The sequence below is a fragment of the Rhinoderma darwinii genome, unplaced genomic scaffold (assembly GCF_050947455.1).
Source record: "Rhinoderma darwinii isolate aRhiDar2 unplaced genomic scaffold, aRhiDar2.hap1 Scaffold_922, whole genome shotgun sequence".
NCBI classification, from domain to species: Eukaryota; Metazoa; Chordata; class Amphibia; order Anura; family Rhinodermatidae; genus Rhinoderma; species Rhinoderma darwinii.
The window spans coordinates 54922-127010 of NW_027464495.1; the positions used below are offsets into that span (position 1 = coordinate 54922).

At 43.0% G+C, this 72089-nt stretch overlaps 1 protein-coding gene and 1 long non-coding RNA gene across 2 annotated transcripts in view; one reads left to right on the forward strand and one right to left on the reverse strand.

Annotated features, from left to right (window-relative positions):
• Positions 1–28744: 28744 nt before the first annotated feature.
• Positions 28745–36112, forward strand: LOC142732867 (uncharacterized). The gene is made up of 6 exons (XR_012879707.1): positions 28745–28830; positions 31544–31671; positions 33555–33621; positions 34436–34499; positions 35081–35212; positions 36046–36112. It is a non-coding gene; the product is annotated as an uncharacterized LOC142732867 (long non-coding RNA).
• Positions 36113–66602: 30490 nt separating this feature from the next.
• The window catches only part of LOC142732870 (speedy protein 1-B-like), a gene marked incomplete at its 5' end in the record, with an annotated part of 8915 nt that continues 3428 nt past the window's right edge, over positions 66603–72089 (reverse strand). The window contains 6 exons of the mRNA XM_075849493.1: positions 66603–67293; positions 67428–67687; positions 67771–67939; positions 69941–70023; positions 70323–70381; positions 71834–71925. Coding sequence (XP_075705608.1) covers positions 67439–67687; positions 67771–67939; positions 69941–70023; positions 70323–70381; positions 71834–71925 — 652 coding nt within the window. The remainder of the gene's footprint in view (positions 67294–67427; positions 67688–67770; positions 67940–69940; positions 70024–70322; positions 70382–71833; positions 71926–72089) is intronic.

Consider the following 72089-nt stretch of genomic DNA (forward strand, 5'->3'; position numbering starts at 1 on the left):
AGTGAAGGCGTACCATGTAAAATTGAGGCCTAATTTGGCCATTTACAAAGTATTGGTTGACAATTGCAGAGGCTCAGATGTGAAATAATAAAAAGAAACCCCTGAGAAGTGACCCCATTTGGAAACTACACCCCTCAAGGCATTTATTAAGGGGTGTAGTGAGCATTTTCACCCCACAGGTCTTTTCCATAAATGAAACTGCACTGCGGATGGTGCATATTAAAAATGTATATTTTTCCCTAGATATGCCATTTCAGTGGCAAATATGTCATACTCAGATTATGCCACTGGAGACACACACCCCAAAAATTGTTAAAAGGGTTCTCCCGGGTATGACGATGCCATATATGTGGAAGGAAACTGCTGTTTGGGCACACTGTAGGGTTCGGAGCGGAGGGAGCGCCATTTGCCTTTTGGAGAGCGGATTTTGCTTGGTAGTAGATTTGTTTGATTATTGCTGGTGTTTCCATTTATAATGTGGGGGTACATGTAAGCTGGGCAGAGGACATCAGGGGCATAGTCAGGTGGCATAATAATGGGGTAAAGAAAACAATAAAATAATCCATAGATGTGTGTTACGCTGTGACACAATCCTTTCTGCACAGGCCGGTGTTGCATTTATATATGGCGGCCTTTTTTATGCCCCTTTTGGTCCACACTCCGCACCTTTGCAGTTTGGGGAATTTTGCTGGGAAAGTGTTGTCCTGGTATAATACGGGCGCCCTCGATTCCAGCAGATATGTTTGGGCCCTCCCTTTCCTGGTTCCCTAATTTTAGGTCCTTGATAAATCGCCTCTTGAAACAGAAGAAATGATCCCCTCGGGCCGGCACAACTTCATATTTTTTATTTCCTGACTTATTGGAGCCTTAATTAATTTTATTTTTTCAAAGACATAGTGGTATGAGGGCTTTTATATGCGGGACGAGCTGTAGCGATTATTGGTACCATTTTGGGGTACATGCGACTTTTTGATCACCTTTTCTTCTATTTTTTGGGAAGCCAGGTAAACAAAAAAACGCAATTCTGCCATCATTTTTTTTTAGTTTTTTTTTATACACCATGTGTTATAAACTAGATGTTCATGTTATTCTGCGGGTCAATACGATTCCGGCGATACCTAATTTATAGAACTTTTTTATATTTTACAACTTTTTGCACAATAAAATTACTTTTGTAAAAAGAATGTATTTTTTCTGTCGCCAAGTTGTGAGAACCATAACTTTTAATTTGTTTGTCGATGGAGCTGTATGAGGGCTTGTTTTTTGCAAGACAAGCGATAGTTTTTGGATAGGTGCGACTTTTTGATCACTTTTTATTCCAATATTTGTAGGGCAAAGTAACCAAAAAACAGAAACTCTGATATAGTTTTTTACGTTTTTTTTTTACGCCGTTCACCGCGTGCAATAAATAATATAATATTTTAAAACCTCAGGTCGTTACGGTCGCGGTGATGCCAAATACGTATGGTTTATTATTATTTTTCAATAATAAAGGACTTGATAAGGGAAAAAGGGCGATTGTGTTTTATTTTATTACTTGAAACTTTTATTGTTCTCAAACTTTTATTTTTTTCACTTTTTTTTACACTTTTTTAATACTTTTTTTTTACACTTTTTTTCAAGTCCCACTAGGGGACTTGAAGTTCCAACTGTCTGATGTTTTTTTTCTAATAAATTGCATTACCTACGTAGTGCAATGTGTTAGATCTGTCAGTTATTCACTGACAGAAAGCCGGTTAGGCTTCGCCTCCCGGCGGGGCCTAATCAGCTTCCGTAATGGTAGAGCAGGAGGCCATTGTGTCTCCTTTTGCCATAGCAGCAGTCACCAGTCCCGATTGCCTATCAGGGCTGGCGATCTGCTAGTAACCGCTACGATGCAGCAATCGCTTTCGATTGCTGCATCGAAGGGGTTAATGTCAGGGATCGGAGCTAGCTCCGGTTCCTGCCGTTACAGCTGGATGTCAGCTGTAACATACAGCTGACTTCCACTGCTGATGATGCTGGATCAGCTCCTGAGCCGGCACCATCTTGCCGGCGGCTACGGAAGCCGATCAGGCTCCGCCGCCGGAAGGATCTTGATGGGCTTCCGTGCTAGGCAAATCGGGAGGCCAGTATTAGCTCTCCGGTTGCCATTGCAGCCACCGGAACCCCGGCAATTTCATTGCTGGGGTTCTGATGAGCTACAAACAGCTTAAATGTAGCGATCACGTTTGAACGCTGCATTGAAGGGGTTAATGGCAGGGATCGAAGCTAATTTCGTTCCACGCAATTACAGCCGGATGTCAGCTGTAAGATACCGCTAAGATCCGGCGATGATCCGGTGCCAAACATTTGTCGTAAGTATACAACATTTTGCGGGAAGCACTGGCTTTCCATGACGTATACTTACGACAAATGTCGGGAAGGGGTTAAAGTCAAGTTAAAGATCACTATATCTGTACATAGAAGCTGACATATTGCTGAACAATTATATTAATAGTGTCACTTAAATTCATTGTGTAAAACTGTCACTTATGTATTTAAAGGGGTCGTCTCACCATAACAACTTTACCTTGAAACAACGTATTCTTTTTATTCCGGACACTACAGACACTGACCAATAGGCAACTATTTTTCTAGACTGTGCTCCATTTATAATTCAAGTGTCTTGTTTTGGGGCCCCTTAGGTAGCATGGCACCAGTGAGGCTTTTACCTCTGCAACTCCTATTATTAAGCCCTTGATGATTATACACAGTTCAACCATAAAATTAACCCCTTAAGCCTCCATAAAATAAATGTACGTCATGGATTGCTTTACATAGGGCCACCGTGACGTACTATTCCATCATGGTGATTGTGTGGGCACAGGAGGAGCCCGGCTGTGATTGAAACCTCTGATCTTGACCATTTAACCTCTTAGATGGTGCAGTCAATGACCACCGCAGCATTTAAGTGGGTAGACAGCGGGAGGCGGCTCCCTCTGTCACTCCATAAGTACGCTGTGATTTTATCATGGGGCGGTCAGTACGCTGACTACAGAACAAAGTGGAAGGTAAAAACAGCAAAAAAAAATCACAGAGAGGACCACCACTGAAAACTCCTGAGAGTGCCTAGAGTTAATAAATTTGTGGTCAGGTCTCTACAGATACAATACACAGCTACCGATGATGTGGTATCCGGCATCTGACACACTTATTGGTTCCCTATCTGTTGACACACGTTGGCAGCTCATGTCATGAGAAGCCTCATGGACTACACTCTGGACGTTCGTATCATGGGAGACACGTGATACTCCCACCAGTGACACATGCTTGATAGACGTCTGCACCGTGCAATGGTACCGCTCATCATCACATCCGGGGCAGTACTTTATGACATCAGATGCTATTTGTATTATGTGCAGGGAATACTCCTCTATCCCCTGCACCATTATGGACTGACATCGGGTGACCAGCTAAACTATGCAGCTGACTTCTTTCTACACCGGGGACATACAAGTACTATTGCTGTGATCAGTGCAACTTTATTTTTTACTGGTCCTTCTTTTTGGAATATCTAACTATATAATTATTGTCATGATCAATACAACCTTCTGTACTGTTCCTTATCTTTGAAACGTATATTTACCCAAACAACAATTATCTCACACGTCTACTACTGTATACTCAGGATCTGATTGGTATGGCCAGTAACTATATTTGTTTCCCTTATGAACTATAACCTTCAGACATAGGGAATGGCATTGGAATTGGATGTTTTTGGTCACCATTTCTTTGGTCCCACTAATAATTATTCGGGTGGATATAGCGTATAATAGGTACTGTAGGCTCGAGTGTTGGATTGCTGTTATCAGAGCAGCTATCCTGCAGTGGTGGGCAGGGTTTAAGTAGAGTATAACAGATTGAGTTCCCAGCATTATCATTCCCTTACCCCCTACAACATTACGAATTATATTCACTTGGGACTGGTGTTGTTTTATTAAATTTCTTTTGATTCCCTTGATTTTTTTTGCTGTTTTTGACATTCCACTATGTTCTGCATAAAGCTTAGTGTCAGCTGCGTTGTCTGTACTGTGACTTCTTTATCATAACAGAGCCATACCAGGCCCTCATACACCCTATGTGCTTCCGCAATAGAATCTATAAAACATAAAAGGGCCGAGCAGTGCTCCGGCGTCTTTTCGCAAATCACACTAGCTGGAATCGCAAATGCAAACGTTTACCATATTAACCAATTGGTAAACATTTGCGGAATCAGGAGATAACGCCTTTTCTCCTCGTCCTTCTTTTTTGCTCTAGTCCCTCTTCCCCTGATCCAGATAGAACTTCTCCAAGGGAAAGAGGGAGAACATCTCCACATACTCATCCTTCCCTATACGTTTCCTGAACTCCTGCTTAAGATGGGCCCCGATCCCTCAAAGCAGACATACACAGCCAACTGATCCCCGTTTACCTAATTAGGTGCCTCAGTCTGGACTGAGACCGCAACCGCCTCATGACTCACCAGAAGAGGGTTAACAAGGGAAAATCTGGAAAAACCGCCCTCCTACCCAGACTTTACAGGACCGCCCACGCGAAAACCTGGGATGGACCCACACCCTTCACCAGGGAACCGCCCCACCATGTTCAGCAGGAACCCCACTGAGTCCCCCAGGCATCTACATAAGACTCCGCCTGTGTTACCCCACAGCCCCTAGCGGCAGGGGGCGAACCTGACCTAAACAGTGATGGCACAAAGCACCAATAGTGATGCTTTTGAAAAGTATCAAAAAACGTTATTAAATATAGAGGACAAATAAATAAAAAGAGTCACACAATAGATATAGCAACATCTCCAGAGTGAAATACACAGGGTGAACACATGCCCATAACAATACGGATACATCTTATTTACAAAGTGCAAAGTGCTAAGCAATATATTAAATAAAGATATATACCATATAGAATATAAATTGTCTTTGCAATACTGCAGGATGGATAAGGACATGGACAAGAAGCTAAATACAAGTAGTGATGGTCCTAGGATAGTTGCAACACATGATCCAAAGAGTACAGCATATGAAATAACAAGCCGCAATATATAACCATCTGTATGACACAACCGGGATGGCGCCAACCACGACGCACGTTTCGGCACAGCCTTCGTCTGGGGGTGACATAATCTCCTAACAGGTATAATATAATAATATATATATTATATAATATATTATTATATTATATAATATAATATAAATTTCGGTGTAATAATAAAATTGATACTACAGTAAACTGGAGATGACCGCCCAACACTGCGAATATTACCCCTTAATGACAATATGCCATTTTACGGCGGTCATTAACCCCTTAATGACCGCCGATAAGCCTTTTCACCACGGTCATTAGTTGGCTTTATTCTACAGCACCGCCATTCCACGGCGCTGCATCAGAATAAAGTAAACAGACCAGGGAACTGTCAAATCTCTCTGCTCTCAGCTGCCAGAGGTAGCTGAGGGCTGGGGGCATCCCTGCTCGACCGGGTGAGATCGATATTAGTATCGATCTCACCCGTTTAACCCTTCAGATGCGGTGCTGAATAGCGTGGACCGCATCTGAGTGGTTTTGGAAAGAGGGATCTCCCTCTCATCCCACCGACACCCGGCGATGGGATCGCCGAGTGTCTGTGTCTTAGATGGCAGCCGGGGGTCTAATAAAGGCCCCCAGGTCTGCCTGTAGTGAATGCCTGCTAGGCTATGCCAGAGGCATGTCCTAGCAGGTGCCTGTCCATTTTAATCGGACAGACAGTAATACACTGCAATACAAAAGTATTACAAAAGTATTGCAGTGTATTATAATAGCGATTGGATGATCGCATATTAAAGTCCCCTAGTGTGGAAAAAAAAAAATGAAAAACCATCTTTTTCTCCTTACAAAATACTTTACTATTAAAAAAACACAATAAAGCAAAAAAGTTACACATATTTGGTATCGCCGCGTCCGTAAAGACACCGACTATAAAGCTGATAAGTTATTTAACCCGAACGGTGAACGCCGTAAAAAATAAAATAAAAAACAATGGAAAAATTGCTGTTTTCTGTTAATCATGACTTAAAAAAATGTGATAAAAAGTGATCAAAAACTCGCATCTACTCTTAAATGGTACCAATAAAAACTACAAGTCGTCCCGCAAAAACAAGCTCTCATACAACTGCATCTGTGGAACAATAAAATAGTTATGGCTCTCCAAATATGGAGACGCAAGGACAAATAATTTTGAAAAAAAAGTGTTTTTACTGTGTAAGTAGTAAAACATACCAAATCTATACAAGTTTGGTATCTTTGCAATCGTAACAACCCGCTGAATAAAGTTATTGTGTTATTTATACCACACGGTAAACTACGTAGATTTAGGGTCCAAAAAAAGAGTGGTAAAATTTCAGGTTTTCTTCTATCCCCCCCCCAAAAAAAAGTTAATAAAAGTTAATGAATAAATTATATGTACCCCAAAATGGTGCTATTAAAAAGTACAACTTGTCCCGCAAAAAAACAAGACCTTATACAGCTATGTCGACACACAAATAAAACAGTTATAGCTCTTTGAATTTGACAATGGAAAAACGTAAAAAATGGCTTGGTCATTAGGTCCCAGAATGCAAGCAGGGGGAAGGGGTTAAAGGCTATGGTCTCATGTTTACTTGATAAAGGGGTTCTGTTTCCCCTAAACCCGTTGTACCTCAAGAGACCCTCTATCTCTCTTTTATATGTGTGTTTTATTATGATCTATTGTTTTAGACAATGAATTATATATACACTACCATTCAAAAGTTTAGGGTCAGTTAGAAATTTCCTTATTTTTTTAAGAAAAGCACAGTTTTTTTTCAATGAAGATAACATTAACCCCTTAAGGACGCAGCCTAGTTTGGGACTTAAGGCTCAGAGCCCATTTTTCAAATCTGACATATTTCACTTTATATGGTAATAACGTCGGAATGCTTAAACCTATCCAAGCGATTCTGAGATTGTTTTCTCGTGACACTTTGGGCTTCATGTTCGTGGTAAAATTTGGTCGATATATTCAGTCTTTATTCGTGAAAAATTGCAAAATTTAGAGAAAATTTACAAAAAATAGCATTTTTCAGAATTTAAATGCATCTGCTTGAAAAACAGACGTTTATACCACCCAAAATAGTTACTAGTTCACATTTCCCATAAGTCTACTTTAGATTGGCATCGTTTTTTGAACATTATTTTATTTTTCTTGGACGTTACAAGGCTTAGAACATAAACAGCAATTTCTCATATTCTTAAGAAAATTTCAAAAGCCTTTTTTTGAAGGTACCTCTTGAGCTCTGAAGTGGCTTTGAGGGGCCTATGTATTAGAAACCCCCATAAAACACCCCATTTTAAAAACTAGACCCCTCAAAGTATTCAAAACAGCATATAGAAAGTTTTTTAACCCTTCAGGCATTTCACAGGAATTAAAGCAAAGTGGAAATGAAATTTGCAAATTTAATTTTTTCTGCTGAATTTCAATTTTATTCAATTTTTTTCTGTAACAGAGAAGGTTTTACCAGAGAAATACTACTAAATATGTATTGTCCAGATTCTGCAGTTTTTAGAAATGTCCCACATGTGGCCCTACTGCGCTCGTGGACTAAAACACAAGCCCTAGAAGCAAGGAAGCACCTAGTGCATTTTGAGGCCTCTTTTTTTATTAGAATATATTTTAGGCAGCATGCCAGGTTTGAAGAGGTGTTGAGGTATCAAAACAATGAAAACCCACCAGAAGTGACCCCATTTTGGAAATTACACCCCTCAAGGAATTAATTTATGTTTTTTGTTATCATTTTGACCGCACAGTTTTTTCACAGCACAAGACCGATAAAATACCAACACATAGGATGCAATGGAAAATAGTGCTAGAAAGTATCAACAAATGAACTGTAAGACAACATTGCTAGCCGTAATAGATGCACTATATATTGGATCCTACGAAGTAACCAAGATATACTTGGTGCGTCGATCAGAAATTGACAGAAAACCAACCCAAGAAAATATGATCGACTACAGCACAAATGTAGAGAAAAATACAAATAATTCTTTATTGGAATAAAAACATGAGACAGATAAAAATGGAAATAGGGGATGAGTCACACAGTAAAAAAGGACGTCTGATCAGTCAAACATGCCAGGTATGGATATTGTGTCCACGTATTGTGTTATAGCAAATAGAAGTAAATGCATGTAGTCACATAAGGAGCCGTGTCTAATGAAAAACAGCACGGATTCAATCAAGGTACATCAAATGACAACAGCACAAATAGCAGAGAGGTAAAAAACAGGTGCCGATAGCTGTGGTAATTACCAAGTACGTATATACCATCAATAATAATTACAAATAGTTACCAATGTAATATGCACCAAGTAGTGCCAGAGTGTGCTTGAGATCAGAAGATGACCAGAAATGATGAGCATAATGGAGCTGTATTTGCTACACAGGACAGAAAAGATAACACTACATACCAGTGGACATGATGGGAACAGGGATGAAACGTCCTAACCCGACGCGCGTTTCGGCGATTGCCTTCGTCCGGGGTTAGGGTCACAACTACTTGTGCCCGCCTATATATAGTGTAGAGCCATGTCCATGTGTGTAATTAGATGATGTAAGAAGAGGTATCATGGACCGGATGTGGAGAGTCGGCGTCTGATGCGGGGTACCAAGATGGCGCTGCCCCACTTCCTGTACCACGTCATCAGAGAGGATGTGAGGCGGCGAGGACTGATCACGCCCCCCACATCCTGCTCCAATCATAGACAGCGGACGGAAGAGGTCAGGGCCACTCCCCCCCCGAGGGAAATCTGTAGTTATACAGAGTGTCCATGTCATCAGCGCACTGCCACAGATCGCATGTATGCCAGAAGAGGATTAAACAAGATAGATGTTTAAGCTGAATAGTACAGCCAGAGTATATGTTACAGATAATACAATAAAATATCTAAATGTGCCGATGCAAACATAAAAAAATCAATCACAAAGGGTGAAGGATAATAAGTGAAAGTGTGAATGGAGTGGAGTGAGATACAGTGTGGTGAAGTGAATGAATGACGAGTAAGGGGAATGAGTGAAATGAGATAGGAGAAAGTTTGTGCCTGGATATTACAAAGTAAATGGACCAGTTGGTGAAACATGAAAAGTGTACGACGGTACCGAAAAAAATAAAGGGACCGATAATGTGATAGCAAAATATGTGAATACGAGGTCAACAGGCTGACAGTTTTTGACTGTGATGCAAACTATACTAAATGCACATGACAAAATAGTGTGTGAAGGAAATTAAATTTATACGCATATGAACATATCGTACAATACACCATAAGCATATGAACATATCGTGCAATACACCATAAGCATACTATATTTAAAGGAAACAGGTCGTCAGTCACATAAAGAGACCATGCTAAAATCTATGCATATAATACATATGCGACGTAAAAGTAAAACGCAATATGTGTATAAAATTAATATTAAAATCACATAACAATAAAATGCATATATGAATGCAAGAAAAACATATCAAATAAATTCTCGTTCTTATTTCCTCATTGTCCTCTATTTGGAACTTTGACTGTGGTCCAATCGGTAGCCTCCTCTGGTGGTCACTGTGAATGATACCATGGCTCTGTATATATAAATGGACAGAAAGAGGGTAGTTAGTGCTAAAAAGTGACACAGAAAATGAGGAAAGGGTAAAAACCAAGACCCATGACAGGAGTCAATGGCTACAAAAACGGAGCGAAGCTCAGAGATTCATTTAGTCCATGTGGAAACATTGTCCCAAGAGTCCAGATCCAGCGAGTCTCGCATTGTGCAAGCTTTTGTTTTATGGCCCCACCTCTCGTGCCACAAATTATATGGTCAATTCCCCTCACCTTTAGTTTTGAGGGGTCGCAGGAGTGATGCAATTTAAAATGCCGAGCCACAGGTTTCAAGTTCTCCAAATTCTCTGCCCCTGATGCCCGCTTAATGTCGGCCATATGTTCTCGTACACGGACCTTTAGCTCCCTGGAAGTGAGACCGACATAAATTTTTGGACAAGGACAAACTGCATAGTACACGACAGCTTTGGTGGTACATGTAATAGAATGAGTTATATTGAAGGTCTTACTACCTGAGGCATTAGTGAAGGTGCTTGTTTTTTCTACATTGGGGCACGCGACACATTGTCCACAAGGCTTACAACCCCATTTTGGACCCTTGGTCCCAAATGGGTATTTTGATTTTGTTTGATCATAATGACTTTTGACTAGATGATCTTTTAAATTTTTGGATCGTCTAGCTGTAACACTAGGATATTTCGTGATGAACCTATCCAAAGTGGGATCAGATAGTAAGATCGGCCAGTACCTCTTTAGGATTTCTCTCATCTGTTGCCATCGTGAGTGATATCCAGTGATGAATCTCACCTGGTGGAGTTTATCTGTCTTTTGCTTAGGAAACAACAAGTCATCCCTCGGTGTGCGCTTTGCCCTTTGGTAGGCTTTTTTAATGGATCTCCTGCTGTAACCCCGTTCCAAAAATCGGTCTTTGAGATCATCTGCCTGTCTTTCGAATAATGGATCAGAGGAGCATATTCTCCTTATTCGCAAAAATTGCCCGATGGGAACCGCTTGGATGGTCTGCGGGGGATGAGATGAAGAAGAATGTAGTAATGCATTCACAGAAGTTTCCTTGCGAAAAACATCGCTATGCAGGAAACCCTGTTCATCAGTGAAAATTTTGACATCCAAGAAATCCAGACAACTGGGATGTGCTTTATAAGTACATTTTAAATTTACATCGTTTGTATTCAACCCAATCATAAATGAATCAAGATCCACATGTGTGCCCTTCCAGATGACCAGAATGTCATCAATGTAACGGGTCCAAAGAAGGACCCGTGCCATTGAGTCATTCCCGTCATCTGAAAAGAGATCTCTCTCCCACAGCCCCAGGAACAGGTTTGCGTACGATGGTGCACATGCTGCCCCCATGGCTGTTCCCTGGAGCTGTAGGTAGAAACAACCGTTGAATACAAAAAAGTTGTGTGTTAGGACAAACTCAAGCATCTGAATGATGAATGAGCAGAGTGATTTGTCCAATTCTGACATAGATAGAAAATATTTGACTGCCCTTATCCCGTCTTCATGCTTAATGCATGTGTACAGGGATTCCACATCAATGGTCACAAGGAGCATATCATTGTCAATGCTGACACCGCTGATCTTCTGCAGCAAATCGGCCGTATCACGAATGTATGATGGTAAATTAATTACAAGGTTTTTGAGATGGAAATCAATGAATTTACAGATCCCCTCCGTGAGGCTGCCCCTACCTGAGATAATGGGCCTTCCTGGTGGGATCTTTTCATTTTTGTGGATCTTGGGTAATAGATACAGGGTTGGTACGGTTGGCTCATCCATTGAAAGTGCCGTATATAGTTCTTTGGAGATGGTGTTATCTTCTACTGCCTGCAGAAGTCTGGCCTGTAACTCTGATCTAAAGGACAGCAGGGGGTTAAAAGTTAATTTCTTGTAACATTGTTTATTCCTCAACTGTCGATTCACCTCTGCCTCATACATGACACACGGCCAGACCACCACATTTCCCCCCTTATCCGCCGCCTTAAATACCACATCGTTGATTTTTTGTAATTGTTTGAGGCTGCTTCTCTCTGAGGGAGTTAGGTTATCATTTTTAATGTGCCTTGGAATGTTCCAAAATTCCTGGGTCACTGTTTTAATAAACAGATCAACAGCGGGGCATAAGCTAAGGGCAGGGAACTTCTTGGATTTAGTACGGATGCACACTGGAATATTACCTGCAACATCGTCAATCTTGTGCTCATCCAATAGATCCTCTAAAACTTTAAGTGCCTGTTGTTCCTCTAAAGTTGGAAAGTGTTCGCTGTCCACTGGTTTATCAAACCATTTTTTAAAGATGAGTGAACGGCCGAAGATGTGTAGGTCTTTCACTGCAGAGAATATGTCAAAACCAGCACTTGGTGAAAACGTCAAGCCTTTGGTTATTAGTTCTAGATCGATATTAGAAAATACGTGTGTTGACAGATTAATTACCTTCAAACTGCTGCTCTGATCCCGTACATCTAGCCGCTTTCTATTGGCCACTTGTCTCTGTGCCATTTTCCTTTTAGGGCGAGTATTGAAGTTGGGTCTATGGGACATGTGATCTGTTTCACTCTGGGAAGACACAGAGGAAATTGAGGGAGTACGGCTACGGCCTCCTGGGGCATGATTTCTTCTCCACCTATATACCTTATTATTTTGGAAGTCTCCGATGTCTCTAGAGAATTTCTTAGATTTAGTGTCTTGAATGTCTTTTTCCCATTCAACAAATTGGGCATCAAGATTGTGTTTAAACTTGACCATACTATCTGTGGACATGAGTGGAAAAAATTGAGCCTGGACATTTTCTATTTCTTCATCCATCGACACTATCATTTTCTGGTTGAGGTCAAGCAGAAGCTCCATGAATTTCCTCGAGCTCTGGTTACACACCTCTTCCCATTTAGACGTAAACTCTTCCTCAATAATGGGGAAGGAAGGGAAGATTTGAATTCTCAGACCCCTTGGGACAAGGTTTCTCTGGATGTAATTTTCCAGGAAGGTTTTATTCCACCACACTTTCATGCGGCGGTGTAACAGATTTGTGTATTTACTCTGAACCTCGCTGACATTTCTGCAAACATTAAAACCAAATACTGGGGACTCATCCTTGAAAACCTGTTCCATCTGGGATCGCCAGGCACGTTCCCTGGCTTTATAATCCATGGGGCCCGTGGTATTGAGCTCTGTGAGAACATGAAAGTGTGGTGGAATAAAACCTTCCTGGAAAATTACATCCAGAGAAACCTTGTCCCAAGGGGTCTGAGAATTCAAATCTTCCCTTCCTTCCCCATTATTGAGGAAGAGTTTACGTCTAAATGGGAAGAGGTGTGTAACCAGAGCTCGAGGAAATTCATGGAGCTTCTGGTTGACCTCAACCAGAAAATGATAGTGTCGATGGATGAAGAAATAGAAAATGTCCAGGCTCAATTTTTTCCACTCATGTCCACAGATAGTATGGTCAAGTTTAAACACAATCTTGATGCCCAATTTGTTGAATGGGAAAAAGACATTCAAGACACTAAATCTGAGAAATTCTCTAGAGACATCGGAGACTTCCAAAATAATAAGGTATATAGGTGGAGAAGAAAGCATGCCCCAGGAGGCCGTAGCCGTACTCCCTCAATTTCCTCTGTGTCTTCCCAGAGTGAAACAGATCACATGTCCCATAGACCCAACTTCAATACTCGCCCTAAAAGGAAAATGGCACAGAGACAAGTGGCCAATAGAAAGCGGCTAGATGTACGGGATCAGAGCAGCAGTTTGAAGGTAATTAATCTGTCAACACACGTATTTTCTAATATCGATCTAGAACTAATAACCAAAGGCTTGACGTTTTCACCAAGTGCTGGTTTTGACATATTCTCTGCAGTGAAAGACCTACACATCTTCGGCCGTTCACTCATCTTTAAAAAATGGTTTGATAAACCAGTGGACAGCGAACACTTTCCAACTTTAGAGGAACAACAGGCACTTAAAGTTTTAGAGGATCTATTGGATGAGCACAAGATTGACGATGTTGCAGGTAATATTCCAGTGTGCATCCGTACTAAATCCAAGAAGTTCCCTGCCCTTAGCTTATGCCCCGCTGTTGATCTGTTTATTAAAACAGTGACCCAGGAATTTTGGAACATTCCAAGGCACATTAAAAATGATAACCTAACTCCCTCAGAGAGAAGCAGCCTCAAACAATTACAAAAAATCAACGATGTGGTATTTAAGGCGGCGGATAAGGGGGGAAATGTGGTGGTCTGGCCGTGTGTCATGTATGAGGCAGAGGTGAATCGACAGTTGAGGAATAAACAATGTTACAAGAAATTAACTTTTAACCCCCTGCTGTCCTTTAGATCAGAGTTACAGGCCAGACTTCTGCAGGCAGTAGAAGATAACACCATCTCCAAAGAACTATATACGGCACTTTCAATGGATGAGCCAACCGTAACAACCCTGTATCTATTACCCAAGATCCACAAAAATGAAAAGATCCCACCAGGAAGGCCCATTATCTCAGGTAGGGGCAGCCTCACGGAGGGGATCTGTAAATTCATTGATTTCCATCTCAAAAACCTTGTAATTAATTTACTATCATACATTCGTGATACGGCCGATTTGCTGCAGAAGATCAGCGGTGTCAGCATTGACAATGATATGCTCCTTGTGACCATTGATGTGGAATCCCTGTACACATGCATTAAGCATGAAGACGGGATAAGGGCAGTCAAATATTTTCTATCTATGTCAGAATTGGACAAATCACTCTGCTCATTCATCATTCAGATGCTTGAGTTTGTCCTAACACACAACTTTTTTGTATTCAACGGTTGTTTCTACCTACAGCTCCAGGGAACAGCCATGGGGGCAGCATGTGCACCATCGTACGCAAACCTGTTCCTGGGGCTGTGGGAGAGAGATCTCTTTTCAGATGACGGGAATGACTCAATGGCACGGGTCCTTCTTTGGACCCGTTACATTGATGACATTCTGGTCATCTGGAAGGGCACACATGTGGATCTTGATTCATTTATGATTGGGTTGAATACAAACGATGTAAATTTAAAATTTACTTATAAAGCACATCCCAGTTGTCTGGATTTCTTGGATGTCAAAATTTTCACTGATGAACAGGGTTTCCTGCATAGCGATGTTTTTCGCAAGGAAACTTCTGTGAATGCATTACTACATTCTTCTTCATCTCATCCCCCGCAGACCATCCAAGCGGTTCCCATTGGGCAATTTTTGCGAATAAGGAGAATATGCTCCTCTGATCCATTATTCGAAAGACAGGCAGATGATCTCAAAGACCGATTTTTGGAACGGGGTTACAGCAGGAGATCCATTAAAAAAGCCTACCAAAGGGCAAAGCGCACACCGAGGGATGACTTGTTGTTTCCTAAGCAAAAGACAGATAAACTCCACCAGGTGAGATTCATCACTGGATATCACTCACGATGGCAACAGATGAGAGAAATCCTAAAGAGGTACTGGCCGATCTTACTATCTGATCCCACTTTGGATAGGTTCATCACGAAATATCCTAGTGTTACAGCTAGACGATCCAAAAATTTAAAAGATCATCTAGTCAAAAGTCATTATGATCAAACAAAATCAAAATACCCATTTGGGACCAAGGGTCCAAAATGGGGTTGTAAGCCTTGTGGACAATGTGTCGCGTGCCCCAATGTAGAAAAAACAAGCACCTTCACTAATGCCTCAGGTAGTAAGACCTTCAATATAACTCATTCTATTACATGTACCACCAAATCTGTCGTGTACTATGCAGTTTGTCCTTGTCCAAAAATTTATGTCGGTCTCACTTCCAGGGAGCTAAAGGTCCGTGTACGAGAACATATGGCCGACATTAAGCGGGCATCAGGGGCAGATAATTTGGTGAACTTGAAACCTGTGGCTCGGCATTTTAAATTGCATCACTCCTGCGACCCCTCAAAACTAAAGGTGAGGGGAATTGACCATATAATTTGTGGCACGAGAGGTGGGGCCATAAAACAAAAGCTTGCACAATGCGAGACTCGCTGGATCTGGACTCTTGGGACAATGTTTCCACATGGACTAAATGAATCTCTGAGCTTCGCTCTGTTTTTGTAGCCATTGACTCCTGTCATGGGTCTTGGTTTTTACCCTTTCCTCATTTTCTGTGTCACTTTTTAGCACTAACTACCCTCTTTCTGTCCATTTATATATACAGAGCCATGGTATCATTCACAGTGACCACCAGAGGAGGCTACCGATTGGACCACAGTCAAAGTTCCAAATAGAGGACAATGAGGAAATAAGAACGAGAATTTATTTGATATGTTTTTCTTGCATTCATATATGCATTTTATTGTTATGTGATTTTAATATTAATTTTATACACATATTGCGTTTTACTTTTACGTCGCATATGTATTATATGCATAGATTTTAGCATGGTCTCTTTATGTGACTGACGACCTGTTTCCTTTAAATATAGTATGCTTATGGTGTATTGCACGATATGTTCATATGCTTATGGTGTATTGTACGATATGTTCATATGCGTATAAATTTAATTTCCTTCACACACTATTTTGTCATGTGCATTTAGTATAGTTTGCATCACAGTCAAAAACTGTCAGCCTGTTGACCTCGTATTCACATATTTTGCTATCACATTATCGGTCCCTTTATTTTTTTCGGTACCGTCGTACACTTTTCATGTTTCACCAACTGGTCCATTTACTTTGTAATATCCAGGCACAAACTTTCTCCTATCTCATTTCACTCATTCCCCTTACTCGTCATTCATTCACTTCACCACACTGTATCTCACTCCACTCCATTCACACTTTCACTTATTATCCTTCACCCTTTGTGATTGATTTTTTTATGTTTGCATCGGCACATTTAGATATTTTATTGTATTATCTGTAACATATACTCTGGCTGTACTATTCAGCTTAAACATCTATCTTGTTTAATCCTCTTCTGGCATACATGAGATCTGTGGCAGTGCGCTGATGACATGGACACTCTGTATAACTACAGATTTCCCTCGGGGGGGGGGGGGAGTGGCCCTGACCTCTTCCGTCCGCTGTCTATGATTGGAGCAGGATGTGGGGGGCGTGATCAGTCCTCGCCGCCTCACATCCTCTCTGATGACGTGGTGCAGGAAGTGGGGCAGCGCCATCTTGGTACCCCGCATCAGACGCCGACTCTCCACATCCGGTCCATGATACCTCTTCTTACATCATCTAATTACACACATGGACATGGCTCTACACTATATATAGGCGGGCACAAGTAGTTGTGACCCTAACCCCGGACGAAGGCAATCGCCGAAACGCGCGTCGGGTTAGGACGTTTCATCCCTGTTCCCATCATGTCCACTGGTATGTAGTGTTATCTTTTCTGTCCTGTGTAGCAAATACAGCTCCATTATGCTCATCATTTCTGGTCATCTTCTGATCTCAAGCACACTCTGGCACTACTTGGTGCATATTACATTGGTAACTATTTGTAATTATTATTGATGGTATATACGTACTTGGTAATTACCACAGCTATCGGCACCTGTTTTTTACCTCTCTGCTATTTGTGCTGTTGTCATTTGATGTACCTTGATTGAATCCGTGCTGTTTTTCATTAGACACGGCTCCTTATGTGACTACATGCATTTACTTCTATTTGCTATAACACAATACGTGGACACAATATCCATACCTGGCATGTTTGACTGATCAGACGTCCTTTTTTACTGTGTGACTCATCCCCTATTTCCATTTTTATCTGTCTCATGTTTTTATTCCAATAAAGAATTATTTGTATTTTTCTCTACATTTGTGCTGTAGTCGATCATATTTTCTTGGGTTGGTTTTCAGTTTTTTCACAGCACCTATTTGAATTGGGCTGTGAAATGAAAAAAATGATATTTTTTCCAATAAGATGTCATTTTTGATCAAAATTTCTTATTTTCACAGGGAACAACATACCCCATTTTGTTGCCCAATTTGTCCTTAGTGCGGCAATACCCCATTTGTGGTGATAAACTGCCGTTTGGGCCCATGGGAGGGCTCAGACGGAAAGGAGCGCTATGTGTTTGTTGGAGTCCAGATTTTGCTGGATTGGTTTTCGGGTGCCATGTCGCATTTGCAGAGCCCCAGAGGTATCAAAGCAATGGAAACCCACCAGAAGTGACCCCATTTTGGAAACTACATCCCTCAAGGAATTCATTTATGGTTTTTGTTATCATTTTGACCGCACAGTTTTTTCACAGCACCTATTTGAATTGGGCTGTGAAATGAAAAAAATGATATTTTTTCCAATAAGATGTCATTTTTGATCAAAATTTCTTATTTTCACAGGGAACAACATACCCCATTTTGTTGCCCAATTTGTCCTTAGTGCGGCAATACCCCATTTGTGGTGATAAACTGCCGTTTGGGCCCATGGGATGGCTCAGAAGGAAAGGACACCCATTTGGCCTACTGGAGCTTTTCTGGTGCTAAGTCATGTATGCAGAAGCCCCTGAGGTACCAGTACAGTTGAAACCCCCGAGAAGTGACCCCATTTTAAAAACTACACCCCTTAAGATATTCATCTAGAGGTGTAGTGAGCATTTTGACCCCACAGGTACTGTGTAAAAGATAATGCGCAGCAGATGGTGCAGAGTGAGATTTGCAATTTTATATATATATATGGCATGTCAGTGTCCGATATAGTGTGCCCAGCATGCGCCACCGGAGATATACACCCCTTAAATTGTAATGTGGGTTCTCCTGGGTACGGCAATACCCTACATGTGGCTGTTATCAGCTGCCTGGGCACACGGCAGGGCTTAGAAGGAAAGGACCACCATTTGACCTACTGGAGCTTTTCTGGTGCTAAGTCATGTATGCAGAAGCCCCTGAGGTACCAGTACAGTTGAAACCCCCGAGAAGTGTCCCCATTTTAAAAACTACACCCCTTAAGACATTCATCTAGAGGTGTAGTGAGCATTTTGACCCCACAGGTACTGTGTAAAAGATAATGCGCAGCAGATGGTGCAGTGTGAGATTTGCAATTTTATATATATATATATATATGCCATTTCAGTGTCCAATATAGTGTACCCAGCATGAGCCACCGGAGATATACACCCCTTAAATTGTAATGTGGGTTCTCCTGGGTACGGCAATAACCTACATGTGGCTGTTATCAGCTGCCTGGGCATACGGCAGGGCTCAGAAGGGAAAGATGAGGGGGGTAAGCTGTGCGGAGTGCATCAGGGTAAATTAAAAATCAAGGGATGTATGATACATTTTAAAACAATCTTTTATACAGAGCCCTGGTTTTTCGGGACACGTGTCACATTGGTATATTGTGTTCTTCCTTATCCCCCTCTTATAGCAGACTCTGCACCTCTTTTGACTTTTTCCCTTTCCACCGGTTTGGGGAACTTCTCCTGGAAAGTGTTGCCCTGGTATGATGCGTGTGGCCTCGCTTCCAGAAGTACTGGGTGCCCCCCCTTCCTGGTCCCTAAAGATTAGATCTTGAAATTCCAGGAAAGTTCCCCTCTGGCCTGCACATCGACGTAGCACGTACGCATTGTACAAAGCCATCTGTATGATGTGCCCGGCCAGCTTCTTATACCACACATCATGGCGCTGTAGGGCTTCAGGACTTGATTTGACAAGTCCACCCCTCCCATGTACCTATTGTAGTCCAGGATGCAGTCTGGTTTGGGGGTGGCCTTTCCTTCATATATCCTAAATCTGTAGGTATACCCTGATGCACTCTCGCACAGCTTATGCATCTTCACGCCATACCTTGCCCTCTTACCCGGCAGGTACTGGCGGAATTGAACCCTCCCTTTAAAATGTACCAGGGACTCATCAATAGAAAAACACTTCTCGGGGGTGTATGCTTGGGAAAACCGGGCACTGAAACGGTCTAATAGGGGTCTCCGTTTATACAAACGGTCAAAACTGGGGTCATCTCGGGGTGGGCACGGCTCATTATCAGTATAATGTGAGAAGCGAAGTATTGTCTCATTTATTTATTTTTTTAGGTTCCAGTTCAGTTCTGAAGTTGCTTTGAGGGGACTATATATTAGAAACCCCCATCAAACACCCCATTTTAGAAACTAGACCCCTCAAAGTATTCACAACAGCATTTAGAAAGTTTATGAACCCTTTAGGTGTTTCACAGAAATTTAGAGCAAAGTAGAGGTGAAATTTACTTTTTTTTTTTTGTCAGAAAATCTTCTTTATACCATTTTTTTTATAACACAAAAGGATTTATCAGAGAAACGCAACTCAATTCTTCTTGCCCAGATTCTGCAGTTTTGAGAAATATCCCACATGTGGCCCTAGAGCAGTAATGGACTGAAGCACCGGCCTCAGAAGCAAAGGAGCACCTAGTGGATTATGAGCCCTCTCTTTATTAGGCACCATGTCCGGTTTGAAGAGGTCTTGTGGTGCCAAAACATTGGAAACCCCCCAAAAGTGACAGCATTTTGGAAACTAGAGACCTTGAGGAATCCATTGTAGTTTTCTTGGGGTGCATGCGGCTTTTTCATCAGTTTTTATTCTATTTTTAGGTGGCGTGGTGACTAATAAACAGCAATTCTACTATTGTTTTTTTATTCTTTTTTTTTTACTGTGTGCACCGTCCGCTATAAATGACATATTCACTTTATTCTGCGGGGCGATACGATTACGGCGATAACAGATGTTTATATTTTTTTTTAATGTTTTATGGCGTTTGCACAATAAAATACGTTTTGTAAACAATCATTCACTTTTCGTGTTACCTTATTCTAAGAGCCATAACGTTTTTATTTTTCAATCAATAAAGCCGTGCGAGGACTTATTTTTTGCGTAACGAACTGTAGTTTCGATCAGGACCATTTTTAGGTACATGCGACTTTTTGATCTCTTTTTATTCCATTTTTTGGGAGGTGAAGTGACCAAACAATTGTGATTCTGGTACGGTTTATTAATATTTTTATTTACGGCGTTCACCGTGCGGGATAAATAACAAAATAATTTTGTAGTTCAGGCCGTTACGGACGCGGCGATACCAATTATGTATAGTTTATTTGTTTGTTTATATATTTTTATTAATAATAAAGACTGATAAGGGAAAAAGTGGGACTTTTACTTTTATTACTTTTAAAACTTTTATTTTCTTATTTTTACACATCTTTTTTTAACTTTTTTTTAACTGTATTACTTTGTCCCACTAGGGGACTTGAGGGCAGGAGGCCCTGATCGCTATTCTAATACACTGCACTACATGCGTAGTGCAGTGTATTAGAACTGTCAGCTACTCACTGACAGCAAGCATAGTGGGTCCTGACGTTGTCAGGACCCACTAGGCTTCCGTCTATGGCATAGCCGGACGCCATTGTTTGGTGTCCGGTTGCCATAGTCACCATCGCCGGCCGCTATCGTGTAGCAGGCCGGCGATGGCGGATTAACCCTTAAGAAGCCGCGATCGCTATTGAACGCGGCTTCTGAGGGGTTAATCGGCGGGGAACTCCGCGATCGGTCCCGGCACATTGAGCAGTGATAGTCTGCTGTCGGAAACAGCAGCTATCACAGCTCATGAACGCGCCCCGCGCGAACGGCGCCGTGTTTACTCCATGACCTACTATTAGGTCACTGAGCGCGAACGCTACAGTTAGCATGACCTAATAGTAGATCATGGAGCGTTAAGGGGTTAAATTAATCAGAAATACACTCTATACATTGTTAATGTGGTAAATTACTATTCTAGCTGCAAACGTCTGTTTTTTAATGCAATATCTACATAAGTGTAGAGAGGCCCATTTCCAGCAACCATCACTCCAGTGTTCTAATGGTACATTGTGTTTGCTAACTGTGTTAGAAGGCTAATGGATGATTAGAAAACACTTGAAAACCCTTGTGCAATTATGTTAGCACCGCTGTAAACAGTTTTGCTGTTTAGAGGAGCTATAAAACTGCCCTTCCTTTGAGCTAGTTGAGAATCTGAAGCATTACATTTGTGGGTTCGATTAAACTCTCAAAATGGCTAGAAAAAGAGAGCTTTCATGTGAAACTCGACAGTCTATTCTTGTTCTTAGAAATGAAGGCTACTCCATGCGAGAAATTGCCAAGAAACTGAAGATTTCCTACAACAGTGTGTACTACTCCCTTCAGAGGACAGCACAAACAGGCTCTAACCAGAGTAGAAAGAGAAGTGGGAGGCCCCACTGCACAACTGAGCAACAAGACAAGTACATTAGAGTCTCTACTTTGAGAAATAGACGCCTCACAGGTCCTCAACTGGCAGCTTCATTAAATAGTACCCGCAAAACGCCAGTGTCAATGTCTACACTGAAGAGGTGACTCCGGGATGCTGGACTCCAGGGCAGAGTGGCAAAGAAAAAGCCATATCTGAGACTGGCTAATAAAAGGAAAAGATTAATATGGGCAAAAGCACACAGACATTGGACAGAGGAAGATTGGAAAAAAGTGTTATGGACAGACGAATCGAAGTTTGAGGTGTTTGGATCACACAGAAGAACATTTGTGAGACGCAGAACAACTGAAAAGATGCTGGAAGAGTGCCTGACGCCATCTGCCAAGCATGGTGGAGGTAATATGATGGTCTGGCGTTGCTTTGGTGCTGGTACAGTGGGAGATTTGTACAAGGTAAAGGGGATTTTGAATAAGGAAGGCTATCCCTCCATTTTGCAACGCCATGCCATACCCTGTGGACAGCGCTTGATTGGAGCCAATTTCATCCTACAACAGGACAATGACACAAAGCACACCTCCAAATTATGCAAGAACTATTTAGGGAAGAAGCAGGCAGCAGTCACCAGATCTCAAACCCATAGAGCTGTTGTGGGAGCAGCTTGACCGTATGGTACGCAAGAAGTGCCCATCAAGCCAATCCAACTTGTGGGAGGGGCTTCTGGAAGCATGGGGTGAAATTTGTCCCGATTACCTCAGCAAATTAACAGCTAGAATGCCAAAGGTCTGCAATGCTGTAATTGATGCAAATGGAGCATTCTTTGACGAAAGCAAAGTTTGAAGGAGAAAATTATTATTTGAAATAAAAATCATTATTTCTAACCTTTTCAATGTCTTGACTATATTGTCTAGTCATTTTGCAACTCATTTGATAAATATAAGTGTGAGTTTTCATGGAAAACACAAAATTGTTTGGGTGACCCCAAACTTTTGAACGGTAGTGTATATGGCATGTCAGTGTCCGATATAGTGTGCTCAGCATGTGCCACCGGAAATATACACCGCATAAGCTGTAATGTGGGTTCTCCCGGGATTCGGCAATACCCAACATGTAGCTGTTATTAGCTACCTGGGCGCACGACAGGGCTCAGAAGGAAAGGACAACCATTTGGCCTACTGGAGCTTTTCTGGTGCTAAGTCATGTATGCAGAAGCCCCTGAGGTACCAGTACAGTTGAAAGCACCGAGAAGTGACCCCATTTTAAAAACTACACCCCTTAAGACGGTCATCTAGAGGTGTAGTGAGCATTTTGACCCCACAGGTACTGTGTAAAAGATAATTCGCAGCAGATGGTGCAGAGTGAGATTTGCAATTTTCTATATATATATATATGCCATGTCAGTGTCCGATATGGTGTCCAGCATGAGCCACCGGAGATATACACCCCATAAGCTGTAATGTGGGTTCTCCCGGGTACGGCAATACCCTACATGTGGCTGTTATTAGCTGCATGGGCACATGGCAGGGCTCAGAAGGAAAGGACCACCATTTGGCCAACTGGAGCTTTTCTCGTGCCAAGTCATGTATGCAGAAGCCCCTGAGGTATCAGTACAGTTGAAACCCCCGAGAAGTGACCCCATTTTAAAATTTACACCCCTTAAGACATTCATCTAGAGGTGTAGTGAGCATTTTGACCCCACAGGTACTGTGTAAAAGATAATGCCCAGCAGATGGTGCAGAGTGAGATTTGCAATTTTATATATATATATGGCATGTCAGTGTCCGATATGGTGTCCAGCATGTGCCACCGGAGATATACACCCCATAAGCTGTAATGTGGGTTCTCCCGGGTACGGCAATACCCTACATGTGGCTGTTATTAGCTGCCTGGGCACACGGCAGGGCTCAGAAGGGAAAGATGAGGGGGATAAGCTGTGCGGAGTGTATCCACAGGGTAAATTAAAAATTAAGGGCTGTATGATAAATTTGAAAACAATCTTTCATACAGAGCCCTGGTTTTTCGGGACACGTGTCGCATTGGTATATTGTTTGCCTCCCTTTCCCCCTCTTTAAGCAGACTCTGCACCTCTTTTGACTTTTTCCCTTCTTGCCAGTTTGGGGAACTTCTCCTGGAAAGTGTTGCCCTTGTACGATGCGTGTGGCCTCGCTTCCAGAAGTACTGGGTGCTCCCTCGTCTTGGTCTTTAAAGATTAGATTCTTGATAACCACCTCATGAAATTCCAGGAAAGTTCCCCTCTGGCCTGCACATCGATGTAGCACGTACGCATTGTACAATGCCATCTGTATGATGTGCACGGCCAGCTTCTTATAGCGCAACCTCGATTTCCGCATGGCGCTGTACGGCTTCAGGACTTGATCTGACAAGTCAACCCCTCCCATGTACCTATTGTAGTCCAGGATGCAGTCTGGTTTGGGGATCTCTGTACTGGTACCTCGTACAGGTACATGGGTACTGGTGTGGCCATGTATTGTTGTCAATACAAGGACATCTCTCTTGTCCTCTCGGGGTGGGCACTGCTCATTATCCGTATAATGTAAGAAGCGAAGTATTGCCTCATAACGCATCCTGGACATGGCGATACGGTACATCTGGGTGTGGTATAAGACGTCCGTGCTCCAGTAGGTCCTAATGGATGGCTTTTTCAGAAGCCCCATGTTCAAGTGAAGTCCCCAGAACTTACCCAACTCTGCTGCATCTACAGGGGTCCACCTATGAGATTGGGCATAAAATGATGTGGGGTTCTTAGTAATATACTGTTGGGCATATAAATTAGGAATCATGCACACGACCGTAGCCGTGTGCACGGCCGTGATTTTCGGGTCGGCCGGCTGCGGACTGTCAGCGGACTGTCAGCCGCAGGCCGCCCGCAAATCGCGGGACATGCACATGGCCGCGGCCATTGTTTTCAATGAGCCCGGACCGCAGAACCGGGCCGTAATAAGACATGCCCGTTCTTTCTGCAGTCCGGGCTACCGGGCCGTGCACGGACCGCAAAAACTACGGTCGTGTGCACGGCCCCATAGAAAAGAATAGGGCCGCAATTCTCCCTTGGATTTTCGGGGGAATTGCGGCCCCAAAAACACGGTCGTGTGCATGAGGCCTAAGTCTGGGAGACCATAAGATCTATAAAGTCATCAGTGAAGAAGAACTTGAAAAAGTCCATTTCACTGAGCCCTGCCGTATTAAATTTTATCCCTGAGCTGCCCGTGTACTCTGGGATTTGGGGCTCATAAATGTCTGGTGTGGGGGTTCAAATGGGGTCACTTCGCTCGGGGGCTTCAACTCCAGTGGTGGTCCTGGGGCGTCTCCTAGGGGGTTACTCTTCTTCATCACTGGATGAGGAGGGGGATAAATAAAACAGAGTCTCACCATCCGACGACTCAGTGTCGGAGGCAAGAAATGAATATGCCTCTTCGGCACTAAATGTCCGTTGGAACATGTTTGATTGCTTGCCTAACTAGGAGCCATATGCTGCTACCTAAACCAGCCCAAAAAATTGGTGTTTTTAAAAAACGAGTGGGCTTCCCTGAGAATAAATCTAACTAGGGCGAGGGTTCCTAACACTAAACATAATTAGATTATATTTGAACTTCTCTGAGACTAAATCTAACTACGGCGACTATTCCCTGACACTAAACCTAACTAGATTATTCCGAGCTTCCCTAACAATAAACCTAACTACGGTGACGGGTGCCTGACACTAAAACTATCTAGATTATTCCGAGCTTCCCTGACGCTAAATCTAACTATGGTGAAGGGCCCCTAACACTAGATCTAACTACGGTGACGGATTCCTGACGCTAAATTCCTTGACGCTATACCGAACTACGCTTTTTGACGGTTCCCTGACACTAACTAACTCTAATACTAAACTAACCAGTTAAATTGTCTAAATTAACAGGTTGTTTTTAAAAAAAAAATTATATATTTTTTTATTTTATATGTTTAGAAAAAAAAGAAAAAAATAATCCCCAGGGACCAAGAAATTAGTCCTGAAGACTAAGAAGTGGTCAGTGATAGGAGATAACTGACCAAAAATGTGGGGGGAACACAAGGAGGAAGGGTACAGGACTGGGCAGTGGATTGGGGAGGTGGAAAGCAGAAAAAAAGTATTTTTTTCAATTTTTTTAACTTTTTTTCACTCTTTTTCTTCTATCTCCAACAGAGGCGTTCAGGGCAGGTGCCACAGGATGTGATGTCAGGGAGAGGAAGTGAAGAGGCCGATCGCCACTATTGGACAGTTACTCACTGACTGACCAATAGTGGCGATCATGGAGGCGGGACCATCGCGACAGGTCCCGACGTATTGAGCTGTGATAGCCTGCTGTCGGAAACAGCAGCTGTCACAACTTGTGCACGCGTCATTGAAAAATGGCGATGCATTTTCCCTGCGACCGTAATATTCCGTCGCTGAGCGCAAAGGGGTTAAAATACATTGAATACACAGTGTCAAGAAACTTTAATGTAACTTTTTCAATGGTTTTCAATGACTTAAAGAGGCTCTGTCACCAGATTTTGCAACCCCTATCTGCTATTGCAGCAGATAGGCGCTGCAATGTAGATTACAGTAACGTTTTTATTTTAAAAAAACGAGCATTTTTGGCCAAGTTATGACCATTTTTGTAGTTATGCAAATGAGGCTTGCAAAAGTCCAAGTGGGTGTGTTTAAAAGTAAAAGTCCAAGTGGGCGTGTATTATGTGCGTACATCGGGGCGTTTTTAATACTTTTACTAGCTGGGCGCTCTGATGAGAAGTATCATCCACTTCTCTTCAGAACGCCCAGCTTCTGCCTGATCACGCTGTGACGTCACTCACAGGTCCTGCATCGTGTCAGACGAGCGAGGACACATCGGCACCTGAGGCTACAGTTGATTCTGCAGCAGCATCAGCGTTTGCAGGTAAGTAGCTACATTGACTTACCTGCTAACGCCGAGGCTGCTGCAGAATCAACTGAAGCCTCTGGTGCCGATGTGTCCGACACGATGCAGGACCTGTGAGTGACGTCACAGATCTGCACTGCCAGAAGCTGGGCGTTCTGAAGAGAAGTGGATGATACTTCTCATCAGAGCGCCCAGCTAGTAGAAGTATTAAAAACGCCCCGATGTACGCACATAATACACGTCCACTTGGACTTTTGCAAGCCTCATTTGCATAACTACAAAAATGGTCATAACTTGGCCAAAAATGCTCGTTTTTTAAAAATAAAAACGTTACTGTAATCTACATTGCAGCGCCTATCTGCTGCAATAGCAGATAGGGGTTGCAAAATCTGGTGACAGAGCCTCTTTAAGTGATAAGTTATCACGCTGCAGCAAGTTATCAGATTCAGGATAAGGATTCCTACATCCAAACAAAGAAACAAGAAGTTCATCTGCTCACCAGGCCGTCCATGTGTCCAATAATCTCTCGGTGCGTGGATAATAGTCTGGTAACTTTATGGAGCATTAAAATGGAGGCACACAGCCCCCTGTAGATGATGGCACACAGCCCCCCTGTAGATGAAGGCACACAGCCCCCTGTAGATGATGGCACACCGCCCCCTGTAGATGGCACACAGCCCCCTTGTAGATGATGGCACACAGCCCCCCTGTATACCATGGCACACAGCCCCCCTGTAGATGATGACACAGACACCTCTCCGGAGAAAGCACCATACCCCCCCTCCCTGTAGTAATCTTCCGGGACTCTTTCTGTAAATTCAGGACAGTCCCGAAAAATTTTCTACAGTTGACAACATTGTCCCCTGTACTAGCGCCATGATACCCTTGTAGTGGGCGCAACAATATCCAAAATTTTTGGTCTGCCTGAATGCCTCACATACTCACCGATGCATGACCCATGAGACTAGAGACCACACCTGTAGAGGACGGCGCTGCATCGGTGAGTATGTGTCATTGCGCCGCCGACAGCCAGCAAGGGAGCCAATAGTTCCCTTGCCTCTTGAATCCCCATATCACAGAACCGTTTTTAACGGCTATTACATGTATTGACAGCCGTTAAAAATTGATTCATTGACTCCTATGGGGGCCGTCTGGCCTTGAAAGCGGCCAAAAATAGGACATGTCCTATTTTTTGAAGGCCAATATTCACGGGTGGTTAAAAAAAAGCCATGTGAATACACCCATAGAACATCATTGATCTGAAAAAGGAAGTTTTTTACTGTCGTGTGAATGTAGCCTAAAACGAAATTCAATAAAATGTATCCTTTATTAGTTCAAATGTTGCCATCTTTACCTTGACTTTTAACGCATTAAATAAACAATCCCTTATCTTGACTTTTTCAATGGCTTTTGTTGTGTGATATAACGCTGCAATAAATGATATTTTATTTCACATATAGTGAAAAGTAGTAATCAGAAAATAGGTTTTTAATGTTTCGGTCTATACATTCGACCTTCTTTAGACACGGATTACGACCGTGGATACAGATATGCGGCGCTTGTGACCTCGGTCGCTATTGGATAATGGCGCCATTATTTTTGGATTACTACTTTTCGCTATATGTGAAATAAAGCATCACTTATTGCATAATACCTTGGAGTGCTGAGTTCCCATTTTTTACACATTGGCGTGGAAGCCTACTCACGCACCCCTGAAACACGGAGTGCTGGGGAATCAAGAAAGTATCATGCTGCAACAAGTTATCAGAGTCAAGTTAAAGATGGCTACATCTGTATAACAGTATAAAATCCATCTAGTAACAGATTACACGTTTCATACATTACATGTTCTTAGTCGTAGCCCCTATAATAACACATGTATCTTTCTTCCATGTTTATAAAACAGCAGCCCCATGTAACCCCTATATCCAGTGTATACACAGACAGTCTATCCAGGCAGTAGGAGATAATCGATGATGTAACTGATACTGCAGCCATTTATGATGTCACTGATGATGTCATAGACAGTACTAGTCGTTAGGTTCTATGTGCAGCTGGATTACATATTTTCTACTATTTCTGCCAATGATATCTGGACCAGGACTGTGATTGACTGTGTGATTGGCAGGTAAGATGCAGCATTTTATCATTAATTCTACATGTTACTAGATACATGAAATATATACGCTCTAGAAATCTCATATAAGGCCAGATTCACACTGGACATTACTGCAGCAATTTTTAACCACACCAACACCTCATCACAACTATATGATTGTAGAAGGATTTTTTTCTGGTGATTGTCGGGAGTTGGGTTTGCTTTTTTTTTTTTAGACAAAGTTCAAGTTCTAGTAAAATGTTTCTATTAATGCAACTAACAACTGAACATGTGGATTTTACATTCAGATTTCAATGTTTCATATTTTCTCATTAAAGTTACAACTTAGTACAACACAGTATGTTCACACAGCCTATTTTCAGACGTTTCTTGGGCCGTAAACACCCCGAAAAATAGCTGAAAATACAGAGGCTGGACGCCTCCAAACATCTGCCCATTGATTTCAATGGAAAAAGCGGGCGGTTTGTTCCGATGGTGCATTTTACGTGGGCGTTTGATAAAGTCAATAGAAAAAAGCTGTCAGTAATGTGGAATGTGACTTCTCAAGTATTTTCTAAAACAGACATGTCCAGAGAGATGTCAGATCCTCTATAATTTTATACTTTTTCAGTTTTCAATATGACGTCTAATTTTTCTGCTAAGTCTTTGTTTACATCTGTGTTGCAGGCTCTGTTAGTGGTTCTGCTCCTATGATACAGGAGTACAGCGAAAATAGCAACGCACATGTGAACAGAGCCTTAGTTGGTAGAGGGAACTCATTTATATTATCTTCACTGTTTACATATTTTATTATATTCTAATTAAAATTAGATATTATTTGTATTTTCTCAGTTACAATGGAGAATTTGGGGAGAGGTGATTCTTCTGACTGTCTTCCATCTAGATAATTGTAGCTTATTAACCCCTTAAGGACACGGCCAATTTTAGCCTTGAGGACAGAGCAATTTTTTTTACATTTCCCTCTTTGCATCCCGACGCTCATAACGCTTTTATTTTTTGTACGACGTAGTTGTATGAGACTTTGTTTTTTGCGGGACAAGTTGTACTTTATGTACGTACCATTTTTTGGTACAAATACATTATCGTTTAATTTCTATACATTTTTAATTAGATTAAAATGCAGAAAAAAAGCAGTTGTGCAGCAGTTTTAATATTTATTTTTTTTACACCATACACCGATCATCATAAATAATGGTATAGATTTGTAGTACAGGTTGTTACGGTCGTGGCGATACCAAATATGTCTATATTATTTCATGTTTTGGGACTTATATTTTAAAAAGTTGATTTATTATAAAAAAGGTGTATTTCTGTGTATTTTATTTACTTTTTATTTATTTATTTACCATTATTATTTTTTTACATTCATGTAACTTTTTTTTTTAATCCCATAAAGGGATTTATCATTTTGATTTTTATTTTGTAACTGCAATGTACTGGCATAGATCTATATGCCAGTACATTAGCCTGTTACTGATTGTACACAGGCAGTTGTTAGGGCATACCTCAGTATGCCCGAACAACAGGAAATATGTTCAGACAGCCCTGGGGTCCTTCACTGGACCCTGGGCTGTCTGGCCATACGAGTTGTGGGCTTTGATCGCATCACAGTTATTTTCTGTGACGCGATCAATGTGCAGTCCCCTCTCCTTGAACGCCGCGATCAGCTGTCATCGCGGCGTTCAAAGGGTTAACAGCGGAGAGAAGATGTTTCTCTCCTCTCCGCTGTCAGAGCGGGGCCGTGACTGTGTATTACAGCCGTTGCCCCACTCTCGATCGCGCGCACAGACGCGCAGGGACGACTGTCACACAGGACGAGTATGCTCGTCCTAATGCGCGAAGTGCTCGCCGCTCAGGACGAGCATACTCGTCCTGTGTCGGCAACCAGTTAAACAAATTTACATGTGTGTACAAAAAGCTCATCTCTAATATATAAACCTATTATTAGACATATATCACATATAAAGAATATCATTTTTCCAAATAAAAAAACATATCTTTGTTAAAAGTATACAAACATAAAAAAATAACAATCGATGGAACAAACCGGATTCAAGCCGGCATCAGCCGATCACATAAATGCACACTCATAGATGTGACTCATACAAAATCCTCTATAATAGCTAGGGGAGAAAAATAGGAACAAATATTTACCAGATGGTTGTGAATAGTCTTAAACAGCTACCGTATATTATCCTAATAAGGCTCAGCAGTAGCCAGGGCTGGCCTTAGGGGTGTGAGACCTGTGCCATTACATAGGGCGCATCCCTCGAGCAGGTGGAACGTGGCGCTGCGCTGGCTCCCTTCCACTGCTTGTGTTTTAGAAGCAGCCGGGCAACTCAGCAGCTGCCTTTCCGCTAGGGCGCTTCTCTCACTGGCGTGGCATCTCTAGCAGCGACAGCGGACATGAGGGTGCCCATCATGGCCGGTGTCGCCGCTAGCAGCCGCTGTGGCTGCTACAGTTGTAGTGACGCCACATTTAATAGTATCTGCATCTTTAAGACGCAGATACTATTGAACACTATAGCAGAGCGGAGAGTATCTGTCACAAAGTATTGCAGTTTTTTATGCATTTTTTTAATGCATTTTTACCATACAACAATTATAGGCCATGTCCCTAAACATTCTGAAACTATCAGCATTGATTGTATAGTATCAGACCATGGCTATGGACAAAAGGAAATAGCAGCACCCGGTTGTCAATTTCTGCTTACATTTCCAGGAGTAATAAAAGAGGAACGGCACAATGAAGCGCTCTATCATGGTCTCAGGTCCAGGTGTAGGAGGGCTGCTCAAAGAATAAGGAGAGCGCCCAATTAATGCCCAGTATAGAAAGTAGGAGAGTCCAAGGTAAGTGCCGAATATTTATTGTATCTCTACACAAGTTATATCACATATTTACTGGCTGGATGCTTTTTAGTAATCATGGATATTTTCTCTGGTACCGAAATCAAAGAAGCCAATTTCAGTTTTTTCAAATTGTCCCTCAGAAAATAAGGTTGTACTTCCTAATATTCCTCGCTTCAATGCTGGGGGTGGAAGAATAGAAAAAATGTCCCTTGCAAAATGTACTGAGCGCTTATTACTGACAAGCTACAAACCTGTAATATATTAGGAAAAGAGACCAAGTGCCTGGAAACCCGATGTGGTCAACTATGGATCCAGACTAAGCTGCCACCTAAACTTATTTGTTGTCAGCAAACTTGGTGCATGCCCAGTATATTCATTACATGTATCCAAATTATATGTGTCCAGAGACGCCACAAAACAAAAAGAGAATCAGAAACTCCACTTTTCTCCATGGTTTCCCTTTAAGGTTTGGTTTATATAGAGACATAACGTTTAGCTCCTTGGCATTGATGTCAAATCTATACCAGGTCCCGCCAATCACCATATACCATATATAATCTGGACACCACAGACACAATAGGCTGGTTTTATGGAAAATGTGGTCCTAGGCAACCAGCAAATTAGACTCGCACCCACCCCCATCCCACCACAAAATCTTTTTATACAGTTTTTTTTTATTTATCTGGTGGTCTAAGGCAGTGAAAGGGTTCAGTGTAAATTCACTGGTGGTTTAAGGATGTTAAAGCGGCTCTGTCACCAGATTTTGCAACCCCTATCTGCTATTGCAGCAGATAGGCGCTGCAATGTAGATTACAGTAACGTTTTTATTTTTTAAAAACGAGCATTTTTGGCCAAGTTATGACCATTTTTGTAGTTATGCAAATGAGGCTTGCAAAAGCCCAAGTGGGTGTGTTTAAAAGTAAAAGTCCAAGTGGGCGTGAATTGTGTGCGTACATCGGGGCGTTTTTAATACTTTTACTAGTTGGGCGCTCTTAAGAGAAGTATCATCCACTTCTCTTCAGAACGCCCAGCTTTTGACAGTGCAGATCTGTGACGTCACTCACAGGTCCTGCATCGTGTCGGCCACATCGGCACCAGAGGCTACAGTTGATTCTGCAGCAGCATCAGCGTTTGCAGGTAAGATCGACTTACCTGCAAACGCTGATGCTGCTGCAGAATCAACTGTAGCCTCTGGTGCCGATGTGGCCGACACGATGCAGGACCTGTGAGTGACGTCACAGATCTGCACTGTCAGAAGCTGGGCGTTCTGAAGAGAAGTGGATGATACTACTCTTCAGAGCGCCCAGCTAGTAAAAGTAGTAAACACGCCCCGATGTACGCACATAATACACGCCCACTTGTACTTTTACTTTTAAACACACCCACTTGGACTTTTGCAAGCCTCATTTGCATAACTACAAAAATGGTCATAACTTGGCCAAAAATGCTCGTTTTTTAAAAATAAAAACGTTACTGTAATCTACATTGCAGCGCCTATCTGCTGCAATAGCAGATAGGGGTTGCAAAATCTGGTGACAGAGCCTCTTTAAGGGATTATTTTTAAATTATCTGGTCGTCTAGGACAGTTAAGGGGGTGAAAAGTAAAATCAGGATTCCTCTAGGAGATGGGGCATTTGGGATTGGCATTTGTAAATTGCCCAGATTGTGACCCCCCTAATGCCAGTCATGGACACCAGGGCCTGGGTGTGACTGCAACCTCTTCACCCTTATAATTATGTTCTCTGGGTTTACACTAACATTACAAAATGTGTTCAATGTCTGACTCGTCCTGTGATAGAAAATGAAATGTGTGAAAGTAAATATATTATTATTCATTCTAGATATGGGCTTATTTTATGTTTATTCCATTATGTATTTTACAGACATTTATAACATCTGATTATGTGGCACCAGTGACAGCCGACATGCTAGGATATATACTGTATATATGTAAGTATTATAGCAAATAACAACCTATAGAAATTCTATAATCTGATGTCATCCAGAATGTTCCTATAGAGACACATGACAAGACTGTGGGAACTAATTCCCCAATGTTGTTAAACCAGGCCCGGTCTTAGGGGTGTGCGACCTGTGCGGTTACACTGGGTGCATCACCTGTCACTACTGAATGGGGCGACACTGGTCTTGATGTCTGGGGCACCCATTGCTTGAACTCTCAATCCCACTCTTCATGTAAAAAAAATAAAGGGCACTGCTCAGGGTGCAGATACATTCCCTTAATAATGGATTACATTACAGTGTGGCGGACAATATCTGTCTGGCGGTGTTATTTGGGCACTGTACGATTGCATTATTTGAGTACTATATTCTACGCCATAAAGCTGAATTCACACGCTGCAGAATTGCTGCGCGGCAAAATTCACAAGTGTTACAGGTAAATAGTTACAGTTTCAAAAACTCATCCACATGTAGCAAAAGTAAACGCTGTGAATTTTGCTGCTGCTCTATATTATTATTATTATAGACATGCTACATAAAAAAGATATTATGATATTAGTAATATATAAGGGACTTGTTATTTATGTAATTTCCTAATACATTGTTGGACTATGGAGGCAGTACACAGCGCACACAGTGTCTACATTACCAGTACTGCAGTCTGTGCGCCACATACAGGTCCGTCCACATGAAATTGCTGTGTACATGAGCCCCAGTGTATATTTCCTTCATTGTTGGGTTGTCTATACTGAACACACCTCAGTCTGGAGAAATAAAACGACACAATTATTGTTTTTTCCAGAACACCTTAAGATCGGCTGCCTGCTGCCAGGGGACTCTCCGAAGCAATATTTCATCTATGCAAGGTGCGTCTATTATTAGTTACTATGTGCAGTGTCCACCAATACCCTCCACAGTTAGAATGACACTTTTTGTATGTGCTGGGTCAGAATGCCCTTTTGTATGGCCCCACAGTAATGAAGCCCCCTTTTGTAAGCCCCGACTCAGTCCTTTTATTCCTCATATTAATAGCGCCCCCTTTGCGCCTATAAAATAAAAAATGATACTCACCTAATAGACGACCAACCGGGTTAGACATTCTGCTTCCTACAAAATCAGTGGCCTGGCGCAGACGGAGTGACATCATCATGCTGGGCCTCTGATATCATTAGTATACTCCGGGTGCCTCGTTGGCTACAGGTCTGAATTAGGCCATGGCCTACGAAATCATATGGCACGGCAGGAACCCAATGGCTCCCTGCGCCGTTATTGTTTGTCCAATTTCAGGGGCGTATGGAGCCCCAGAGCTGTGGGCCACCCCAAATCCCTGGACCCCTATTTACCCCTTTGGTAATCTTACACTGGTTGGGGAACTGGACTCTGTTCTAGATGAAAATGTTGCCATTGATTGAGATTTGTCCTAATACATTGACTTTCTTTCTCCTAGAATTAATTCCTCATAAGAGTTAATGATAACCACACGTCCCAGGAGGCCAGATCAAAGATTAAGCAGAGCCCTCCACCTCACCTCACATAATGTTCTACATTCAGCCGGACAAATTCAGTAGGAGAGTCCAAGGTCAGTGTATTTTATTAACTGTATCTCTAAATGATCGCATAGGGCGTATTACTGGTCAATACTGAAGAGGGCGCTACCACCATTGATGGCCTGGTCACCCTCAACTTACACTCCCGATCCGACATTTAGGGCCCAAACCTATCATATAAAAAAAACAGAAAGATTCAATCCCTAGTTTATTGACTGGGTGATGTTATTTGAGCACTGTAAGATTAAATAATTTGGACACTACATGGTGCATCATAAGGGGGAGGACGTCACAGATACTGCACATGTCACCATTAAACCTAAGTCCGGCCCTGGATGTGACACAATAGCTGCCACGTGACATGCCATCCACACTGACATGACCGCTGTGGCCTAGTAACTAAAGACAACAAAATCACCAGCGCAGGAGCAACAGGGAATTTTAAAAATTAGTAGGGACTATTTGTTATTTTTAGACATATGTGGCTCATACTAAGGTTTTTGAAACTGTCAGAAAATCAATTTAATAATTATTTTGTCTGTTGAATCCAGAAACACAATTTACCATTTTCTACTCTCTCTACTCCAGTCCAAAAGACTCCACAAAAGACAAATTAGAAGTTTTCCACTAAGAATAAGATTATATAGGAGAATAACGATAAGCTCCTGGTCCTTGATACAAAATCTATACCAGGGTCCTCCAACTATCATGTGCCATTATACTGCTGGTGTTATTTATGTGGCAGGGGGGCATTGGACTCTTCCTGTGATAGAAAATGAAATATGTGAAAGTAAATATATTACTATTCATTACAGATATGGGGCTATTTTATGTATGTGCATTAAATCCATTATGTATTTTACAGACATTTACAACATCTGAATATGTGGCACAAGTGACAGCCGACATGCTAGAAGATCCACTGGATATATGTAAGTATTATAGCAAATAACAACCTATAGAAATTCTATAATCTGATGTCATCCAGAATGTTCCTATAGAGACACATGACAAGACTGTGTGAACAAATTCTCCAAGGTTGTCAATAGGCAGATCATATATTTGTTGATATGATGAACCATACTAAGCGCACGTCATAATATCTTCACAGTTTATACTTTTTGTTCCAGAAATACTTATGATCGGCTGCCTGCTGCCAGGGGGACTCTCTGAAGTAATATTTCATCTATATGCGGTATGTCCATCATTGTTACTATATACAGTACCCACCAGTAGCTCTGTACATTGAAAAAAGTGATGAGCGGGCAAAATGCCAAGAAAGGCATAGCAGTGGGGAACTTTGGATAGTTGGTAGGAATAGGCATAATGTAAGTTAGGGGTATCTTTGTCCAAAATGCTGGCCACATTGGGACTGAACGTAGGTGTAAGGTAATTGGGTGAGGGGACTTAGGGTAGTGTAGTGGAATTTTAGACAGCTTTGGTCTGCCAAGAACATTTGCGATGTGTCAAGGCCTGGTTAAAGTATCTACAATGGCTTCAGGAAGGGAGAGTAGTAACTAGGGGGCCCGTCAATGACCTCGATTTCACGGCGCCACAGGCTGGAAGTTCAATAGGCCTAAATTAGGGCTAATATTTTGGTGTGAAACTGGAGGCGGCCGTACCACTATGATGCAATAGAAAAGGACTTAAGTGAGTTGCATTACACAGTCATGATCTGCAGGCATAGGTGATAATGGACACTGGCAGAATGTTTTTATGTTTACAGCACTCAAGCGGAAAGCAATGGAAGGTGCCGGGATATTGCCACGTATAGAGCCCCCACAAGTCATGTAGCACACAGAACCTGGACTTGGGGTATACTGGATTGTTGGGAACATGGCACAATGATGGGCCAAGTGCCAGGGTCCTTGCGCAGGGTTCCTGGGTCGGTGAGGGCAACATTATCCCAGGAGGGCCTCATAATCTCAACATGGGAGAGGGACATCTTGGGGGTTGCCAAAATGTTTATAACATGGAGTACTGGCACAATGTTTGGAATTACAGGAGCAGCACATCTGGATGTAAAGAGAAGCAGAAAAAGGCAACAGTAGCTGGTTGAGTCTGATTCTGATCTGTCAGATGATTATGAGTGGTCTGATGTTGGGGATAGAAGGGCTAATGGGCAAGACAATTAACCCCTTGCGTACCTTCGACGTACTATTACGGAATAAACTGTCACTATGTGAAATCACATAGTGACAGAACAGCGGCGCCAGCTGTCATTGACAGCTAACCGTCTCTGCTACCGGCCTGGGGACTAATTAACAGTCCCCAATGCCGGCGATTGCTGTGATTGGTCAGTCTCTGAAGACTGACCAATCACAGCCGTCTGTGACGTCGTCTGCAGGAGAAAGCTCCTGTCACTTTCTCTGATCTCCTCACTTCTGTGAGATACGTGAGGAGATCAGAGAAAGCGGTGTAAAAAAACAAAACACTATTTTTATTAACCCCTTCCCGAAAATGGGCGTATAGTAACGCCCTGAGGATGAAGCGGGCACAGGAGCTGTGCTCGCTCCATCTTCATCGGATGTCGGCTGTAATATACAGCCGACATCCCACTGCAACTACAGCGATCACTGTCCTCTCCAATCGCTGTAGTTTAACCCCTTAAATGCCGCTGTCAATAGCGACAGCGGCATTTAAGTGATTGATACAGAGGGAGGGGGCTCCCTCTGCACCTCATTGCCCCCCCCCCCCGCGAAAAATCGCGGGGTTCTGATGGTTGCAATGGTTGCCAGGTACGGGAGCCTATTAGGTCCTGCCCAAGGCAGGACGTAATAGGCTCAACTGTCAGTTGTAAAGTGACAGTTACAATACACTGCACTACATCAGTACATACAGAAGTAGTGCAGTGTACTGTGCAGGGGATCAGAAGATCAGATCTGCCAGTCCCCTAGTATGTGTAAAATAAAAAGTGAAAAAAAAGTAAAAAAAAAGTTTTAGATAAATAAATAAATACAAGTTTTACGTAATAAAAACAATAATCGCCTTGTTTCCCTGATCAAGCCCTTTATAATTAGAAAAAAAATGAAAAAAAAGACAAAAACTAGACATAATAGGTATCGCCGCGTTCGTATCGGCCTGACCTAAAAAAATATCATATTATTTATCCCGCACGGTGAACACCGTAAAAAAAATACCATAAAAAACAATGGCAGAATTTCCTTTTTTGGTCACGTTGTTTCCAAAAAAATTGAATAAAAAGTGATCAAAAAGTCGCGCGTAGCCAAACATGGTACCAATAAAAACGACAGTGTGTCACGCAAAAAATGTATGTACTCCGCACAGATTACATATGCCCCCACATTATAAACTGAAACACCAGTAAAACACTAAACAAAACTACTACCAAGCAAAATCTGCGCTCCAAAAGCCAAATGGCGCTCCTTCTGGGCCTGGCAATGTGCCCAAACAGCGGTTTATGACCACATATGGGGTATTACCGTACTCTGGAGAACCGCTTAACAATTTATGGGGTGTGTGTCTCCAGTGGTACAAGCTGGGCCCAACGCTTTGGGCACTGAAATAGCATATATGTGGAAAATGTCAATTTCTAATCTGCAACATCCACTGTGCACTAATTTCTGCAAAACCTTTGGGGGTCAAAATGCTCACTACACTTCTAGATGAATTCCTTGAGGGGTGTAGTTTCCTAAATGGGGTCACTTCTCGGGAGTTTTCACTGTACTCGTACCTCAGCGCAATGCAACATGGCACCAAGAACCAATTTTGTAAAATCTCCACTCCAAAAACGAAATTGCACTTTTTCCGTTTAGACCCTTGCCGTATGTCCAAATAGCCGTTTACAACCACATATGGGGTATTTCCGTAATCAGGAGAAATTGTGTAACACATTTTGGGGTGTCTTTTCTCCTGTATTCCTTGTGGAAATGAAAAATTCTGAGCTAAAGCTACAGGTTATTGGAAAAAAAAATGTTTTCATTTTCACGGACCAATTCTAATAAAATCTATAAAACACCTGGGCTCAAAATGCTCACTATACCTCTAATTTAATTCTTTCAGGGGTATAGTCTCCAAATTGGGATCACATCTGGGGAATTTCTACTGTACTGGTACTTCAGGGGCTCTGCAAATGCGACATGGCCCCCAGAAACCAATTCAGCAAAATCTGAGCTGCAAAATCCAAATGGTGCTCCGTCCCTTCTGAGCCCTGCCGTGGGTCCAAACAGCAGTTTATTACCACATATGGGGTATTACCGTAATCAGGAGAAATTGCTTTACAAATGTTGAGGTGCTTTTTCTCCTTTATTCCTTATAAAAATTAGAAAATTCTGTGTTTTTTCCAAAAAAAAGTCTCTTTTCATCTTCACAGACTAATTCCAATAAATTCAGCAAAAAACCTGTGGGGTCAAAATGATAACTATACCACTAGAAAAATTCCTTGAGGGGTATAGTTTCCAAAATGGGGTCACTTTTGTGGGGATTCCACTGTTTAGGTCCCTCCAGGGCGTTGCAAACGTGACACGGCACTGAAAACCATTCCAGTAAAATCAGAGCTCCAAAATCCAAATGGGGGTTATTCCCTTCTGAGCCCTGCTGTGGGTCCAAACAGCAGTTTATTACCACATATGGGGTATTTCCGTAATCGTGAGAAATTGCTTTACAAATGTTGGGGTGCTTTCTCTCCTTTATTTCTTGCAAAAATTAGAAATTTTTACGTTTTTCTAGAAAAAAAGTAGATTTTCATTTTCACAGACTAACTCCAGAAAATATAGCAAAATACCTGTGGGGTCAAAATGCTAACTATACCCCTAGATAAATTCCCTGAGGGGTGTAGTTTAAAAAATGGGGGTCACTTTTGGGGGTTTCCACTGTTTTGGCACCACAAGACCTCTTCAAACCTGACATGGTGCCTAAAATATATTCTGAAAAAAGGAGGCCCCAAAATCCAAGAGGTGCTCCTTTGCTTCTGAGGCCTGTGTTTCAGTCCATTACCGCACTAGCACCACATGTGGGATATTTATAAAAACGGCAGAATCTGGGCAATAAATATTGAGTTGCGTTTCTCAGGTAAAACCTTCTGTGGTACAGAAAAAAATGTATTACATATGAATTTTGTAAAAAAAAATGAAATTTGAAAATTTCAGCTCTACTTTCCTTCAATTCCTGTAAAACGCCTAAAGGGTTGAAACACTTTCTGAATGCTGTTTTGGATACTTTGAGGGGTGCAGTTTTCAAAATGGGGTGTTTTATGGGGGTTTCTAATATATAGGGCACTCAAAACCACTTCAGAACTGAACTGGTCCCTGAAAAAATCGCTTTTTGAAATTTTCTTAAAAATATGAGAAATTGCTGCTAAAGTTCTAAGCCTTGTGAGGTCATAGAAAAATAAAAGGATGTTCAAAAAACGATGCAAACATAAAGTAGACATATGGGAGATGTTAATTGGTAACTATTTTGTGTGGTATTACCATCTGTTTTACAAGCAGATGCATTTAAAATTGGAAAAATCATAATTTCTTCATATTTTCGCTAAATGTTGGTGTTTTTCACAAATAAGCAATGAATTTATCGACCAAATTTTTGCACTAAACTAAAGTACAATATGTCACGAGAAAACAATCTCAGAATCAATTGGATAGGTAAAAGCATTCCGGAGTTATTACCACATAAAGTGATACATGTCAGATTTGAAAAAATGGGTCTGGTCCTCAAGGCCAAAATGAGCTGGGTACTCAAGGGGTTAAGGTGCTGAAAAAAAATGTTTAAGCAGGATAAAGCAAAAAGGTAAAAGCGAGGAGGCGTGATACCGAAAGCCAATCCTTTACTGGAAAGAGGGGGTAAAATTTGGGGTCAGGAAACATGTTTGTTGATTTCTACCTAAACACACTTGTCCCAGGAAATGTTGGGAACGATAAGTGGGGAAAGGCTTGTCTAGTTTTTGAGATGTCTATGGAAGCCGTTGCAGCTTGAGTGGTTGGGTAGCTGTCAGAGGGAAAAGAGGCAGAGGAGGTTATTAGGGATTGAGTGTAGAGATTTTGTATAGTATTGCAGTGTTATGGTGGTGGACCAGGACCCCCTTATTGATCAGGTGCCAATAAAAAGGGATGGTGCCTGTAAAGAAGGCTGGTAAGTATAAAAAAAATACATCTGTCGCATCTAAAAGAGGCATCAGTAAACGATGCAATAGACAAGGTGTTGAGTGAGTTGCATCATTAAAGCAGAATCTGCAGGTACGGGTGACAATGGATACTTGCAGAATGTTTTTGTGCCTACAGGACTGAAGCGAGAAGCAACGGAAGGGACCCGGATATTGCCACGGATAGGGCGTCCATGAATCATGCAGCACAAGGAACTGGACTTGGGATGTAATTGACTTTGGAGGCGATGGCGTACATTTGCAAAGAACGTAGTTGGCTTTCGAAGCGCGTAAGCGGTCTTGTATCATCAAGTCAACATGTCGTGTGGTTTATAAAATGTTTTTCTAATAAAGTCATCACATTGTCATGAGGATTGCTGGCCCGTATTTTCTTCTGTTTGCTGTAAATTTGTTGGACAGTGTGGTCAGGGGGTCATGAAGATTGGTCAGGGTGATCATTGGCTACCTGGGTAGGGGGACAGTTGGGTGCAGGTGGCCACGGCTGGCCCTAGAAGCGGAATTGGATGCCTGATGGTGCAGAACAAGGATGGGTGTGAGAAGGGTGGAGAGCAGTGCGACTTGCATAGCACGCCATGGCAAATTATCCGGCTATTGAAGACAAATCCTAAATACAATAGTTTAGTGTACAAATACAATATCAGATTCAAGCATAGATACGTATAGCATAGAGACGGGGCTAGAAATAAGCTCAGTTTATATATAAAGCACCAAAAAAAAGCTCAGTGTTATGGCTACGGACCGCTGCCGCTCACCCTCTGCAAATGGATGCGACCGCCACTACCTGGCTACCTGCCTAAATTCTCCTCCCAGAGACCACGGCTGGTGCGACCTTCCCTTCCTGGAGGGTGCGAGGAGTGCCTTAAAGAGGCAGCGCACGCACTTCCTAAAAGTTTCCTATCCTACCCCAGTGCACCCCCAGCACTCTGCCCTCCCACTCCTTGCTTGAACGTTGTTTGTACTTTTCCCATGTTTGTATTGCAAGTGGTCCCTTAGGGTTTTCCTGCTTGCTCCCAGTGTTCCCGTTCCCTGCATCCTATCTCTTGTATCTCGTGCTGTCTCCTAACTGTGCCTGCCTTGTATCTGAGTCGTGTGGTACGGCCTGCTGTATCACCACAACTGTGTGTCATCTGCCATCCCTGGTGCCATCCACCTCGACTGGCGCCACCTGTCACACCTAGCCCTATCTGCGCCGGAGCCTGCTATGGCAGAGTGGCCTCGTGGGTCCACATAAGGATGTAGCCATCTTTAACTTGACTCTGATAACTTGCTGCAAAATAAGGGATCTTTCCACTGTGTATTTAATGCGTTAAAAGTCAAGCTAAAGACGGCTACATCTGTACCCTAGATCGTGATAGTACGCTCAGGCCATGGAACCCGCTGGCTAGCCTAAGACCACAGTTCAGGTCATACGCCAGGATCAACTCCTCGTGGCTGTAAACTCCATCATCACCCGACTGGATCAACTCCCTGTTCCTTCCCGAGAGACTGCTGCCATTCCACTGCCCGTTACTTCTCCTGTCTGTCCCGGATCCACAGTTGCACTGTCTCTTCCTCCTCGCTATGACAGTGATCCTAGAGCCTGAGAGGGTTCATCAATCAATGTACCATGCATTTTAGACTGTGTGCTCACCTCTTCTCCTCTGATGAGGCCAAGATAGCGTTCATTATTTCCCTCCTCGCTGGCAAGTCCCTCGCATGGGCGAACCCCATCTTGGATCGTCAGGTGCCAGAAATTTCGGACTTATCCCTATTCTTACAGACTTTTCGTGCGGTGTTCAAGGAGCAGGGTCTAACATCCTCAGCAGCAGCCACTCTGCTAACCCTCAAGAAAGGGGCGTCCACATTAGGAGAACATGCCATCTCCTTCCGTACCCTGGCAGCAAAGTTGGCATGGAACAATGAAGCATTGGTAGTGACCTTTTTGCAGGGACTGTCCTCACACATCAAGGACGAGCTGGCAGCCCGCAACCTCCCACCTACCCTGGATGCCCTTATCCTGTTGGCTACCTGGGTCAACATGAGGATCCAGGAACGCGATCAGGAGGTTCGGGGGAGAGACATTTTCACAGATTGGCACCCTCGTTCAGGTCTGTGTTTGTATTGCGGACTTAAAGGCCGTTTCGTTCACCAATGTCCACAAAAGCTGGGAAACTCCAGCACCTAGAGAGGCAACTCTAGGTGGGATGATGCCAAACGTCAAAACCTCTTCCAAATTATCTATTCCTGTGACCATCATCTCGGGAGAGACATCACACTTCTCCTCTGCCTATCTTGACTCCAGGGCAGCTGGAAATTTCATCCAGCAGGATTTAGTGGACCGACTACATCTACCCACAGTTCTTCTAGAGAGACCCCTTGCTGTTGCTTCTGTAAATGGACTACCATTGCCCGATCCTATTGTGGCTATCATAAAACCACTGACGTCACAAATTGGAGTCCTTCACTCTGAACAGATCACCTTCCTATTCCTGCCTAAAGCCATCAACCCGGTTCTACTGGGTCTGCCTTGGCTTCATCTACACGCCCAGGTCCTTGACTGGAGTCCGCCCTGTTTTGCCTCCACTGCCTCAGTCACTCTCCGATCTACCATCTCATTATGCTAGTTTTGCGGACATCTTCAGTAAGAGCAGGTAGATAAAAACATTGGGAACCAGGTGGGATCCATTGTAAAAAAGAGACAACATCCAGGCGCAATACTTCAGGGAGTCCAACACATTTTTGAGAAAAATATATATATAATTCATTGTCTAAAACAATAGATCATAATAAAACATACATAAAAAAGAGAGATAGAGGTTCTCTTGAGGCACAATGCGTTTAGGGGAAACAGAACCCCTTTATCAAGTAAACAAGAGACCATAAAGTTTTCCAGAGAACCCCTTTAATGACCGCCGTGAAAAGGTGTAATGTTATTAAGGGGTTATATTCGCATTGTTGGGCGGTCATCTCCAGTTTACTGTAGTATCATTATTATTATTACACCAAAATTTATATGATATTATATAATAATAAATTATATAATATATATATTATTATATTATACCTGTTAGGAGATGTTGTCACCCCCAGATGAGGGCTGTGCCGAAACGTACTTCGTGGTTGGCGCCATCCCGGTTATGTCATGCAGATGGGTATATATTGCGGTATGTTATTTCATATGCTGTACTCTTTTGAACATGTGTTGCAACTATCCTAGGACCATCAATACTTGTATTTAGCTTCTTGTCCATGTCCTTATCCATCCTGCAGTATTGCAAAGACAATTTATATTATATATGGTATATAACTTATTTCATATATTCCTTAGCACTTTGTACTTAAGATGTATCCGTATTGTTATGGGCATATGTTCACCCTGTGTATTTCACTTCCGGAGATGTGGCTATATCTATTGTGTGACTCTTTTTGTCATTTGTCCTCTATATTTAATAAAGTTTTTTGATACTTTTCAAAAGCATCACTATTGGTGCCCTGTGCCATTATTGTTTAGGTTAGGTTCGCCCCCTGCCGCTAGGTGCTGTGGGGTAACACAGGAGGAGGCGTGTGTAGATGCCTGGGGGACTCAGTGGGGTGCCTGCTGAACATGGTGGGGCGGTTCCCTGGTGAAGGGTGCGGGTCCACCCCAGGTTTTTGCGTGGGCGGTCCTGTAAAGTCTGGGTAGGAGGGAGGTTTTCCACATTTTCCCTTGTTAAGCCTCTTCTGGTGAGTCATGAGGCGGTTGCGGTCTCAGTCCAGACTGAGGCACCTAATGAGGTAAACGGGGATCAGTTGGCTGTGTATGTCTGCTTCAAGGGATCCCTGGGTGCCCATCTTAAGCAGGAGGTCAGGAAACATATAGGGAAGGATGAGTATGTGGAGATCTTCCCCCTCCTCCCCTTGAAGAAGTTCTATCTGGACCAGGAGAAGAAGGAATAGAGCAAAAAAGGTGTTATCTCCTGATTCCGCAAACGTTTACCAATTGGTTGCATGCATTTGCGATTCTAGCTAGTGTGATTTGCAAAAAATGCTGGAGCACTGATCGGCCCTTTTATGTTTTATGGATTCTGTTGGGGAATCACATAGGGTGTATTAGGGCCTGGTATAGCTCCGTTATGATAAAGAAGTCAGAATACAGACAACGCAGTTAAATCTAAGCTTTATACAGAACATAGTGGAACGTCAAAAACAGCAAAAAAATCGCAAAGACAACCACCACTTAAAACCTTAATTTAAAGAATCAAAAGAAATTTTATAAAACAACACCAGCCCCAAGTGAATATAATTCGTAATGTTACATAGTTACATAGTTACATAGTTAGTATGGCTGAAAAAAGACACATGTCCATCAAGTTCAACCAAGGGACGGGAAAAGGGAAGGGAAAAATTTCTACACATAGGAGCTAATACTTTTTTATTCTAGGAAATTATATAACCCTTTTTTAAAGCCATCTACTGTCCCTGCTGTGACCTTCTCCTGCGGTAGGCTATTCCATAGATTCACAGTTCTTACAGTAAAGAAGGCTTGTCGCCTCTGCAGGTTGAACCTTTTTTTCTCCAGACAGAGGGAGTGCCCCCTTGTTTTTTGAGGGGGTTTTACATGGAACAGGATTTCACCATATTTTTTGTATGTGCCATTAATATATTTATGTAAATTAATCATGTCCCCCTTAGTCGTCTTTTTTCAAGGCTAAATAGGTTTAATTATTTTAATCTTTCCTCATAACTTAGATTCTCCATGCCCCTTATTAGCTTTGTTGCTCTTCTTTGTATTTTTTTCCAACTCCAGGGCATCCTTTCTATGAACTGGAGCTCAGAAGTGAACTGCATATTCTAGATGAGGCCTCACTAATGTTGTAGGGGGTAAGGGAATGATAATGCTGGGAACTCTCTCTGTTATACCCTACTTAAACCCTGCCCACCACTGCGGGATAGCCGCTCTGATGACAGCAATACAACACTCGAGCCTACAGTACCTATTATACGCTAGATCCACCCGGATAATTATTAGTGAGACCGAAGAAATGACCAAAAACGTCCACTTCCAGTGCCATTCCCTTTGTCCGAAGGTTGTAGTTCATAAGGGAAGCAAATATAGTTACTGGCCATACCAATCAGATCCTGAGTATACAGTAATAGACGTGTGAGATAATTGTTGTTTGGGTAAATATACGTTTCAAAGATAAGGAACAGTACAGAAGGTTGTATTGATCATGACAATAATTATATATTTAGATATTCCAAAAAGAAGGACCAGTACAAAATAAAGTTGCACTGATCACAGCAATAGTACTTGTATGTCCCCGGTGTAGAAAGAAGTCAGCCGCATAGTTTAGCTGGCCACCCGATGTCAGTCCATAATGGTGCAGGGGATAGAGGAGTATTCCCTGCACATAATACAAATAGCATCTGATGTCATAAAGTACTGCCCCGGATGTGATGATGAGCGGTACCATTGCACGGTGCAGAAGTCTATCAAGCATGTGTCACTGGTGGGAGTATCACGTGTCTCCCATGACACGAATGCCCAGAGTGTAGTCCATGATGCTTCTCATGACATGAGCTGCCAACGTGTGTCAACAGATAGGGAACCAATAAGTGTGTCAGATGCCGGATACCACATCATCGGTAGCTGTGTATTATATCTGTAGAGACCTGACCACAAATGTATTAATTCTAGGCACTCTCAGGAGTTTTTAGTGGTGGTCCTCTCTGTGATTTTCTTTTTCGGTTTTTACCTTCCACTTTGTTCTGTAGTCAGCGTACTGACAGCCCCATGATAAAATCACAGCGTACTTATGGAGTGACAGAGGGAGCCGCCTCCCGCTGTCTACCCACTTAAATGCTGCGGTTGCCATTGACTACACCATCTAAGAGGTTAAATTGTCAAGATCAGAGGTTTCAATCAAAGCCTCCTGTGCCCACACAATCACCATGATGGAATAGTACGTCACGGTGGCCCTATGTAAGGCAATCCATGACGTACATTTATTTTATGGAGGCTTAAGGGGTTAATTTTATGGCTGAACGGTGTATAATCATCAAGGGCATAATAATAGGGGTTGCAGAGGTAAAAGCCTCACTGGTGCCATGCTACCTGAGGGGCCACAAAAGAAGACACTTTAATTATAAATGGAGCACAGTCTAGAAAAATAGTTGCCTATTGGTCAGTGTCTGTAGTGTCCGGAATAAAAAGAATACGTTGTTTGAAGGTAAAGTTGTTATGATGAGACGACCCCTTTAAATACAGAAGTGACAGTTTTACACAATGATTCCATTTATATAAGTGACACTATTGATATATTTGTTCCGCAATATGTCAGCTTCTATGTACAGATGTAGTGATCTTTAACTTGAAATTAACCCCTTAAGGACGCAGCCTAGTTTGGGCCTTAAGGCTCAGAGCCCATTTTTTAAATCTGACATATTTCACTTTATGTGGTAATAACGTCGGAATTCTTAAACCTATCTAAGCGATTCAGAGATTGTTTTCTCGTGACACATTGGGCTTCATGTGCATGGTAAAATTTTGTTGATATATTGCAATATTTAGAGAACATTTTGAAAAAATAGCATGTTTCAGAATTTCAATGCATCTGTTTTTAAAACAGACGGTTATACCACCCAAAATAGTTACTAGTTCACATTTCCCATATGTCTTGGGAATTCCCATATATTGGCATTGTTTTTTGAACATTCTTTTATTTTTCTTGGACGTTACAAGGCTTAGAACATAAACAGCAATTTCTCATATTTTTAAGAAAATTTCAAAAGCCTTTTTTTAAAGGTACCTCTTCAGTTCTGAAGTGGCCTTGAGCGGCCTATGTATTAGAAACCCCCATTAAACACTCCATCTTAAAACCTAGACCCCTCAAGGTATTCAAAACAGCATTTAGAAAGTTTTTTAACACTTCAGGCATTTCACAGGAATTAAAGCAAAGTGGAGGTGAAATTTGCAAATTTCATTTTTCTTGCTGAATTTTAATTTGATGATTTTTTTTTCTGTAATACAGAAAGTTTTACCAGAGAAATACTACTAAATATGTATTTTCCAGATTCTGCCGTTTTTAGAAATGTCTCACATGTGGCTCTAGTGTTCTCGTGGACTAAAACACAAGCCTCAGAAGCAAAGAAGCACCTTGTGTATTTTGAGGCCTCTTTTTTATTAGAATATATTTTAGGCAGCATGCCAGGTTTGAAGAGGTGTTGAGGTGCCAAAACAGTAGGAATCCCCCAATAGTGACCCCATTTTGGAAACTACTCCCCTCAAGGAATTCATTTATGGTTGTTGTTATCATTTTGACCACACAGTTTTTTCACAGTACCTATTTGAATTGGGCTGTGAAATTAAAAAAATGAAATTTTTTCCAATAAGATATCATTTTTTATCTAAATTTCTTATTTTCACAGGGAATAAAATACCCCATTATGTTGCCAAATTTGTCCTTAGTGCGGCAGTACCCCATTTGTGGTGATAAACTTCCGTTTGGGCCCTTGGGAGGGCTCAGAAGGAAAGGAGCGCTATGTGTTTGTTGGAGTGCAGATTTTGCTGGATTGGTTTTCGGGTGCCATGTCGCATTTGCAGAGCCCCAGAGGTATCAAAGCAATGGAAACCCACCAGAAGTGACCCCATTTTGGAAACTACACCCCTCAAGGAATTCCTTTATGGTTGTTGTTATCATTTTGATTGCACAGTTTTTTCACAGTACCTATTCGAATTGGGCTGTGAAATTAATAAAATGTCATTTTTTCAAATAAGATATCATTTTTTATCTAAATTTCTTATTTTCACAGGTAACAAAATACCCCATTTTGTTGCCCAATTTGTCCTTAGTGCGGCAATACCCCATTTGTGGTGATAAACTGCCGTTTGGGCCCATGGGAGGGCTCAGAACGAAAGGACCACCGTTTGGCCTACTGGAGCTTTTCTGGTGCTAAGTCATGTATGCAGAAGCCCCTGAGGTACCAGTACAGTTGAAACCCCCGAGAAGTGACCCCATTTTAGAAACGACACCCCTTAAGACATTAATCTAGAGGTGTAGTGCGCATTTTGACCCCACAGGTAAGCAGATGGTGCAGAGTGAGATTTGCAATTTTCTATATATATATATGCCATGTCAGTGTCCGATATAGTGTGCCCAGCATGTGCCACCGGAGATATACACCCCATAAGCTGTAATGTGGGTTTTCCCGGGTACGGCAATACCCTACATGTGGCTGTTATTAGCTGCCTGGGCACACGGCAGGGCCCAGAAGTAAAGGACCACCATTTGGCCTACTGGAGCTTTTCTGGTGCTAAGTCATGTATGCAGAAGCCCCTGAGGTAGCAGTACAGTTGAAACCACAGAGAAGTGACCCCATTTAAAAAACTACACCCCTTAAGACATTCATCTAGAGGTTTAGTGAGCATTTTGACCCCACAGGTACTGTTTAAAAGATAATGCGCAGCAGATGGTGCAGAGTGAGATTTGCTATTTTCTATATATATATGCCATGTCAGTGTCCGATATAGTGTGCCCAGCATGTGCCACCGGAGATATACACCCCATAAGCTGTAATGTGGGTTTTCCCGGGTACGGCAATACCCTACATGTGGCTATTATTAGCTGCCTGGGCACACGGCAGGGCCCAGAAGTAAAGGACCACCATTTGGCCTACTGGAGCTTTTCTGGTGCTAAGTCATGTATGCAGAAGCCCCTGAGGTACCAGTACAGTTGAAACCCCCGAGAAGTGACCCTATTTTAAAAACTACACCCCTTAAGACATTCATCTAAAGGTGTAGTGAGCATTTTGACCCCACAGGTACTGTGTAAAAGATAATGCGCAGCAGATGGTGCAGAGTGAGATTTGCAATTTTCTATATATATATGCCAGGTCAATGTCCGATATAGTGTGCCCAGCATGTGCCACCGGAGATATACACCCCATAAGCTGTAATGTGGGTTCTCCCGGGTACGGCAATACCCTACATTTGGTTGTTATCAGCTGCCTGGGCACACGGCAGGGCTCAGAAGGGAAAGATGAGGGGAATAAGCTGTGTGTGGAGTGCATCAGGGTAAATTAAAAAATAAGGGATGTATGATAAATTCAAAAAACAATCTTTCATACAGAGCCCTGGTTTTTCGGGACACGTGTCGCATTGGTATGTTGTGTCCTTCCTTATCACCCTCTTTGAGCAGACTCTGCACCTCTTTTGACTTTTTCCCTTCTTGCCAGTTTGGGGAACTTCTCCTGGAAAGTGTTGCCCTTGTACGATGCGTGTGGCCTCGCTTCCAGAAGTACTGGGTGCTCCCTCGTCTTGGTCTTTAAAGATTAGATTCTTGATAACCACCTCATGAAATTCCAGGAAAGTTCCCCTCTGGCCTGCACATCGACGTAGCACATACGCATTGTACAATGCGATCTGTATGATGTGCACGGCCAGATTATTAAACCCTCATTTTCCGCATGGCGCTGTAGGATTTTTAGGACTTGATCTGACAAGTCCACCCCTCCCATGTACCTATTGTAGTCCAGGATGCAGTCTGGTTTGGGGGTCTCTGTACTGGTACCTCATACAGGTACATGGGTACTGGTGTGGCCATGTATTGTTGTCAATACAAGGACATCTCTCTTGTCCTTCTACTTGACACACAATATGTTGCTGCTAGAATGTGCCCTGCTCTCACCCCTTCTGAGTGTTTGCCCAAGCAGAGTCTTAGGGAGACCTCTCAGATTTTTTCTAGCAGTGCCACATGCCACAGTACTTATGGAAGCGAGGCATTTGAAGAGTGGGACGCTGGTATAAAAATTATCCAGGTAGAGGTTGTAACCCTGGTCCAGCAGTGGGTGCACGAAATCCCACACAATTTTTGCATTAATTCCCAGTAAGGGGGGGGCATTCTGGGGGCTGAATACTGCTGTCCTTCCCTTCATATATTCTAAATTTGTAGGTATACCCTGATGCACTCTCGCACAGCTAAACATCTTCACGCCATACCTTGCCCTCTTACTCGGCAGGTACTGGCAGAATTGAAGCCTCCCTTTAAAATGTACCAGGGACTCATCTGTAATGATTGGGGTAGAGAAACAGACAAGTGAGCCCTAATCTACCCGCTACTCTGTCCCTGCCTACTTGCAACGACCCACCCTATGCGACGGGGTACAACTGGGCGGCGGTCCCTACGCTCAGTAAGTGCACGAGACAAACAGACAAGGGTACACAAAGCGAAGGGAAATGGGGCAGTTGCCCACGGCAACACCGTGAGCAACAAGAGAGGTGAACGAGCCGAGTCAAACCAGGAGTGTACGAGGTACCAAACGCAGAGCAGGAGAGTAGTCATTAAGCTAGGGTCAGTATGGAGCAGGATCAAATAGTCACAAGCTGTAGCTGGGCCAGGAAACCACATGAGAAGAATCACAAGCAAAGGAGGAACAGGAAAGGCAGGTATAAATAGACAGAGGGCGGGAGCTAGCTGAGTCTGGCCAGGCTGCGATAGGCTCTCCCACTCCTAAGCCTGCCAGCCTGAGTGGTGGAAGCTGGAGTCAGTCTCAGAGACATAGACTCAGGTGCAGACTGATTACCTATGGGCGTTAACCCCGAAGCTGTGCCTGGCAGATCCTTTACAGTACCCCCCCTTTTATGAGGGGCCACCGGACCCTTTCTAAGTGGACCTGGTTTTTTGGGGAAACGAAGGTGGAACTTCCTGACCAATACCCCAGCGTGAACATCCCGGGCGGGTACCCAAGTCCTCTCCTCAGGCCCGTATCCTCTCCAATGGACCAGGTACTGGAGGGAGCCTTGGACCATCTTGCTGTCCACAATCTTGGCCACCTCGAATTCCACCCCCTCAGGGGTGAGAATGGGAACAGGAGGTTTCCTCGAGGGAGCCAAGGACGGGGAGCAGCGTTTAAGGAGGGAGGCATGAAACACGTCGTGTATTCGAAAAGATGGGGGCAACTCCAGTCGGAAGGAGACAGGATTGAGGACTTCAATGACCTTATACGGCCCAATAAAGCGGGGAGCAAATTTCTTGGACGGGACCTTAAGGCGCAAGTTCCTAGAAGATAACCACACCAGATCCCCGACCATAAACAAGGGGTTAGCAGAACGTCTTCTATCAGCCTGAGTTTTTTGTACGCTCTGGGACGCCTCTAGGTTCTTCTGAACCTGTGCCCACACAGTGCACAGTTCCCGATGAACGACCTCTACCTCGGGATATTTGGAACTACCAGGTGAAACGGAGGAGAACCGTGGATTAAACCCAAAATTACAGAAAAAGGGGGAGACCCCTGACGAGTTACTGACCCGGTTATTAAGGGAAAATTCGGCGAGGGGAATGAATGAGACCCAATCATATTGACAGTCAGAGATAAAACACCTTAAATATTGTTCTAGAGATTGATTAGTCCTCTTGGTTTGGCCATTAGTTTCAGGATGGAAGGCAGAGGAGAAGGACAGATCAATCTCCAACTTTTTACAGAAGGCTCTCCAAAACAATGAAACAAATTGTACCCCTCTGTCCGAAACAATATTGACAGGGACCCCATGGAGACGCAGGATGTGTTTGACAAACAAGGTAGCTAACGTCTTGGCATTGGGTAGTTTCTTGAGGGGCACAAAGTGGCACATCTTACTGAAGCGGTCTACTACAACCCACACCACCGACTTGCCTTGAGATGGAGGCAAATCGGTGATAAAATCAATGGAGATATGGGTCCAAGGTCTCTGGGGAATGGGCAAAGAACGTAGTAAGCCCGCTGGTCGGGACCTGGGAGTCTTGGACCTAGCACAAACCTCACAAGCGGCGATGTAGGCCTTAACGTTTTTAGGCAACCCAGGCCACCAATAGATTCTGGCAATGAGGTGTTTGGTACCCAGGACGCCTGGATGACCAGATAGTGCGGAGTCATGATTTTCCCTAAGTACCCTTAGCCGGAATTGCAGGGGAACAAACAGCTTGTCCTCAGGAAGGTTCCCGGGAGCTGAACCTTGATCAGCCGCAATTTCTGAGACTAAATCAGAATCAATAGAAGAAATGATTATACCAGGAGGCAGAATACAAGCAGGATCTTCCTCCGAAGGGGGGCTGGCCATGAAGCTACGCGACAGTGCATCGGCCTTAATATTTTTAGACCCAGCCCTATAGGTAACCAAAAAGTTGAATCTGGTAAAAAATAGCCCCCATCGAGCTTGTCTCGGGTTTAGCCTCCAGGCAGATTCTAGGAATACCAAATTCTTTTGGTCGGTAAGGACCGTTACCTTGTGCCTAGCCCCCTCCAGGAAGTGGCGCCACTCTTCAAATGCCCATTTAATGGCTAAGAGTTCGCGGTTGCAAATATCATAGTTACTCTCAGTGGGCGAAAACTTCCTGGAGAAGTAGGCACAGGGACGGAGATGGGTGAGGGACCTGGTACCCTGGGACAAGACAGCCCCCACTCCCACCTCGGATGCGTCAACTTCCACGATAAATGGCTCCATTTGGTTGGACTGAAGCAGCACCGGGGCCGAGATAAAGCACTTCTTAAGGACCTCAAAAGCCTTGACAGCCTCAGGAGGCCAGTGGAGGAGATCAGCACCTTTGCGAATGAGGTCCGTAAGAGGCTTAGCGATGACCGAGAAGTTAGCAATAAATCTCCTGTAATAATTAGCGAACCCCAAGAAACACTGTAACGCCTTCAGGGAGGCAGGTTGGACCCATTCCGCCACAGCCTTGACCTTGGCGGGGTCCATGCGGAATTCATGAGGAGTGAGAATTTGACCCAAAAATGGTATCTCCTGTACCCCAAACACACATTTTTCGGTTTTCGCAAACAGTTTGTTTTCCCGAAGGACCTGGAGCACCTTCCTGACATGCTCAATGTGGGAGGACAAGTCCTTGGAAAACACCAGTATGTCATCAAGGTACACTACAAGAAATACCCCCAGGTAATCCCTTAAAATCTCATTTATGAAATTCTGGAAGACCGCAGGAGCATTACACAACCCAAAGGGCATGACGAGGTATTCGAAATGACCTTCGGGCGTGTTAAACGCAGTCTTCCACTCATCCCCCTCTTTGATGCGGATAAGGTTATACGCCCCCCATAGATCAAACTTAGAGAACCATTGGGCCCCCTGAACCTGATTGAAGAGATCAGGAATCAAAGGAAGGGGATACTGTTTCCTTACAGTGACCTTATTCAAGTTACGGTAGTCAATGCATGGCCTAAGACCACCATCCTTCTTCCCTACGAAGAAGAAGCCAGCACCTACCGGAGAAGTAGAGGGGCGAATGTAACCCTTGGCCAGGCATTCCTGGATATACTCTCTCATGGCTTCACGTTCGGGACAAGAAAGATTAAATATCTTACCCTTAGGGAGCTTAGCTCCTGGTACCAATTCGATAGCGCAATCATATTCTCTATGAGGAGGTAACACTTCGGAGGCCTCCTTAGAGAAAACATCAGCGAAGTCCTGCACAAACTCCGGTAGCGTGTTCACCTCCTCAGGGGGAGAAATAGAATTAACAGCAAAACATGACGTCAAGCATTCATTACCCCATTTGGTAAGCTCCCCAGTATTCCAGTCAAACGTGGGATTATGCAACTGCAACCAGGGAAGGCCTAAAACCAAATCGGATGATAATCCCTGCATCAACAGTACAAAGCACTGCTCCAAATGCATGGAGCCAACAAGGAGTTCAAAAACAGGGGTATGCTGTGTAAAATAACCATTAGCAAGAGGAGTGGAGTCGATACCCACTACCAGGACAGGTTTAGGCAAATCAATCAAAGGCATAGCTAGAGATATAGCAAATTCCACAGACATGATATTAGTAGAAGACCCTGAATCCACGAAGGCACTGCCGGTAGCAGACCTACCACCAAAAGAGACCTGAAAGGGAAGCAAGATTTTATTACGTTTCATATTTACGGGAAATACCTGTGCGCCCAAGTGACCTCCCCGATGATCACTTAGGCGCGGAAGTTTTCCGGCTGCTTATTCTTACGCCTAGGACAGGTGTTCACTTGATGCTTGTCATCCCCACAAAAGAAGCAGAGACCATTCTTCCTGCGGTACTCTCTATGTTGTCGGGGGGACACGGAGGCCCCGAGTTGCATAGGTACCTCCGAGTCTTCCGTGGAAGAGCGAAGCAACGGGACCTCGGGAGGCATGATGGGGGAGTCAGAGGGGAGAACACAAAAACGTTCAAGTTGTCGTTCCCTGAGACGTCGGTCAAGTCGTACCGCTAAAGCCATAACCTGGTCTAGGGAGTCAGAAGAGGGATAGCTAACTAGCAGGTCTTTCAGGGCGTTCGACAGACCCAACCTAAACTGGCACCTTAAGGCAGGGTCATTCCACCGAGAAGCTACGCACCACTTCCTAAAGTCAGAACAATACTCCTCAACAGGTCTCTTACCCTGACATAAGGTCACCAGCTGACTCTCGGCAAAGGCAGTCCTGTCAGTCTCGTCATAAATGTGTCCGAGAGCAGAAAAGAAATGATCAACGGAGGAAAGTTCAGGGGCGTCAGGAGCCAAGGAGAAGGCCCACTCTTGGGGCCCTTCCTGGAGCCGGGACATAATTATACCCACCCGCTGGCTCTCAGAACCTGAGGAGTGAGGCTTTAAGCGAAAGTAGAGCCTACAACTCTCCCGAAAGGAGAGAAAAGTCCTCCGGTCCCCTGAGAACCGGTCAGGCAACTTGAGGTGGGGTTCAAGAGGTGAGGTGAGGGGCACTACCATGGTAGCATCAGGCTGGTTGACCCTCTGAGCCACGGCCTGGACCTGTAGGGAGAGACCCTGCATTTGCTGGGCCAGGGTCTCAAGGGGGTCCATAGTAGAGACAGGGACCAGGGTAGACTAGGTAATGGGCTTGTGATTATGTAATGATAGGGGTAGGGAAACGGACAAGTGAGCCCTAATCTACCCGCCACTCTGTCCCTGCCTACTTGCAACGACCCGCCCTATGCGATGGGGTACAACTGGGCGGCGGTCCCTACGCTCAGTAAGTGCACAAGACAAACAGACAAGGGTAAACAAAGCTAAGGGAAATGGGGCAGTTGCCCACGGCAACACCGTGAGCAACAAGAGAGGTGAACGAGCCGAGTCAAACCAGGAGTGTACGAGGTACCAATTGCAGAGCAGGAGAGTAGTCAGTAAGCCAGGGTCAGTATGGAGCAGGATCAAATAGTCAGAAGCTGTAGCTGGGCCAGGAAACCACACGAGAAGAATCACAAGCAAAGGAGGAACAGGAAAGGCAGGTATAAATAGACAGAGGACGGGAGCTAGCTGAGTCTGGCCAGGCTGCGATAGGCTCTCCCACTCCTAAGCCTGCCAGCCTGAGTGGTGGAAGCTGGAGTCAGTCTCAGAGACATAGACTCAGGTGCAGACTGATTACCTATGGGCGTTAACCCTGAAGCTGTGCCTGGCAGATCCTTTACATCATCAATAGAAATACACTTCTCGGGGGATTTGAGGCTCATAAATGTCTGGTGTGGGGGTCCAAATGGGGTCACTTCGCTCGGGGGCTTGAACTACGGAGGGGTCATCTTGCTCGGGGGCTTCAACTGTGGTGGTGGTCCTGGGGCGTCTCCTAGGGGGTTCCTCTTCTTTATCACTGGATGAGGAGGTGGATAAATAAAACAGAGTCTCACCATCCGACAACTCTTTGTCTGAGTCAAGAAATGAATATGCCTCTTCGGCACTAAATATCCGTTGGGACATGTTTCATTACTTCCCTAACTAGGAACAATAGGCTGCTACCTAAACCAGCCCAAAAAATTGGTGTTTTCATAGAACGAGTGGGCTTCCCTGAGACTAAACCTAACTAGATTTTATTTGAACTTCCCTGAGACTAAATCTAACTACGGCGACTATTCCCTGACAGTAAACCTAACTAGATTATTCCGAGCGTCCCTAACACTAAACCTAACTACGGTGACGGGTGCCTGACACTAAACCTATCTAGATTATTCCGAGCTTCCCTGACGCTAAACCAAACTACGGTGATGGACCCCTAATGCTAGATCTAACTACGGTGACGGATTCCTGACGCTAAATTCCCTGACGCTATACCTAACTACGCTTTTTGACGGTTCCCTGACACTAACTGACCCTAATACTAAACTAACCAGTTAAATTGTCTTAATTAACTATTTTTGTTTTTTTTTAATTTTTATATATTTTTTTGATTTATATGTTTTTTATAAAGGAAAAAAAAAGAAAAAAATAATCCCCAGGGACCAAGAAATTGGTCCTGAAGACTAAGAAGTGGTCAGTGATAGGTGATCACTGACCAAAAACGTGGGGGGAACACAAGGAGGAAGGGTACAGGAATGGGTAGTGGATGGGAGAGGTGGGATGCCGAAAAAAGTTGTTTTTTATACTTTTTTTTTAAACTTTCTCTTCTCTCTCTCTTTCTCACAACCGCTCTGAATGCCACGCTATCTCCAACAGAGGCGTTCAGGGCGGGAGCGGCAGGATGTGATGTCAGGGAGAGGAAGTGAAGAGACCGATCGCCACTATTGGACAGTTACTCACTAACTGACCAATAGTGGCGATCGTGGAAGCGGGACCATCGCGGCAGGTCCCGGCGTATGGAGCTGTGATAGCCTGCTGTCGGAAACAGCAGCTGTCACAGCTTGTGCACGCGCTGGTGGAAAATGGCGATGCATTTTCCTTGCGACGTACTATTCCGTCGCTGAGCGCGAACGTGTCGGTCAGCGCGACGGAATAGCACATCGCTGAGCGCGAAGGGGTTAAGATCGATATAGGCCTCATAAGGCAGGATATGCAGGCCATGAGGGAATGTATGTCCCATGCTGAGGAACGCATTTCCGGCCTGGAAGATCGGATTTATCCTGTACCCAGGACCTTAACAGCCTTGGAAGAAGCTGCAGAATTATGGAAGCAGAAATCTGACGACTTGGAAAATCGTCTGCGCCAAAATAACATCAGAGTTTTGGGATTGCCTGAAAAAGCGTTAGGTCAAGATTCTATTGCCTTTATGGTTGCATGGCTGCATGAGCTGTTTCCTGATGCAGTGTTCTTTACTGCTTTCGAGGTGGAGAGAGCTCATAGAGTACCGGCACCACCCTTACCACCGGGATCACCCCTAGATCTATGCTGGCACGCTTATTGAATAGCAACGACTGGGACTTGATCCTTCGTCTGGCTCGCAAAAAGCAAGATATTAGATACAATGGAGCTGCAGTGTCTATATTCCCTGACTTCAACGCGGAGTTATAGAAAAGTCACGCTACTTTCATGTCGGTGAAAAGGAGGCTTAGGGATCTACAAATCCCATACTCCATGGCGTATCCTGCAAGGCTACGTATTGTGGATGGAGATTGGTCACTGTTCTTTGCGACCCCAAAAGATGCCGATGACTGGGTGAGTCACCAGAGACCTTTGCCGCGGAACTGAGACTCTCTGCCGCATCCTGCGTTGATGCTATGCTGACCACTTTAAAGATGGCTGCGTGATTCCATGCGTCCTGCTGTTTTTTTTTTCCCTCTACATGTATCCTTGAACTTGCAATATGTATATATATCAGATGGACGCTACGCTGTATCTTTGACATATTGCGTCTTTCTGGCATACTCTGGATAATGAACACGGCTTTCCGTGGTTCAGATAACCGTCATACATGCCTTTTTCTTATGTCTTGATTAGATAGATACTAGGTATTAACTCATATACTAACACATGGGTTCTTCCCTCGTATATATGAAAAGCCACTATGGCGAAGGCAATGTGTCGTCACTGTTGATGCTTAATGGCTTTACTGAATGCTATATTAATATGTTACATGGTACATATGTTCCTCTTTTGTACCAAAGACCTGAAAGGTTTCATGTTTTAAGTCTTACATACCTACAATGGATCAGTTCGCAGTATAGCTATATGTATATCAGGGGCTACTTCCTTTGTATAACATGTGGAATATGTTAAATGGCTAAGATAACCGTTATGCCTTGGAATGTTAGGGGTTTGGGCACGGCTAGGAAAAGAGCAATGGTTTTTGCACAGGTCAGAAAGTATTCGCTGCATATTTTGTGCATACAAGAAACCCATATGATCACAGATAAACTGCGTGTGTTGAAGAGTCCGTGGGTTCAGTGGTCCTGCCACTCCTGTTACTCGTCCTACTCCCGTGGGGTATCCATACTTGTGCATAAGTCCCTTAGGTGGGAGGTGGATGCCGTACGGATTGATGATAATGGGCGTTTTGTGTTTGTGCATGCTTTCATAAATAATGTTTCCTATGTCCTCCTAGGGGTGTATATCCCTCCTCCGGCATCAGTGTCGGTACTACACCAAGCGGTTAACTTCCCAGCGGCGTATCCGGGTGCTAGACTGCTTTGCATGGGAGATTTTAACATGACCATGGATAATGCTATGGATAGGCTTAGGCATAACCAGCTGCTGGTGCCTCCACATGCTCCAGATACACATCTCTATCTACTGATGATGGAGGTGGGATGGACAGATATATATAGGTTTCTATTCCCTAGTACTAGAGTGTACTCATGTTCCTCATTAGGGCAAAGTTCACTATCACGAATAGACTACATTTTCAGTAATGAGTTGTTAATGGTAATGTCACCTCAAATTATGTACAAATCTAGAGGTGTGTCTGATCACTCCCCTGTCCTGGCTAGTTTTCAACTCCCGGATATTCCCAGGCCCAGGGGATGGAAGATTCATCCCTTCTGGCTGATGATCATAGGTACAAATGATAGGATACCTGATCAGCTTCAGGTATTTTTGTAGGCTCACTAGGATTTTGATAATGTGGGTATTCTGTGGGATACTTCTAAAGCATATCTAAGGGGATGCCTTAAATCATCTATATCATATTTAACCCCTTCCCGCAATTTCACGTATAGTTACGTGATGGGAGTTGGTGTTTTCCCGCAATTCCACGTAACTGTATGTGAAAGAGATGGAGCTGGCTCAGAAGCTGAGCCAGTGACCTCACCACCGGGTGACAGCTGTATGTTACAGCTGGCACCCTGAGGTATCGGCCAGGACCGGAGCTAGCCGCCGATCCGACCGATTAACCCCTCACATGCTGCGTTCAATAGAGATCGCAGCATGTGAGGAGTTTATAGCCACCGTCACCCCAGCAACGTGATCGCTGGGTTTCCGGTGGCTGCAAAGGCGATCGGAGGCCTAATACTTACCTCCCGTTCTGCCAGTAACGGAATCCTCCTATGCCCCATCGTCGGCGGGGCCCAAAAGGCTTCTGGTACCATCGGCAAGATGGCGCCAGCTCAGCTTCCAGCTCAGACGTTGAGCCGGCGTCATCAACAGTCTGGTTGTGTGTTGCCGTTGTTTGACCTGCCCCGTTCCTGCCCCCTATAGCGCACTGCGCATGTCCGGGATCCCTGTACGCGTCGGGGACCCGGATGTGCGCTACGGCGCTGGGGGCTGGAAGTGGGGCATGCCTCACTTCCGGTTTCGGCAACGGACATGCGCCGGAATCTCAGTGCACAGAGAAAACGAGCAAGTACACCTGGGTCTGATCCTAGTTAAAGCTTGACTGCATTTAGACACTATGCACCCCTTGAGGAAGCACACCGCGAAATGCGCGTTGGGGTCCTTTGCATGGTATCCTGACTTCCATGAGCACTAATATGGGTAAGGTTTTTTGAAGGGAAGGGGGGGAATACTATCCATCTGTGACCTACTGTCTCTTTCATATAAGTGTTTGAAATTTATTTGACTACTATGTCCATAACTAAATGATATTATATGATGATTCAGTGTTCACCGATTTTCCCACCACCCATCCTCCATACTCCTTTTTAGGATATATAACATATTTTCATAAATGATACAGGGAGTCCGCCTCCCATGTTTACTAGAACACTATAGAGTCTTCTTGTCCTTTTTGTACCTTTTTTAAACGGTTTGTCCAAATTTATGTGATCAATAAAGATTGTTATTTTTTATACATGTATGGCTTCTATGCTCCATCCTGTCTCTTTTGTTTAAATGTTTTTTAATTCACAGCCCAATTCAAATAAATTTTGTGAAATAACTGTGGGGTCTAAATGGTCACAATACCCATAAAATAATTCCTTGAGGAGTTTAGTTTCCAAAATGGGGTCACTTCTGGTGGGTTTCCATTGCTTTGATACCTCTGGGGCTCTGCAAAGGCAACGGCACCCGAAAACCAATCCAGCAAAATCTGGACTCCAAAGAACACATAGCGCTCCTTTCCTTCTGAGCCCTCCCATGGGCACAAACAGCAGTTTATAGCCACCATTTCATTTTTTCTTTAATTCCCCGCCCAATTCAAATAAATTCTGTGAAAAAACTGTGGGGTCTAAATGGTCACAACACCCATAAATTAATTCCTTGAGGGGTCTAGTTTCCAAAATTGGTGGCTTTCCATTGCTTTGATACCTCTGGGGTTCTGCAAATGCGACATGGCACCCAAAAACCAATCCAGCAAAATCTGCACTCCAAAGAACACACAGCGCTCTTTCTCTTCTGAGGCCTCCCATGGGCCCAAACGGCAGTTTATCACCACAAATGGGGTATTGCACTCAGGAGAAATTGGGCAACAAAATGGGGTATTTTGTTTCCTGTAAAAATAAGACATTTTGATGAAAAATTACGTTTTATTGGAAAAAATTTCATTTTTTTAATTTCACAGCCCAAGTCAAATACGTGCTGTGTAAAAACTGTGGGGTCAAAATGGTAACATTAACTATAAATTAATTCCTTGAGGGGTGTAGTTTCCAAAATGGGGTCACTTTTGGGGGATTCCTACTGTTTTGGCACCTCAACACCTCTTCAAACCTGGCATGCTGCCTAAAATATATTCTAATAAAAAGAGGCCCCAAAATGCATTAGGTGCTTCTTTGCTTCTAGGGCTTGTGTTTTAGTCCACGACCGCACTAGAGACACATGTGGGACATTTCTAAAAACTGTGGAATCTGGACAATACATATTTAGTAGTGTTTCTCTGGTAAAACCTTCTGTGTTACAGAAAAAAAATTGAATAAAATTGAAATTCAGCAAGAAAAATGAAATTTGCAAATTTCACCTCCACTTTGCTTTAATTCCTGTGAAACGCCTGAAGGGTTAAAAAACTTTCTAAATTCTGTTTTGAATACATTGAGGGGTCTAGTTTTGAAAATGGGGTATTTTATCAGGGGTTTCTGATACATAGGCCCCTCAAAGAGACTTCAGAACTGAACAGGAACCTTAAAAAAAAGGCTTTTGAAATTTTCTTAAAAATATGAGAAATTGCTGTTTATGTTCTAAGCGTTGTAACGTCCAAGAAAAATAAAAGAATGTTCAAAAAACGATGCCAATCTAAAGTAGACATATGGGAAATGTGAACTAGTAACTATTTTGTGTGGTATAAACATCTGTTTTACAAGCAAATGCATTTAAATTCAGAAAAATTTAATTTTTTTCTACATTTTCTCTAAATTTTGAAATTTTTCACAAATAAACACTGAATATATCGACCAAATTTGACCACTAACATAAAGCCCAATGTCTCACGAGAAAACATTCTCAGAATCGCTTGGATAGGTTTAAGCATTCCAAAGTTATTACCACGTAAAGTGAATTATGTCAGATTTGAGAAATGGGCTCTGAGCCATAAGGCCCAAACTAGGCTGTGTCCTTAAGGGGTTAAACGGACATGAAAATGGTGAAGGATGTGTGCATGAGGCCTGAGGGTATGTTCACACGTAGAGTCAAAAACGTCTCAAAATACGGAGCTGTTTTCAAGGGAAAACAGCCCCTGATTTACAGAATTTTTTTGAGCAACAGATGTTTCAGCCGTTTTTCATACGTAATTCGAGGCGTAAAACGCCTCCATTACGTCTGAAAATAGGTCGTGTGAACCCAGCCTAACAATGTGGCTATCACTATACCTGGAGACACTGTAGCTGTCGCTGTATTTGTGGATGCTGTGGCTGTCGCTAATTTTTGCTTTCCTACCTACCCCGAATTAAGATTGTAGGCCAAAGCCAAATAACAAGGCGATTTTATAATTGTACAGGTATAATGTTTAGTGTAGGGACCCCCTGTATGAAGTCGCCTTGTAGTGGAAGTTGGGCTCACGCAAGTGGATTATATTCAGCGCTACAAATCTCACAATTATAAGTATGGTAGATATAGCAGTAATGCAAATTAAATAAATCCATATACCATGTTTGCGTATATATTAGTTTCCGCATTATACTGCTGTAATTTTGTGTTTTTTTGCTATATTTGGGGACACTGTGGTTTTCACTGTATTTGGAAACACTAAAGTTGTGGCTAAATTTGGGGATATGGTGGCTATCACTGTATTCAAGGACGTCACACCTGCAATTGCAATTTAATTGTTCTGTCACAGGAGCTTCAGTCGCCCCTAAAGCCCAGACCCAAACTCCAGTCACTTACATAACTTAGACAAGAAGCCTCAATGACACATATCTGCCATCAACTACTTTACTCACTAATTATTTACTAGGGGTTTAATAAAAATATTGCATTAACCTCTTAATGACCAGCCTATTTTAGACCTTAATGACCAAGCCATTTTTTACGTTTTTTCCATCGTCAAATTGGAAGAGCTTTAACTTTTTTATTTTTGCGTCGACATAGCTGTATAAGGTCTTGTTTTTTGCGGGACAAGTTGTATTTTTTAATAGCACCATTTTGGGGTACATAATATTTGTTGATTAACTTTTATTAACTTTTTTTTGGGGGGGAATAGGAAAAAAACATAAGTTTCACCGCAATTTTTTTGCGTCCTAAATCTACGCCTTTTACCTGTGGTATAAATAACACAATAACTTTATTCAGCGGGTTGTTACTTTTTTCTTTTTTCGCCCATGCGGTTGTATGAGGGCTTTTTTTTTGAAGGACGACTTGTAGTTTTTATCGGTACCATTTTGGAATAGGTGCGACTTTTTGATTACTTTTTATCACATTTTTATTTAAGTCAGAAATTCCCAGAAAACAGCAATTTTTCCATTGTCTTTAATTTTATTTTTTACGCCATTCACTGTGCAGCTAAAATAATGTAATAGCTTTATAGTCTGGGTCGTTACAGTCGCGGCAATACCAAATATGTGTAACTTTTTTGCTCAATTTTGTTTATTTAATAGTAAAGCAGTTTGTAAGGGGGAAAATGTGGGTTTTTCAATTTTTATTTCACTTTTTTTTAAATTAACTTTATTAAACTTTTTTTTTTTTTACTAGTCCCACTAGGGGACTTTAATATGTGATCCTCCGATCGCCTTTATAATACACTGCAATACTTTTGTATTGCAGTGTATTACTGCCTGTCCGTTTAAAATGCCGGGTGCCGGTGGGATGAGAGGGAGCTCCCTCCCTCTCTCCAAAACCGCTCTGATGCGGCGCCCGCTATTGAGCACCGCATCTGAAGGGTTAAACGGGTGAGATCGATACTAATATCGATCTCACCCGTTCGAGCCGGGATTCCTCCAGCCCTCAGCTACCTCTGGAGCAGGGAGATTTAACGGCTCCCTGCTCTGTTTATTTATTCTGATGCAGCGCCGTGAAAAGGCGTATGCATCAGAATAAAGCCCATGAGTGGCCGCCCTGAAAAGGCGAATTGGCAGTCACTAATGGGTTAAGCTTTTAGGAAATACAGCCATTTATTTACATCATCCCTCCATTTTTACATTTAAAAAACAAATTGGATAAATTAACAAAAGTTTTTTAAAGCTCTTTTTATTGAAAATTCAGTAGACAATAAGAAAGATACATTACAGCAGAAATGTCACAACAGATTGTATGAATTACTTACATTTTCTCTCCCTGTTTTTGATACAGAAAAATGTTTCCTACAATAGTAAGACATCATGTGGGTCATAATATCAATATACAGTATATGCACATGGTACAGATTAAGGAAAAAGAAACCAAGGGAATCCGATTTCCTCATCACATTTCAGAGTTACATCGGATAGGCAGACATTGAAGTCCTAAGTCAGTTCTCAGAGTAAAGTGTGAGTGTGGATGAAAAGCTTGTATCCCAGAGTATGGTACATTTTTTGGGACACCACCTATTCTTGTATACCAAGCGCTCATATGGGATTATTGTATGAATCATATTTTGCCACTGCCTAACAAAGAGTGATCGCCTTGCCATCCACCACATAGCAATGGTTTTCCAGACCAAGAGGAGGGCCTCCTGTGAAAGTGATTATTTGTAGTAGGACCAGGCTTCAAGAAGACAAACATCTGGAGTCATAGGAACTGGCTTCTGGGAAATATCAGTCAGTAAGGATACAATTACCTGCCAAAAGTGTGAAATATTGGGGCGTTGCCATATAAGGTGCCAAAAGTCGGCGTTGACTGCCAAACATCTATGACAATTGGTAGATGGACTACAACCCCTTCTAAGCAGTGGCATTGGTGTGAGATAGCAATAATTTCTTATTGTTAACAGCAGGAGATACTAGTAAGGGATACTCCAGTGCATCCAACCAATCCGCATCTTTTAAAGTGGTATTCTCATCTAATAAAAACTAGGTGAAAAGCTTTGATATTAACCTTAAAGAGGCTCTGTCACCAGTTTATAAGTGCCCTATCTCCTACCTAATCTGATAGTCGCTGAGAACCCGCTGTGCTGTCACTTACTCCCTATTTTCTTGTCAATAAGATGAGTATTTGGTGTAAAAATAAAACCAGATGATCCCTGCATATAGAGTCAAACTACCATCACTATAGATATAAGGATTATTGTTAATACTTGGCTGTAAGTCACTGACTGTCAGAAGTCTAAACACATGGACATCACTAAATGATGAGTTTCCTTCCTTGTGATGCTTTGCCGGGCCTTTACTTCAGCCGCCCTCAGTTTGGTTTTCAAAATTGGGACAATGTGTCTATCACTATATCGGGGGAAACTGTGCCTGTCAATATATTTGGGGGACACAGTGATTAACAGAATATCTGGGGGCGCTTTGACTGTGAGTATATTTTGAACAATGTGGCTGTCACTATATCTGTGGACACTGTGGCTGTCATTGTATTTTAAGACACTGTGCCTGTCACTGCATTTGATGACACATTGGCTGTCATTAGATTTAGGCACACTGTGGCTGTCACTGTAATTGGATATCTAATATAGTTTATAACCCCCGCCCCTCCCTGTTGGTATCTCTAACACTGAAAGAAAGGAGGGGAGAGCAGATAATGTCAGTCCCGAGCGAGCAGTGAGCTGTCAGATCTATGACAAAAGCAGCAGCACAGCCAGCTATGTATAGGAATTGCACAGACTCTAGAGCAACAAAATGGTAGAACATTTTTAATGAAGACTATTTAGAAAGTTGTTTAATTTTACAATTTAACTAACGCCCACCCATGAACCTTACATCCAATAAATGCATTTCTTTATTGATTTGTAAATGTCTTCTTTCCTCTAGACTTCTGCTGATGCCTCTCCTGAATGTCGATGATGAGCGGACGTCCCTCAGATAGTGTCAGTAAATTTCTCCAGTGCGATCAGAAGGGAGGACATTATCACAAACCCATCACACAGACCACCATATGTCACTTTCATACAAGAAATGACTCAGACAACGTAAGGAGTGTTAAACTATGTGAATTTTATTGTTGTGTGTATGTGTGTGTGTTGTGATTGTGTGTTACCTCCCATCACTCACAAAGAGCGTAGAGCGACACTCAGGACAGGCAAAACCCCCAGTGGAGGAAACCTGCAGGGAAACCATGGCCGCTGTACTGTCCTTCCTCTGGCATACTAAGAGAGGTTAACGCTATATAACGTATGTGCGCGTGTACAGTATACATGTGTATCTGTGGATTCCCCCATACAAGGAATAGAGCCAGAAAATGTAAAAAGTGACTGTGTTACTATGTGCAGTGTGTCAGTGAGTATGATTGTGTATAGTTCTATATGTGTGTGTGTAAGTATTAGTGTGTATGTATTTATTATGTGTTTTTGTGTGCGTGCATGCATGTGTTATACATTACCTGCTCCTCATGTTTGGTCATCCATCATGGTCTTCATCTCTCTTGTGGATCAGGCAGCAGAACCTCCTGGGTAGGAATAGAGGTACAAGAGAAATTGTTCATCAACATGTGGATTAGAAGATCCATTACTGAATTTTACTTCGCACTTTTGTGATCATTTTTTCTTACCTACTTCTTTATAACACCAACATTTTACTTACCAGCGTTATTATTAGTCAGGGACCTCAATCGGTGTCTCCGGGTCCACTGCTGTGTCTATCCGGCTAATGATGTTTCGTTCCACTTTCCACATGCACGGATGCAAAATGATGTTTCTACAACGGGCACAGGACAGCGCGCTCTTCCATGGGCCTCGGGTGTAAAACTCCTCTTTATTTCTCCTTGACGCACGTATGGCCCAGCTGTGATGGATTTGCCTGTTTCTCATCCATGCCCAGTGGAAAGGGTCTTGTGCCATGATCTAAAATGGAATAGTAAATGAGGTAAAATTGGCTTCTCATCACAGACTCTTAATCAAAGACGGCACTGTTTTCTATTACTGACCAGATCACATGTGGTCCGGGCCACCCACGCTCTAAAGTCCATCCGGCGGAGCAACTGGTCGCGTTGGTGATGCAGCTCTTCTGTCTTCACTTCCCAGTCACTTCCTAAGGCCCACGCGTAGATCTCGTCTCTGAAGTCCTCGTCCTCCTCAAACTGGTTCGCTAGAAATCTTAAAAAAAGTAATAATTTATTAATGACACATGGAAGAGCAGTGCACTGTATACGTCTATATCTCAATGTAAAGGAAACTTGTGTTACTATAAATGATAGCGATGGTGTCCAAGGATGTTAGAATGACCCCTCCCCCCAAAGTCAGAAGGCTACATAGTGTAATCTATAGGTTTGATATTTTGTCTTTTGGATATTAAAATGTTAAAATATTTTTATTTTACTGCTAAAACATGACCATAATTGTTTTGCAACCTATAAGGGATAAAGCTAATGTAAAGCACACAGGGCCGCAAACAGGAATTTCTGGGCCCCATACAGCCAAAGATATTGGGTCCCCCCTTCATTACCGTGGGTGGACAACGGAAAGTGGGGCGCTCACGTTTGTACGTTATATGCAGTAACTGATTTTGTTCAAGTTATAGAGAACGAAACCATGAAGCAGTCAGTGACCAGTTGATACCCTGGATTTTATTGAATTCAGCCAAAACATGTGGCACACAATGGGATATGTCGCCTGGGGAACGGCCCTGGGGAAACTCCTGAAGTCACTGTCCATAAATGAACAGAGACGTCAGGGGCTTTACCTGGGCCAAAGTCCATGGGCAGACTGCTTGTGATGCTCTGCCTGGGGACTCTGGCAATGGGAAGCCCCTGACATTGCAGCTTTTTCACCACAAAAATTGCAACATCTGCTATTTGTTGCGGGTTTTACCTCCCCATTAAATCCAATTGGGAAAACTCGCAACAGAAAAGCAGCGATTCCAAAGCATAGATTGACATGCTGCGGATTAAAAAAACGCTCCGCAGGTCAATTTATGAACTGTTTTTCTGTATATTTTTAGTCAGCGTATGGATGAGATTTGTTCAAATCTCATCCACTCTGCTGCTACTGTATTACGCTATGGATTTTCCAAAATGAAATGCATTGCGGAAAATCCGTAGTGTTTATGCTACGTGTGAATTTACCTTTACAGATTTTGCTAAGGATTCGCAGCAAATTAACCCTTTGCATTGTAAAGGGTGAAATGCGTGCCAATTTTGCAACATAATAGGCATGCTGCTGATTTAACAATCAGCAGAATGCCCTAAAGCCCATGCAGATTTTTTTCTGCTGCATGTGAATGCGGATTTGAAAACCCCATTCACATAAATTGTATTGTAATTTGTAGTGGATTTTCAGTGTGCAACAGCACCAAAAATAGGAGACATAGGCATTCATATAACGCTCGTTGCCGATAATTGCCCCGTGTAAACAGGGCAGCGAACACAAGATGAACGATCATCTGCTGGTCGTATCGTTTTAAAAAAGTGAAATATTATCGTTGTCGGCAGCACATCTCCCTGTGTAAATGATAATAACGTATGGGGACGAGGGATCCGAGTAACGACCACTCGTCTCCATCCATAGCTCCGTGTGACAGGAGCAAACGGGCCTTAATTAACGATGTCTCGTTCAACAGCGCTGGCTGCACCTTCCGATTATCTGCCGGTAAAACGGCCTTTAGGGTCTATTCACACAGTGCAGTCAAATTACATTTTTTGCAAAATCTCAGCAAAAACTTGATTTAACTGCACTGTGAAAATATAGCCTAAAAGCACAGTTTTTTTCATGTTTTGTTCCATTATTTTTTAATGTAATTTTTGTAATTGCGGCACAAATAAGGCAGTTTTGCCGCAATTTTTAAATGTCTGGTGGGCGGCTCTCTCCACACGGAGCTGCTTTCATGCTTCTCATGCAGCAGCTTCCCCTACTGTCCTCTCGGGGTCCCAGTGTTACAGTTACTTCCAAGGAAGGAACGGAAGGGTCCGTTCCTTTCTCCAAGTAACTAACGCTGGGGCCCTGATGGAAATGTTTACAGTTACTAAGAAGTTTTCAGCATTGTGGCCGGGCCCCTGACTGCCGTACCAACTGTACTGCCCTGATGGTGACCCTGAAAGCACATGATCCACAACTACTTGAGAGTATTCCTTCAAACATGTAATACGTGAATATACTCACAGAGATGCAAAGAAATTCTCTCTGTATTCCTCGGTACGCAGTCCGGCTCTCTTGAAATACACGAGGACCATGGCCAGCAGATACTAGTGGAAGAAGACAAGAAGTTAGAATTTGGAGATAGAGAAATGGTCTCTTCTTATGTCTTATCTTTATGTGGTGATTCTATTTATATGTTTATTAATGTCGGTGCATAATCCTAACACATAAATCACAGGATTATCCTCATTGTTCTGAATCTAATATTATTATCTTACCAAGGATGTAGATGTAAAGTAGAATATCTCTTAATGCCACATAAACCCTTTTATTCAAATCTGATCTTTCTTGTCAGTCATGTCTATATCTGGCTGATTGTCTATTTGTTTTGTCATTATAAAATTACCTTGTCCGAAATCCTCAAACAGATGTCCTTGGCCAAAAACAGCTGGATGTGCTCATCATCTACGAAAAAAGTTCATTTCAAATTCTTTAAATCCAAAATAGTTTATATACAAAGAATTAAAGGTTAAGTAAATGCTTAACCCCTTAATGACCGCCGATTAGCCTTTTCACGGCGGTCATTAGAGGGCTTTATTCTGATGCAATAGCCGTTTCACTGCGCTGCATCAGGATAAATAAACATATCAAGGAGCCGTTAAATCTCCCTGCTCTCAGCTGCCAGATGTAGCTGAGAGCTGGGGCAACCCTGCTCGAATGTGTGAGATCGATATTAGTATCGATCTCACCCGTTTAACCCCTCAGATGCGGCGCTAAATAGCGTGCGCCGCATCTGAGTGGTTTTGGAGAGGGGGAGGGAGCTCCCTCTCTTCCCACCGGCACCCGGCGATAAGATTTTGAAGGGAAAACAGCCCCTCATTTTCAGATGTTTTTTGAGCAACTCGCGTTTTTAGCAGCGTTTTTCGCAGCATTTTTTACGGACGTTTTTGGAGCTTTTTTCATTGGAGTCTATGAGAAAACGGCTCCAATAACGTCCCACGAAGTGCACTTCTTTAGACGAGGCTGTAATTTTACGAGTCGTCTTTTGACAGCGACGCGTAAAATGACAGGTCGTCGGCACAGTACATCGTAAAGCCCATTGAAAGTAATGGGCAGATGTTTGCCGACGTATTGGAGGCGTTTTTTTCAGACATAATTCGAGGCGTAAAACACCTCCATTACGTCTGAAAATAGGTCGTGTGAACACAGCCTAACACTCGCTGGAACACTGCAGCTCCTTTACTTTGCTTACTATAGTGGTGCCAGGAGCCAGACCCCCACTGATAACATATTGATGGCTTATTTTTAGAATAAATTGTCATATGTTTGTACATGAGAACAAATGTAAATTACAGCAGAAGATTTCACTTTGTGTGATCAAATTCCCCCTCCCCTCCTATCGGACAATACATCAAAATAATAAAATAAAAATGTACTCGCCTCAACGCTCCACGTCGCTTCTCCCCTCTGGGTCACCTTAGGCTCTCCCTGCGGACCACAGCTCATACAAGGCACTGGCGCAGAGCGTTGTATGTGACGCAGCACTGAGGTCGTTGAGTGCTGCATCACATATATGGCCCTGTATGTTGTATGAGCCGTAGCATGCTGAGAGGGCATAGGGAGAAGAGGAACGGTGAGCATATATATATTTGTTATCTTATGTCCGATCCTGGGAGAAAAGGGATAGGGCTGCGATCACGTTCACACACCCTGTGAGTGCAATTGTTACCCCACGATTGTGGTGAACAGCCAGCTGAAAGATGCAGCAAAATTTTTATGAGGCGTTAGCTTCTTATTAAATGTGTCGCATCCTAATCCAGCGAACTGTTTATTAAGACCGGGGTATGAAACGTCAGTCCTAATAAATCCCCCTCGTTGTGTCTGGTCAGAATCATTGGAAGGTGCAGTGACTCTTACCGAGGAGATTGTAGAAAGCAGTCCGTTCTTCTGGCTGCAGGGTATGCTCCTTCCTCCTCTTCCGGCACTCGTCTATCATGTAGGTCAGCGAACTGTGATAGAAGAAATAGATATTACAGTCAGCAGTCCAATGTAAAAATATAAAATCTTTATTTTCATGATCGAAAAGGTCCATTTTGTAAAACATTTGGGGTACAGAATTACATAAGAGTACAGAAAGTATAAATGCAGCGTACATATAAAGAACTGCTGTGAA